The 72,089-nt window shown below is 32.9% G+C and overlaps 3 protein-coding genes, 1 long non-coding RNA gene and 1 pseudogene across 4 annotated transcripts; 3 read left to right on the top strand and 2 right to left on the bottom strand.

Moving 5' to 3' along the window:
- Positions 1–13,679: 13,679 nt before the first annotated feature.
- On the top strand, positions 13,680–18,182 carry LOC115964419 (transcription factor bHLH47-like). Its single transcript, XM_031083733.1, has 5 exons — positions 13,680–13,740; positions 14,771–14,847; positions 15,434–15,500; positions 17,428–17,555; positions 17,784–18,182. Exons 1-5 carry the CDS (start codon positions 13,680–13,682, stop codon positions 18,162–18,164), a joined length of 714 nt encoding a protein of 237 aa, XP_030939593.1. The 3' UTR covers positions 18,165–18,182.
- Positions 18,183–33,954: 15,772 nt separating this feature from the next.
- Positions 33,955–34,390, top strand: LOC115962431. Its single transcript, XR_004085429.1, has 3 exons — positions 33,955–34,073; positions 34,207–34,242; positions 34,357–34,390. It is a non-coding gene; the product is annotated as an uncharacterized LOC115962431 (long non-coding RNA).
- Positions 34,391–34,497: 107 nt separating this feature from the next.
- On the bottom strand, positions 34,498–36,801 carry LOC115964418 (annotated as a pseudogene).
- Positions 36,802–50,528: 13,727 nt separating this feature from the next.
- Positions 50,529–53,151, top strand: LOC115962632 (HVA22-like protein a). Its single transcript, XM_031081516.1, has 5 exons — positions 50,529–50,799; positions 51,049–51,075; positions 51,243–51,365; positions 52,432–52,675; positions 52,879–53,151. The coding sequence occupies exons 1-5, from the start codon at positions 50,738–50,740 to the stop codon at positions 52,936–52,938; spliced, it is 516 nt and encodes a 171-aa protein (XP_030937376.1). The 5' UTR covers positions 50,529–50,737; the 3' UTR covers positions 52,939–53,151.
- Positions 53,152–58,947: 5,796 nt separating this feature from the next.
- LOC115964127 (microtubule-associated protein RP/EB family member 1A) lies at positions 58,948–65,515 on the bottom strand. Its single transcript, XM_031083461.1, has 8 exons — positions 65,164–65,515; positions 62,939–63,007; positions 62,742–62,828; positions 61,546–61,652; positions 61,269–61,411; positions 61,091–61,164; positions 60,450–60,563; positions 58,948–59,424 (listed from the first exon to the last, which is right to left on the bottom strand). Exons 1-8 carry the CDS (start codon positions 65,269–65,271, stop codon positions 59,287–59,289), a joined length of 840 nt encoding a protein of 279 aa, XP_030939321.1. The 5' UTR covers positions 65,272–65,515; the 3' UTR covers positions 58,948–59,286.
- Between the last annotated feature and the right edge of the window lie 6,574 nt (positions 65,516–72,089).

Genomic DNA, 72,089 nt, shown 5'->3' with positions numbered 1-72,089 from the left:
AGAACTGACTTAATTTAGTTCTCATTTCTTATAAAACACTAAAAACTTAGGCCTTGTTTGGTACATTATTTCAAAATATATATATATATATATATATGTTTTTAAACAATATTACACGTATTTTCACACACTTTTTTATCCACACATATTTTCACATATGTTTTCAAACAATAAAACACTTATTTCTAAGTGCATGCATGTACTAAACGCCCCTTATTTCCTATTTTCAATCTTATACGGTGAAAGTTGGATTCAGCATTCTGAAAACAGGAAAACATTTGCCATACAACATTTCTCTTGGTGGAGCCCACGATTTTTAGAAAATGAAAACAAACAAGTTGAAGACACCTTCACCAAGGCCAAGAGTATTGAGTTGGAATTCCCCACCAAATCCCTATTATTCTTTAGAAAATAATTTAGAGCCTATTTGGTCAAAAAATTTTGTTTTATGTTTTCAAATCTAAAAAATAGTTCTCAAAAATTGTAAGGAATAAGTTTTCAAACACACAATTTTACCTCATTTTTTGTTTGGTACCTATTTTAGAAAACAAGTTCTCAAAACTAAAAACAGGAAAAATGATGTTTTATATAAATTTTTAGTTCCCAAAATTACATGTTATTTTGACAAAAGTAACAATACAAAATTGTTAGGACTACAAAAACCCACTTAAACAAACCCCATAAATCCACCACCGTGACTATGTCCTACCACACCAAAACAAACCTAGAAATCTCTATATTAACAACCTAAAATCACGAAAATCATATCATTAAATATAGTTATGTCCTTAGAAAACACCAAAATTGTTTACACCAAAATTTTTTCATGTTTTGAATTTGGAATTTTGAAATTTTGAAAACCAAAAACTGAAAATACTTGTCAAACAATATTTCTCTTTATGTGGTCTAAGGACAGAGTTAGGACTTGAGGTTAGGAGGGGCAGCTTTGATGTTAGTTGCATGTGGCGACTCTAGCATCCGACTCAGTTGCTTAACAACTAATGGGTTTTTTTTTTTTTTTTTTTTTTTTTTTTTTTTTTATTTTTTATGTATGTGTCCAAGTATGGACAAAATTATTTTGTTAAAAAAAATTTAACGGGTCAAGTTGTTCGTTTTGGGTAAAATTGGTTGATTGAGTTTAATTGTTTTAAGCTCTATTGGTAATTTTTGTTGTTGAATAATTTTTTCGGGCTTATTTATTTTACTTTAGATTTTAGATCTGGCCTTTAAAAAGAGAAAAATGCTTGAATTACAAACTTTTTTACAAATTAATAATGTGGTGAGTGATTATTAGTAACTAAAAATGCGATGTAAGTGATGAACCTAGGTGCAAACCAATAAAATTTTACTACCGCAACAATTTGTAAAAATGTTATAGAAAAGTTTATGACTAGAGTAGTACTCTTAAAAGAATCAATGATAATGTTAAGTGGGGTAAAGTGTGATTTTATATAACAAAATTGCTAAAATGAGTGCCTATATATATATATATTAATTTTTAAAAAAAATAAGGGGGCCACTGCCCCCTCGTCCAAGTCTCCCTAATGTGGTCCACAATATTTCTCTTTTATTTGTGGTATTCTTGTGGTGAATAGTTTCCGAAGGTACTATTGACAGAGATGCTGTTTGGGTTTATTTGATGACCCAGGTGAAGATTTCAGAGATGTGTGTCCCAATTATGGAATTTTGTTCTTCACTTTTCAATGCAGCAATCTTCACCCTTTTTTTTTTTCAAACAAATGTATTATATGTTCACATTATTTTCACAATATGGCAAGTTATTACTAGTTATTATTATTGGGGCAAAAAAGTAATCTTAGTGATAGGTTTAAATTTGAACCTATAACAACTAACCACCTATAATTTGTTGTAAAAATATTATGAACGTAATACCTCTCTCCCTTAATATAATTTTTACTGCATGGACAGATTTGGTACATGCCACCTGTCTCACCCCGGCAGGTTTGTAACCTAATTTTATATTATTATTATTATTATTATTATATAACCTGGGGATCCAAATCCCTTTAAAGCATCTTCTGCCCTACATTTTCTCAAAGCTGCTTCTTCTCCACTTTGAGCTCCTTCTTCTCAGAGCTGCTTCTCCACTTTGAGCTCCTCCTCCTCCAAAAATGCCATCTGTTTCTCTCAAACACCCACCTTCAACCCCCACAAATTCCATTTCTCAAAAGCTCCTCATCACAACTTTCCTTCTTCCCAACTCTATTTCTCCAGATTTGCATCTCATAGCAACTTTCCTTCTTCCCTGCTAAGCTTTCCAAATAGTTATAACTCATGCTCTCTGAGTTTAACCAAGAAATGTTATTGCAAAGTTGGATTGTACAAGCACTAGGTATCCTCTCCCTTTTTCTCTCTCACTACAAAAAAAAATGGTCTATCCCAACGTTTGCAAAAGTGCTGGGATAGCCCCAAAAAGCGCCGGAATAGGCCAAAAATGCCTATCCCGGCGCTTTAAACTACTGCGCAGTGACAGTTGGTATAGGGTCGTCGGACCTATACTAACACTTTTCAAAAGTGCCGGGATAGGTCCCGACACTTTTCAGACATTGTTCCAACACTTTTACTTGTGTTGGGATAGTCCTCACCAACAGCTTTGAAGACTTGTACCGGCATATTTCAAGGCCTATACCAGAGCTTTTTAATAAAATAAAATAAAAAGCGCTAGTATAGGTCTATCTATACTAGCAGTTTTATAACCGCCCCTATAGGGTATTTACGAAAATATAAATACAACCTATACCAACGCTTTTAAAAGTGTTGGTATTGGCAATACCTATTCCAGCATTTTCGAAAGCACTGGTATAGGTCTTCAATCTTCAATGGATAAAATAACAATGCCTATACCAGCGCTTTTAAAACGCCATAATAGGACCTACTTATGCCATACCCTATTCCAGTAGTTTGTAATTAAAGCACTACAATAGGGGTTTTTTAAAAAAATAAAAAAATTATAGTACCTGTAATGAACCTACAATTCATAGCACCTGTAATCTATACTTTATAGAACCTACAATTCATATTTTCCAATACAATACCACTTTAAACCAACAAACCAAAAATATTTAATTACACCATATCAATAATTACATCCTAAATATCTAGATTATTATACAAAAAATAATACATCCCAAGATTCTAGAATTTTATAATAAAGTTTCCAACTATGACATATATAGATCAAAGCTTGAAACTTTATTATAAATATCAAAATGTCCAGGTAGTTACTCCAAAATAAGGCCTACCATCTACGTCATCATTGCCTAATGTCTGTCATCGAATGATTCGCGGTTACCACTGGGAGAATGGACATTCGTTGCCAAATCAACATCACCATCCTACAATATAATAAACGCACAATAGAGTAACCCTATTGCAGCGCTTTTGAAAGCGCTGGAATAGGGTTAACCTATCCCAGTGCTATATGGACAGATTTGGTATGTGCCACCTGTCTCACCTTGACAGGTTTGTAACCTTAAATTATTATTATTATTATTATTATATAACCAGGGGATCCAACTCCCTTTAAAGCTCCTTCTGCCCTACCTTTTCTTAGAGCTGCTTCTTCTCCACTTTGAGCTCCTCCTTCTTCTCAGAGCTGCTTCTTCTCCCCTTTGAGCTCCTCCTCCTCTAAAAATGCCATTTGTTTCTCTCAAACCCACCCTCAACCCCCATAAATTCCATTTCTCCAAAACTCCTCATCACAACTTTCCTTCTTCCCAACTCTATTTCTCCAGATTTGCATCTCATAGCAACTTTCCTTCTTCCCTGCTAAGCTTTCCAAATAGTTACAACTCATGCTCTCTGAGTTTAACCAAGAAATGTTATTGCAAAGTTGGGTCGTACGAGCACTGGGTATCCTTTCTCTTTTTCTCTATCACTACAAAAAAAGGGGCTATCCCAGCATTTGCAAAAGAGTCGGAATAGGCCAAAAATGCCTATCCTGGCATTTTTTTTTCCCAGCGCTTTGAACTGCCGCGCAATGATAGTCAGTATAGGGTCGTCGGACCTGTACCAGTGCTTTTCAAAAGCGTTGAGATAGGTCCCGGTGCTTTTCAAACCCTGTTCTAGCACTTTTATTTGTGTTGGGACAATCCTGACCAACAGTTTTGAAGACCTATACTGGTGGATTTCAGGGCCTATACTTGCGCTTTTTAATAATAATAAAAAGCGATGGTATAGGTCTATCTATACTATCTATACTAACGGTTTTTATAACCGCCCCTATAGGGTATTTACGGAAGTATGAATACAACCTATACTAGCACTTTTAAAAGCGTCGGGATAGGTATACCCCATAATGGAATGAAGTGACCCTATTCCAACACTTTTAACAGCGTTGGGATAGGTTAACTTTATTCCAGCGCTTTTAAAAGCGCCGGGATAGGTCTCCTCTATAAGAGAATAGAGTTATCTTATCTCAGCGCTTTTGAGAGCATTGCGATAGGGTTAACCTATTACAACGCTTTTAAAGTGCCGAGATAGTATCTTTTCAAATAAGAAAATAATTAAAAAAAAAATCAGTAATTCTAACCTATAGTAGCGGTTTGAAAATGCTGCAACAGGGCTTCCTATACCAGCAGTTTTGGAAACCGCCACTATAGGTCTCCTATTGCAACGATTTATGAAGCGCCAGTGTTGAAATGCCGTAATAGGATTTCCTATACCAACAGTTTCAAAAAGCTCTGCTACAGGCTCGATGGTTTTTAAAAACGCCGGGAAAAAAACGTTGCAATAGGACTTTTTTTTGTACTGTCTTTGTTCTTTTTTCTATTATGGCGGTTTTTAAAAGCCCCGGGAAAAAAACATCACAATAGGACTTTTTTTGTACTGTCTTTGTTCTTTTTTCTCTCTCTTTTTTTGTGTTTTTCTATGAAGAAGCCGCTCTTGCAACTGTTGCTTCTGATTCTCCTACCATGTATTGTGTGTGTATATATATATATTATATTTTCCTATTTTGAACATAATACAAATACAATAATACTTAGATATTTTTTCTTAGTTTTTGTTTAGATTCTGGTGTAATGTGAAGGGATATAATATAATATAATATATATTTGGGGGTATTGATATATTTTTATTAGGGCATTGCTCCAAATTAAATAAAAAATAAAAAAATAATTCATGTTTCTATTTTCTTGATTACTGCTATTTGTAGTGGGTTTGGGATTCATTTTTCTTTGATTTGAATTTTATTTATTTTATAACATAATATATATTTGCTATTTTGTTTTTTTTTTTATTTTTTTTTATTAGCGGTTGGTTTGAAGTTTGTCTTTTTTTTTTTTTTGAGAAAGGTTTGAAGTTTCTCTTAGGTTGTTGTGTGTTGGATTTAGTGTTGTGGTGTATGTATCTCTCTGGTAGTGTGTGTTGTATAATATTTGTAACCTTAAATTATATTATTATTATTGTTATTATTATTACTATATAACATGGGGATCCAAATCCCTTTAAAGCATCTTTTGCCCTATCTTTTCTCAAAGCTGCTTCTTCTCCACTTTGAGCTCCTCCTCCTCCAAAAATGTCATTTGTTTCTCTCAAAACCACCCTCAACCCCCACAAATTCCATTTCTCCAAAGCTCCTCATCACAACTTTCCTTCTTCCCTGCTAAGCTTTCCAAATAGTTACAACTCATGCTCTCTAAGTTTAACCAAGAAATGTAATTGCAAAGTTGGATCGTACGAGCACTGGGTATCTTCTCTCTTTTTCTCTCTCACTACTGCATAGTGACAGTTGGTATAGGGTCGCCAGAGTTATACTAGCACCTTTCAAAAGTGTTGGGATAGGCCTCGACGCTTTTCAAACACTGTTCTGGCGCTTTTACTGGTGTCGGGACAATCCTGACCAACAGTTTTGAAAACTTGTACCGGCGGATTTCAGGGCCTATACCTACGCTTTTTAATAATAAAAAAAAGCGCCAGTATAGGTCTATCTATACCAGCGGTTTTATAACCGCCCCTATAAAGTATTTACGAAAATATGAATACAACCTATACCAGTGCTTTTAAAAGCGTTGGCATAGGCAATACCTATTCCAGCGTTTTCGAAAGCGCTAGTATAGGTTTTCAATGGACGAAATAACAAGGCCTATACCAGCGCTTTTAAAATGCCGTAATAGGCCTTGCTTATGCCATACCCTATTCTAATAGTTTGTAAAGCTCTGCAATAGGGTTTTTAAAAAAAAATAAAAGAAAAGAAAAAAAAAATTATAGCACCTTAATAAACCTACAATTCATGGCACCCGTAATCTATACTTTATAGAACCTACAATTCATATTTTCCAATAGCAAATACAATACCACTTTAAACCAACAAACCAAATATATTTAATTACACCATATCAATAATTACATCCCAAATATCTAGATTATTATACAAAAAATAATACATCCCAAGTTTCTAGAATTTTATAATAAAGTTTCCAATTATAACATATATAGATCAAAGTTTGAAACTTTATTGTAAATATCAAAATGTCCAAGTAGTTACTCCAAAATAATGCCCACCGTCTACGTCATCATCGCCTAATGCTTGTCATTGGATGATACGCGGTTATCACTAGGAGAATGGATATCCGCTGCCAAATCATCATCACCATCCTACAATATAATAAACGCACAATGGATTAGTTTTCATCAGTGTATTAGTATTTTGTCTGTCCAACCATTAAATCACATCTATTTATAATTATTGTGAATGTCAAATTTTGTATCAATTTATAATATAAAACTCATGAATCCATGCATTTAATAAATTCAAAACAACATTAAAAGCAAAAAAAAAAAAAAACTATAGTTTTGAATAGTTTACTAATGAGATGGTTTTATCCATAGTTTTAAAAACCGGACCGGACCGGCCGATCCGACCGGTTCAACCGGGAACCGGACTCTAATCTGGTCCGGTTATGATATAAAACTGGAAATCATTAAAAAACCGATGAACAGTAAAAATCGTCCGGTTCAACCTAAGAACCGAAAAAACCGGAGGTCGAATCGGTTAATGACTAGTTGGAATTTTTTTTTTATTTTCCTGGGAAAGCTACGTCGTTTTGCTGCCGTTTTGGTGCTTTGAATTTCCACAAAAGTCCTAAAATGTAGAAACAAACCCTAACTCCTAACTCCTAAGCCTAAAGTTCTCTGACTCTCCCATTCCCATCTCACTCACGAAATCACTCTGCCTCAGCCCTCAGCCTCACGATCACTCTGCCTTAGCCTCAAATCTCAACTATCTCATCTCACAATCGGTCAAGCACTTAAGCTCTCTCTGCGTCACGCACCGCGCACCGGCATCGGCACCGGCACCGTTACGCACCGCGCACAAGCTCTCTCAGCTAAGGTTTTTTCTTCTTTCTTTTTTCCAAGCCCGCCCTCACCCTCGCCGTCACTCTTTGCTTCGCGCACAGCGGCAGCGGCACCATCTCCCTCAGATCAGTCAAGCTGAGGTTTTTTCCTTTTTCTTTTTTCCAAGCCAGCCCTCGCCCTCACTCTCTGCTTCGTGCACAGCGACAGCGGCAGCGGCACCCTCTCCCTCAGATTGGTCAAGCTGAGGGTTTTTTTTTTTTTTTTTTCCAACCCCGCCCTCACCCTCACTCTTTGCACTCTCTGATTTTTTTTTTTTTTTTTTTTTCGGCTTCATCAGGTAATAAACTAATAGTTAATATATATATGTGTATCTTTTTATTAGAAGACAAAGCTATAGATGAGTTGAGTTTGTTTGGATGTCCTTTGGCTTTGGATGCCCTACATTTTTTGTGGTTGGGTTTGGATGGTAACTTTGGTGGATTTGAAGCAAAGCAGGGAGAATGATAAGCCAATTCACCATTTTGTATAAATTGTTGAGTCTGTTGAATAGGATATGAATATGTGTATCTATTGAATAGAATCGAATATGAATGATAAGCCAAATCATCATTTTGTATAAATTGTTGACTGATTTTCCCTGTAATTGCCTAATTGGAGGAGGATTTTTTGATGGGCTTTCAATGACTTGTTGATAAATGTTGTAAATCAGTAAATGTGTGGCATTAAACTCTTTGTGATGTGTTAGTCATGAGTCTAATTATGTTTTTAGTATATTAAAAAATTATTAATTATTTATATAATTTAAATAAATATTAATTAAATTATTTATGATGTCACCGGTTCGACCATCGGTCGGACCTCGGTCCGACCATAAAACCAGTAATTAGCTCATTTTTCGGTTCTCTCACCGTACCGGTTTTTAAAACCATGGTTTTATCTCCTATCATTTTGAATAGTTTTGGACATTTTTTGCATTTACAGGTAGGGGTGTACAGGGTTCGGTTCGGTCGGTTTTGGAGAGTTTTTTTGCACCACACCTATAGGGTGCGGTTTCACCCTATGCTGAACTGCACCTCACTTTTGGAAGATAAAAACCGGTCTACATAAGGTGCGGTTAATCCTAACGGCTCGGTGCGGTTCGTTCGGTTATATGGACTAGATTTTTAAAAATTCCTATGTTAAGTTTTGCACTTCAAAGCCTTAAAAAAATATCATTTTGAGCCCATTATGATTTCTTTTTAACTAAGCCTTTCTCTATTAAGTTCAACCACAAGGAAACAACTCCAAATCTGTCACCAGACTCATAATCAAGTCTCAACAATAATTCAACTTTAATTCATCCTGACAAATTAAACATATACTTATTAAATACATTAACACATATTAAGAAATCTAAACCTGTCACAATAATTCAAATCAAACACACAACTATTAAATATCAAGTCTCAACCATAACAAGAAAATCCCAACATAGCAACAACATTAACATTAAAATTTCTATCATAGTAATAACATCAAATATAAGTAGTAGCACAACCTCAAAGAGTAGTAGTGCAGCACTACAAAATAGTCTAGTAGTGCTTGAGAAGCACTATACAAATATACATAATGGATGTTGGACCAAAATATACAACTGGTACAATACACAACTACATATTTTTCACAAAAAATGAATAAGACTAATAGTATGTTCATTCAATGCTTGTGTTGTCATATGTGCATCTAGTAAACAAAAATAAAACAGAGAGCAACAACAAAGCATCAGTCCAGCAACCAGAAACCAGCAACAGTCCAAGCAACCAAACACTCCTAATTTGGCCCCCTCCATGATTAAGTCAGCATCCACAAAAAATTTCTGCAATCAACCAGCCAACAATTCCAAGTCATCATATACAAAAAATAATAATAAGTAAAAAGTAGAAAGCAATACTTGACAATTAACACCATTACAAACAGCAGCCAACAAATATAAGCAAATTACATAAAAGTTTTAAGTTACCTCAGATAGCTTAGTCCAAAAAACAACCCCACCTCCCAAATCAGTCCAGAATAGAATCTGCACCCACAGTGGGTTTTGGTGCAAGCTCTAAAAGGGGGAAAAAAGACAAAACAAATTGTATATAAATAATAACTCACAAATAAATAACAAAAAAAATACAAGAGAATTTAAATAACAAAAGTAGAAAAAAATTTAAAAAGAACATAAACATATTACCCGATTCAAGTTCATAGTTTTCCACTTCATTCATTGCCTCTCGTAGGTTAATTGGTTCAGTTGAGTGCTTGGTCCTCAACCAATTTTGTGTACAAATTAAAGCTTCAACAGTATTGGGAGACAATGAGCTACGGAAAGGATCCAAGACACGACCTCCCGTGCTAAATGCAGATTCTGATGCAACAGTAGAGACAGGAATTGCCAAAACATCACGGGCAACTTGAGAAAGAATCCTATATCTTGACGAATTCACCCTCCACCAATCAAGAATATCAAAGCCTTCTGTATCTGGATCAACACTAGCTTCTAACAAATATCTTTCCAATTCAGATTTGCATTCTACACTATCCTCATCTGCTAAGTGCTGTTTGTAAATGTTATTGTACCTCTTCATCCTCTCTTCTGCACTACCAAAACCACTTAGCATAGAGGACATGACAGCAACATCACCACTATCAAACTCACAAGTCCCACTAGCACTAGCACCACATGGGGTACCCATTGCTCCACTATAATGCTTGTACAATCTATTCAAAACTTCCCTAACTCTCAATCCTAACTCATCTGCCTTCTCTTTGTCATACCATTGCTTAAACCAAAACCTCACATATTTCAACTTATATCTAGGATCAACCACAACAGCCACAAACAACATCAAATTTATCCTATCAACACTACCCCAATACTTATCATACTTCAATTTCATTCTTTGTGCCATACCCTTTAACAAAGGATCACCCCTACCATTACACAAATGATTTAACTGGTCTTGAAGACTAACAAGCTCATGGAAATACACATTAGTAGTTACAAACAAAGAACCAGAAAATCTTAAAGTCGCCTCATAGAACATACCAAGAAACTTTGTAAAAAGTCTTACATTTTCCCAATCTAAAAACCGAGGGGGACCATTAGATGGATCCTCAAAATAACGAAGGAAATGCCCATCATCTTCCTCCATCCTTTCAAACGCAGCCACAAACTTTAATGCACTTTCTAACATTAAGTAAGTTGAATTCCACCTAGTAGACACATCAAGGCACAACAAACTTTTACTTTGAATTTTTTCTTTTTCAACACATGCCTTAAACTTCTCAAATCTATTAGGAGAGGATTTCACATACCTCACTACATTACGAACCTTAACAATTGACTCATTCAGGTCCTTTAACCCATCTTGCACAATTAAATTCAAAATATGGGCACAACAACGCATATGAAGGAACTCACAACCCAAGAGGCTACCCACCCTATCTTTTGTTTTTCTCCTAAGATATTCTATGGCCACATCATTTGAACTTGCATTATCAACAGTAATTGTAAAAATATGATCAATCCCCCATTGATGCAAACAAGACTCAACCACCCTACCAATGGTCTCACCCTTATGATCAGGTACTAAGCAAAAATTCAAAATCTTTTTATGATAAATCCAATCAACATCAATATAATGAGCAGTCAAACAAAGGTAATTAAGGTTTTGGATTGAAGTCCAAGTATCAGTTGTCAAACACACCCTTTGACCATCTATTAAAACCTTTCTCAAACTCTCCTTCTCCCTAATGTAAAGTCTAAGACAATCCCTTGCAACAGTAACCCGAGAGGGAATTTCAAACCTAGGCTCTACCTCTGCCATAAAATCAATAAACCCACTATGCTCAACAAACCTAAAAGGTAGTTCATCAACAATTATCATCCTAGCTAAGGCCATCCTTAGTCTCTCCACACTAAACTTCCTTAACACAAGCTCATTACAACCCTCTCCCTCCCCTTTTTTTTTTACTTTGGTAACTCAAAGTGGTTTGACCTTTATCACGCCTATAGGGATACTTCTTACAACCAGATCTTATATGAGACCACATGGCAAAGGTTCCATTTCTTTTTGGGTGACAATTATAATTCCTTTTACAATAGTTACACTGGGACTTAGGGAAAAGGGGGTCACATCCCTCTATTTTAGAAAAATGGTCCCATATCTTAGAAGGATCTTTACCACCATTAATAGTAGCTTGTTGAGTTTCTGTTTGTGTTTGAGGGGGTGCAACACCTGATGGTGGAACGGGAGATTGTGCATTTGGTTGATTAGCCTCAGCACATGAACTAGGAGCAGGCTCAGTAGAGGGGGTGGAAGAAGAAGCACAAGTAGCCATGATATAATTACATCAATATAAATAACAATCACATATACATAGTAATTAAGGAATCAACAACAAATAAATTATACAAGCAACCTTTAACTTAAACACGCAGTCATCCACTAATTTCAATAAAATATCAGTAAACAAAAACTATACAAGCAACTTTCTCAGTGCTAAAATCACAACAGTATAATCAATCAATAGGATTATCAATAAATAAATTTACAATCTTTGATCCCTAGAAACAAAATCAAACAACAAACAACATGAGTGAACCTTAAAAATAAATATTATATATATTTAAAACTAAAATCACAACAGTATGATTAATCAAAAATAAATTTACAGTCTCTGAACCCTAGAAACAAAACCAAACAGAAAACAATATGACTGAACCTTAAAAAAAAAAAAAAAAAAACACTAAAACTAAAAGCAAAATCAAACACAAACATGAAAGTTTGACACAACATGGTGAGCTGAAAACAAAATAAAAAATAATCCTTAAAAGAAAATCAAACAAAAAAGAAAAAAGAAAATAAAAAATTGTGAATTCAAAACAAATATTAATAGAATGAGAAAATACCCAGAACTATTTAAGCCTTCGAGATTTATTCCTTTACTAGGCTGAAGCTGAATCTTTTAAATTACCCCTGATATTACAAGAAAATAACCAAAAAAGAAAAAAATTAGAATCAACAAGAAACATTAGTGAGCATAAAATAAAACTAAAACAAAGTAGGGGTTAGGATTACCAAACAAAACTACATAGTGGCAGAGCCACGGTGGAGAACAGAGATGAAAAGGAGATTGACTGTCTTAGCCTCTTAGGTATTAGAAATTTCGTGAGACCTTGAGAGGAAGGTCTTTCTTTGTGAGAGAGTGAGACTGAGAATTAGAGATGAGTCTTGACTCTTGAGACTTGAGAGTGAGACTGAGAGCTTGTGTTCTTAAATAGGGAAAGGTTAGGTCGGAGCCTAAGAATCTAAGATTGAGTATTTGAGAGGGAACAACTACTGTTTGTTCGGCGGGATTAGGGTATGGAAAAAAAATTATGTGGCTGAGTGCAAAAGAGAAGAGAAAAATGGTTGGTGGGAGCCTGAAAATCTGAGATTGAGAGGGAAATACTATTAATTGTTCGGCGGTATTAGGGTTTGGAAGAAACATTATGATTATGTGGCTGATTGAGAGCAAAAAAATAAGAGAAAAATGGTTAGGTGAGAGATGAGATTGAGAGGGAAAAAATAATGTTTGTTCGGCGGGATTAGGTTTCGGAAGAGTAATGAAGGTAGCCATAAGCTATCTAGCGGATGAGTAGTGAATGACTGAGTTCCTGAGTCTGAGAGGCGAGAGTTTGAGACTTGAGAGAAGCAAAGTGAGAGTCTGAAGAAAAGAGAGGAAAAATGAGAGCAGCTGAGTAAAGAAGAAAAGACTTGTATGGCTGAGATCAAAAGAGAAAGAAAAAAAATCTTGCACGGACTGACTCAATCAGTGGCAGGCATGCTTTTTTTATTTTTTATTTTAATTTTTTAATATAAAATCTTTTCAAAAAACGCAAGTGGCATGACTGTGTCACACTAACCCATTCGGCCACAGCATTTTTTTTTATTTTTTTAATATATATTTTTTCAAATAATGCAAGTGGGAGACACTGAGTAACTTGGATAAGACCACTCAAAGAATCAGAGATTCAGAGGACCGTTCCTCCTGACACACACAAAGCCTCACACTCACACATGTTAACAGTTAACTTTTTCTTTTATTTAAAAATTTCATTTGATAAGGACTAAGGAGTGACGCACTGAACGCCTGGACGAGTGAACATAGACATTGGACCTCCGTTTTTTTTTTTTTTTTTTTTTTTTTTTTTTTTTTTTTTTTCTGACACTAAAACGACGCCGTTTTGAACCTGATAGTAAAATTTTAAAATGGTTCCAAAACGGCGTCGTTTTAAATAAGATTTTTTAAAAAAATAAAAAAATGAATGCAACGGCGTCGTTCTAATTTAAATGGTTCCTTCTTCTTCCTTTGCTTCTCTTTGTTTCACGCTAAACTGCAAGTCTGCAACCGGTACTCTCTCTCTCTCTGTCTCCCTCTCAACTGATGAATGATTATATATTATATATGTTATATATGTTTAACTTAAATATATATATATATATATCGGTTCGGTTCGGTTTCTCTTCGGTTTGCAGATCTTGCTGCCGACCACCGCACCGGCCGACTTCGGTAACGGAAAAAGCCTACCGATCATCACGCCGGGAACCTTCGGTGGAGCTATCAGCGGTCGAATCGGCGCGGTTTAGGGCGGTTTTGTCGGCGCCGGTGAATTCTTGAACAGGCCTATTTACAGGGGCATTTTGGTCACTTTTTCGATTTATGGGGTAATTTGGTCTTATTCAAGTAATCAAGGGTATTTTGGTCTTTTTCGATTTTGGGGGGGGGGGGGTGAGGGGTACTTTGGTTATTGCCCAAGTTTTAAGAGGGTATTGGTCATTTATTATGAGAAATCCCTAGTCTAGCGCTTTTTAAAGCGTCAGGATAGATATACGCCATAATGGAATGGAGTAACCCTATTTCAGCGCTTTTAAAAGCACCGAGATGGGTCTCCCCCATAAGGGAATAGAGTAATCCTATCCTAGCGTTTTTATAGCGCTGGAATAGGTGAACCCTATTCCAGTGCTTTTAAAAGCGGCGGGATAGGTATACCCCATAATGGAATGGAGTAACCCTATTCCAGCGCTGGGATAGGTTAACTCTTTCCTATCACTTTTAAAAGCGTTGGGATAGGTCTCCTCCATAAGGGAATAGAGTAATCCTATCCTAGCGCTTTTAAGAGCACTGGGATAAGGTTAACCTATTACAACGCTTTTAAAGCACCGGGATAGGATCTTTGCAAATAAGAAAATAATTATAAAAAAAAAATGGTAATTCTTACCTATAGCGGCTGTTTGAGAATGCTGCAATAGGGCTTCCTATACCGGCGGTTTTGGAAACTGCTACAATAGGATGATTTTTTTGTAGTGTCTTTGTTCTTTTTTTTCTCTCTTTTTCAATGTTGTTCTTTTTTCTCTCTCTTTTTCTGTGTTTTTCTGTGAAGAAGCCGCTCTTGCAATTGTTGCAGCGATAGAAGTCGCTCTTGCAGTTGTTGCTTCTGATTCTTCTACCATGTATTGTGTGTGTGCATATATATATATATATATATATATATATTATTTTCCTACCGTGAACATAATACAAATAAAATAATATTCAGATATTTTTTCTTACGTTTTTGTTTAGATTCTAGTGTAATGTGAAGGGATATAATATAATATATGTTTGGGGGTATTGATCTATTATTATTAGGGCATAGCTCCAAATTAAATATAAAAAAAATTCATGTTTCTATTGTTCTTGATTACTGCTATTTGTAGTGGGTTTGGGATTCAATTTTCTTTGATCTGAATTTTATTTATTTTATAACATAATATACATACATACATATATATATATATATATATATGCTATTTTGTATTTTTGTTTATCAGCTGTTGGTTTGAAGTTTGTCTTAGGTTGTTGTGTGTTGGAGTTAGTGTTGTGGTGTATGTACGTCTTTGGTAGTATATGTTTTATAAGATTTGTCATGAGGTCATGTGTTGTTACTTTTCTAAGTCTTGTTGTACTCTCTGCTTGTTCTATCTAATAAAATGTCTCCTTTTATGCAATATATATATATATATATATTTATATATATATTTGATTCAAATATTTGATATTTCAGCCCGATGACTATATCCCCAAACGGGAGTGGCTAAGCAGAGGAGGCATCATTGCTGACTCGGATCAAGGTAAGTTATTTATGTTGTGTTATTTATTAATAACTAGCTTGAATAATTGTGTCAATATTTTTGAGGTTATTAAATTATTAATATTATTTTATTTTTGGAAAGTACTTTTTAGCTTTAGTACTTATAGGGGCAGTCACGTGAACGGGGATCTTTATATATTTCATTAAGATAATGATGATATAAAAAAAAATAGTGATTTTAGTAATTAATTAAGGGAATAATCTTAAAATTCACTTAATTTTTCTTTAAAATGAATGCATAATATATATACCATTTTGAGGGGGAAAAAAAAACCTAAAAGAAGGGTGTTACTAAATTTTATGTTTTGAAAATAATTTTTGGTTATTGTTCATTTACATTTGGTTATTTTTATTTTCTACATTTTAGATGTAAAAACTCACAATTTTTTTAAAAAAAATATGTTATATATATATATATATATTTTTTAACATAATATTATATATAGCAAGGGAATAAAATGTAATTTATCCTACTTTTTTAAGTAAATGAAAATATTGTTGAAATGATTAAGAAAGTACTTTGAGAATTTATCAAATTGGATACCGAAATGATTAAGAAAGTATCTTTTTGATAAGCTGAAAAGTATTGAATTTATTTTCTCTACAAAACTCAATCAAACCACATAACTTTTTTTTCTTTTTGGGCGAAGAACCACATAACTAATTGATCTCCATTTACCAAAAAAAAAAAAAAAGCATGCAGATTATTTTATAAAAAAATTGGAAGGCATTGGAATTAGTTTTGTAACTGTTTATGCTATGTCCTATCTTTTTATTTTCTAATGCAAGTCATTTATCATTTTTTTTGTATCTATATATAACTAAAAGCTGAATCGTAATATTTATTGTTGCTACGCTTCAGTTAAGCCACATTAGTGTCTATGTTATTATCATTTTTCTTTTCAATTTTCCTATAATTTTTTTTTAACATTTACTCATTTTTTTTTTAAATATTTACACTTTCTCCAACTTTTCTCTATCCCTTACCTTTTCATCTTCCCACTACCCTCTACCTTAATATCATTTTTCATCTTCCCACTACCCTCTATCTTACCTATTCATCTCCCCATTACCCTTTACCTTTATATCACTCTTAATTTTTCCCTTCATCTTCCTTTTTTTTTTGTCCTTTATTATACACACCCTCTTACTATAAATTTGTCATTCTCTTTCCCATTCTTTACATACTTTTTCCTCACAAAAAAAAAGGTTCTCTCTCTCTCTCTCAATTTTTTTGGTGGATTTTTTTATTTTATTTTTCTTGCATCTTTGCTTTAGGTTGATAAATTGTTGTGTTCTTTAGAACTTTATATTGAATTAATGCGATTTAGTTTTGCGATTTAAGGTTTTTTTTTTCTCTCTTTAATTGTTAATTTTATTATATGTGTTTTTCTTTAAATTCTTAGTTTGGGTTGCTTTGGATTCACCTATTTAGTTGTTCTATATATGTTATTTTTGTACGATATGACATTTGTTCTATGAAGTTCCTTTTAGACTTGATACGTTATCTTCTCATTTTATTTATTTTTGTCTCTCCTCATGATTAGTGATTGACTTCTAACAAAAACTATTCTATTTATATATTTAGAAATCTATTTCTTCTTAATTCCAACTGTTTAAATTTTGTATGGGCTATAAGGAACAAAGGGGTCCATAATGCGTTCATGTTCTCCTCATATCGTGATAAATCAAAGTAATTGAATACTATTGTTGTTTAATTTACTACTACTACATTTTTTTTTTCTTGAAAGCTACATACCATTGATCGTAACACCAAATGGATATTTCAAAGTTCGATATAGTCTTGATTAGCTTTTTGGTCTTCAGTATATAAACAACAGATGTTTTTGTGTGATGATGGATCATGGTGATAGATCATTACTTATGACAAAAAATTTCTTGTGTAGGACAGACCCAACAGAACGGTGGAAAGGCCTCTGTACTTTGTGAAGCTACTCGATTGTTGAGGGTCTCGTTAAGCCAGATTGAGTGCCTCAAAAAGGAGCATGCATCTCTCTTGTCTGAATCTAACTATGTAAGGCCCTTAACTATCTCTAACTAATCTTTGGTAAATAGTTTTATCCCATGTGTGAGGTTATCCAGTTTAAGTGGTAGAAACATAAGTTCATCCATTCAAGTAGTATTTTTATTTTCTACTAGTTATTTTGAGCTGACCCTCAACCGTTGTCCTTTTTGTAAAAGAGGCCTGTTAGTCTTGAATTGCTGAGAAGAAACTATATGAAATTAAAGTTGTATTGAACAGGTGACCGTTGAGAAGAATGAGCTGAGGGAGGAGAATTCTGCCCTAGAAATCGAGATTGAAAAACTACAAAGTGAACTAGAAGAGAGAATAGTCCAATCTAAACCCGACTTGAATGTACCTCCTCCCGAATTTCAGCTACCAGAACTGACGTCACATTTCCCGGGAGACTCTGTCAGATTGCCTGCTGTAGAACCCTCATCACATCAATTATTTGCTGTCTTTGTCCTCCCCATTCGTCCAGAGGCATTGCTTGATGTTACCCAGCAGACATTTAAGCCCAACTCAAATGTGAGCAAACCACATGCCAGGTATCCCACTCCAATGGATTCATGGCCATCCCAACTTCTTGGGGAGCAACCAACAGCAAGGAAGGAATTTTAACTTAGTGGTAGCAATTCCAAAACTGGGGAAGGTGGTCTTGAAAGCATTGAAAACTTTGAGGGTGCTCACTAGCCTATAGCTTAGCAGTTCCTCATTATTTTTGGGGGGGTTAATTGGTCATGCATTAGGAGGTTTGTGTATCAATATAGAGAGTGGTTATTAATAGCGTCCTTGATGTGTAGTGGCTAATGTTTGATGTCTGGCCACAGCAGGGGGTGGCTGCTCACCAATGCATTATAATTAGAAAAAGTTATAACATGGTGGGGTTTACTCACTATTTGTTAACTGGTCCATGAAACCTCTCTCTCTCTCTTTTTCTCTTTCTCTCTTCTGGGTTAATGTAGGTAATATTCCCCCCCACCCCCCCCCCCCCCAAAAAAAAAATTACAAAGAAACATTTAGAACATAGCTAATTACAGAGTCTACTTAAACCAAATAAGAATAATTAACCTGACCGTTATATTAAAGAGTATATAGACAAAGATAAGACAGGTAGTTCATAAAAAGAGAGAAAAAAAAAAAAAAAATCTTCCTATTTGTTTACAACTTATTCCACAAGTTTTACAATTTTGAACATCACTGCAATTTTCATCCTTACCTTATAAGCATAACTACTTGTCTCTTGGCACTCTTGCGTAAGCTTAAGAAAGGAAAAATGGGTGTGCAGTTGAAAAAAAATCCATGCAAGGTTATGAGTTTTAGCTAATTTAGGCTGGTGATCTTACAATATCTTTGCAAATATGGAGAATTAATAAGAACAATAAAGTTATAGTTGTTGGGCTTGAATTTTTGAGCATATCATGTCTTAATGAATTACATTTTACAACTTAGATGCCGCGTAGGAAGCATATGAAAACATACCTTCAGGCCAACATAAATTTAAGTTCAGCACCTATTTTGATCATTGCACTAGTGAGTTCTAGAAAAGGAGTTAAACTAGAAAGTGAATAACATGGAATACCCTTTTTTTTTTTGAAAATTTTCTTCTTCACGATGAATGCTCTACTTATTAGAAACATTTTTTATTATAAGGAGGTCCGTACCAAAACTGATGAAAACATTGAAAAGCCTAAAAGAAGGTCGTTGTTTATATTAAGAGTACCAAGAGAGCTTTTTCTAACTAGGATCTCTCCTAAGCAACAGGTAACCAATCATGTTTTCATTGTTATTATGAATAATTTTTTTTTTTTTTTCTTGTAAAATGTTAGCTCTTTTGCTCTTTCTAGTAAAACCTAAGTGAAAATTTTTATTTTCTTTTATAGATGACAAAATAAAATATGTTTAAAAATTTAAACCATGAAAATCATGACATATTTTCTTCATGAGAAATATAATATAAAATATGTTTTTTTTTTTTTATATTTAATTTGCTTGGGGTTTATTTTGTGATTTCCTTTCTCGGTTTTTAGCAACTTTTCTGTTTGGTTTCTAAGAAATTGGAACCTTTTTAGTCATTTTGGTTCCAATCAATATGTCAAATTGGAATTTACCCAAGTCTTGCCGATCTCTTTAATGGGTTCCAGTTTTTTTTTTTTTGGGGGGGGGGTTCTCCTGGAAATGAACCATAAAAGTTTTTTTTTTGATACTGAAAATGAAAAGGATACATAGTTTTCTGGGAAAGAAACCAAATAGAAGCTGATCGAATTAAGAAGCACCCATGTTTGGAAAATAAACAAAAGTCTCTGTTTTTTTACATAATTGTTTGATGCATATACTGTAGAAAAGTAAATTAGATAATTTTTCAGTCATAATATGTATATATAGGTGTATGCGCGTGTGTATGTCATTTGCTCTTTTTTATTTAGTTATCTGCAATAATAAGACAAGAAAGTTTGACTTTTTTGGTTTGTGATTTTAGGGGATTGATCCTTAGCTGGATTTTAATTTATTGGGACTAGCATGAGTTCAGAGGCTCAAAGTCCATTGGTGGACAAGGTCAATGCGGTGGCGGAGGACTCCATAGACAGGTAATTTGCTTACATATCCTGAGGTCTGATTAAATACCACCGTTTATTTCTGAAAATTAAAAATATAATAGTAAAATAATTTTTAAATATGTGAATAGTATCATAGGACTTAGTTTTAAAGAAAAATTTGTTGTAATCCGTACTTGCAGGTTTTGTGAACAGTGCACGAGATTCACACAAAAAACGCAAACGCGTTGTTGTCCAAACCTAGCCTAAGTTTGTTGCTGAATGGTAGTGTGATTCTAACTATGAGATATATGTTGTAATTTAAGCAGTGCATCTTAGTGCTTGAATTATAGATTGATGGATGATGAATATTGAATAGTATGGAACGTACACATGTAGTTACTACATGGTTGGTTTTCTCTATTTGTTAACTAGTGTACATGAAACTACAAATTACAATTTAAGAGAATGTTTTACTTGAGAGAAGGTAAAACATAGCGGGGTTTACTCATTATTTGTTAACTGGTCCATGAAACTTCTCTCTCTCTCTCTCTCTCTCTCTCTCTTCTAGGTAATATTTTTTGGATCCGGCTTCTGTCTAGTGGCCAATGCCACTGGACATGTTGAATTACAGACACATGTCCGTATCCTGACGGGTCCAATGATCACTGGCCATTGGATAGAAGCTGAACCCATATTTTTTTTCCCCCAAATTTACAAAGAAGCATTTAGAGCATTTCCATTAAGGATTGCATATGTTAAAAGATGCTTTTTTTAGCATTTATAATCCAAAAACTTGCTTCATCAAAGATTGCACAATGCTATCATTTTTTATTAATTTCTTTCTCTCTCTTTAGTGTTTTTCTCCTTCCTAAGTCTCTTCTCTCTCCTTTCTCACTTCTCCTCTGTCACATCATCTCACCCAAGCTTCTTCCTCTCCCTTTCACCATCTCAGCCAACTCTTTTACCACTGCAATCCAGAAAATACCCAGAAAATACCAGAGAGAATCCCGCTGCAATCACATAAAAACCCAACCTCAAAATCAGAAAATCAGCACACACAAAATTCCCAAAACCTCACTGAAAATACCCAGAAAATCAGCTTCCAAAATACCCAAAAAAAAAAAAAAAAAACAAACACAGAAAAATAGCTTCCAAACCCAAAAAACTAGCTTCCAAAATACCCAGAAAATCAGTTTCCAAAATACGCAGGAAAAAAAAAAAAAAAACTAACACAGAAACCAGCTTCCAAAACCCAGAAAATCAGCTTCCAAAATACCTAGAAAATCACTTTCCAAAATACCCATAAAATAAGCTTCCAAAAAAACCCCCAAAAATAAATAAATAAAACAAACACAGAAAAATAGCTTCCAAAACCCAAGAAATCAGCTTCCAAAATACTAGAAAATCAATTTCCAAAATACTCAGAAGGAGTGAGAAGTGTTTTAGGCCGATGGAAAGGGTGAGTAGTGTTTTAGGTCGACAAAGCTTGTGGTCAACCATGGAGCATGGGCTTGAGAGCAGATCAGAGACATGGAGCACGGGTTTGAGAGCAAATCAGAGAAAGGGAGAAGGTTCTAATCTTCTACAGAGGGAGAGAGAGACAACTTTTGGGTTTTGACAAAGGGAGAGAGAGACAAGGAGAGAGATCAAAAAAAAAATGAATAAAAAATATTTAAATGAAATAGTAAAAAAAATAGAAATTTTAATATATATTGTATTGTAAAGTGATGTGTTATATATTATAAAATTAAATTTTAAAATGATAAATATTAAATTTTTTAGAATCGTTAATAGGAATGTTCTTAGAACATAGTTAATTAGAGCATCTCCAGCAGCTTCTCTAAATTTTTGTACTGTTTGGAGAATGAACAGTGACATTTAACTTTTACCTACCCACTTTTTCAAATACACTTTCCAACAGATTCTCTATTTCATTCTCTATTTCATTTAAATATTATTTCTTCATTATTTCTTTATTTTTTTTATCATCATTTATTCTTTCTATATTCATTCCCAACAATTATATTTTTCAATGGAAAGTGTTATATTCACAACATTTTCCACAATACTTTCATAAGAATCACATCAAAATCTTATGTGAAAAATTGTTACTAGTTCTAATTTAAACCTACTGCTGAAATTATATTTTTACTTATCAATATTAGCTAATAACAATATATTATTTAAAATTTATTGTGAAAATATTATGGTAGAATTTCTAAATTATCATTTCTATTTTTTATATTATTTTTCATTTCTTTCTTTCTATTCTATCATCCATACGTTTCTCTCTTTCTTTCTTTCTTTTTTTTTTCTCTTGATTTTTCTCCACCACACATGTATACCCATATCCCATCCCCTCCCTTTTTGTTTTCTCTACTTTCCACTTTCCGGAACCTCCCTTTGGCTTTCTTTCTTTCTCTAGTTCTCTTTCTCAACTTTTTTTTTTCATTGTAATAAGAATCAGAGAAATAGGTAAAGAGAGAAAGAACAGATGGGTTAGATGGCTCCACTCTGCCGTCGCCGCTCGTCGTCCTCTGCCGCTGCCACTCGTCTTCCTCCCAACACAGCCCAGATGGTAGATAGCTTGTGTCTTTTTTTTTTTTTTGGCTTTTATTGTTATGGTTTGATTAATTTTAAGATTATATTTTTGAGTTGTATTTTGATTATGCTTGAGTTTTTAGAGATGTTTGAGAGGAAGAATTGTTATGAATTTTTTTTTTTTCTATATTTGCTTGTTCTGATTCAATTTTATTTTAAGAATTGGATTTTGTTTTGTGTTTTGTGTTTGGATTCTGTGAGAATTAGAGAGAATGAGAGAAAAAAAAAATCCGGAGGAGAGAGAAAGAATTGATATAATAGTAATTGAGATAATATTTTAAGCAGAAAAATAGGTTTGGAGTTGCTACAGTGTTCTCTAAATTAAGAGAACTACTGTAGCAACTTCAAAAATAAATTTGGATGTTTGGAGAATCTGCTGGAGTATAAACAGTACTGTTTGGTGGTCCAAATTTGGCTTTACATTAGCTATTGGAGGTGCTCTTATAGAGTCTACTTCAAGAGTTTATAGCCAAAGACAAGACAAGTAGTTTATAAAAAGAGAGAATAAAAAAATAAAAAAAAAATCTCCCTATTTGTTTACAACTAGTTCGATAAGTTTTACAATTTTATATAACTTAATTTGCGTAGGTAAGGGTGCTGTGTTGGTTGGCACTGGGCACAGAGGCCAGATACGATGAATATGCCTCTGTTGCTGTGTGCCACTGGCACTGGGCTTGTCAGTCAGTGTTGCGCAGCTGTAATAAGAGCACTGGGCTTGCTATTTGCTATCCCTACTCTACCCTACTGATATTTAGACATAGCCTACACCTTTTTTTGGGGATGAGTACACCCATTATCAGTAGTTACTTTTCTTTTGAACCAAAAGTTGACACATATTTTCTCAAAAAAAAAAAAAAAGTTGATATATATATATATATATATATATATATATATATATACTCTATCTAGGACTACGGCAAACACATGCCACTTCTCCTTCTACCTAGGCATTCACAAGTTCACCATAATTCAATGCTCACACGAAAAGTCTGGTGCCATAATTTTTAATCATAATTGGTTAACGTGGTAAGTTGTAATTGGGGAAAAAATATCCCATATAGATTTATAAAATGAATTTAATGAATATCTTACCATAAATGTGAGAGAAAGGAACATCATTTTTTGTGCTCTGAGAGTATATAAAAATTACTTATAAATTTACTATTACGAGTGGTTTTGGTGTTACAATTTTGTGCACAACTCACTCATGTGGTAAGTTGTGCACAAAATTATGTCATCAGAATTTTCCTTATCATCACTTTTCTATCAACCACAACCCACCACATAAATAAATTATAGCATCAATTGTGCGACAAGTTATAACACTAGAACTACTCCAGTTCACACAACGCAACACAACACAACACAACAAATTTTTCTTTTGGGTAAATTCCACAAACCACAGCTAGGTTTGTGATTATACCCCTTTAAGTCTAAAATATTTTAAAACCTACCAAATTCATTCTAAAAGACAATTTTGTCCCTGAACTTAATTAAAAAAAAAAAAAGCCGTTACTTTTTTTTATTATATATATTCTCTTCTTCCTCTCTCTTTTGTCACTTTCCTCTCCCCCTTTCTTCTCTGAGTTCTCCATCTCAAAACTCTATCTATTGGAACCTTAGCCACGGCGAAGCCCATGACTTGGTCACAGGCATCAACAACACCACCACGCAAGGTCTTCCCGATTCCCACCGCAAGATTAACCCATCAGCGCCGTCAACGGACTCTCGCCCCGTCTCTCTCAAATCAGAACCTACACGGTGGTGGGGGTGGTGCTTCGATCTAGATCTTGCCTTCAACGGACTCTCTCATCCTCTTTACAGCGGCGTTGTGGATCGTGGCACGACATTTGGATTCCAGATTAGGTACTATCTCTTCAAGAGACGATGAAGCTCATCTTGTGATATGGTGTGTTTTTTCTGGTTTCTTTAATGGGGTTGACAGTTGATTTTTGGGTTGTGTTGATTTTGTGTTTGGCTGAGATTTTTGCTGGTTTTTTGGGTGGGTTTTGTTGGGATTTTTAGGAAATTTCATTGTGAATTTACAAAGGGATTTATGTGTTGTTTGGCTTGGATTTTTGCTTGTTTTTCTGGAATTTCTGTTGGGATTTTTAGGAGATTTCATTGGGAATTTTCAAAGGGATTTATGTGTGTTGTTTGGCTTGGATTTTTGCTTTTTTTTTTTTTTTTGGGTTCTATTGGTTTTGAAATAGATTTTTATTGGTAGTGTTGTTGATGCCAGTGACCAAGTCATGGGCTTCGCCGTGGCTAGGGTTCCATGAGAGAGAGTTCTGAGATGGGGGAGAGGAAAGAGATAGAAGACAGAGAAAGAAGAGAAAAAAAAATAAAAATAAAAATAACGGCGTTTTTTTTTTTTTTTTTCAAGTTCGGGACAAAATTGTCTTTTAGGACGAAATGGGTAGGTTTTAAAATGTTTTGGACTTAGTTGAAATTATCACAAACCTCCGGGTGGATTGTGGATTTACGCTTTTCTTTTTTTCGATGAAAACGATAAAGGATGCAAAGCATTTAACTTGGTTCATACATGCATGCTTGTAATTCACATATGCTTATTTTGTTTTACTTAATACTCCCCATAATCAGTTAGGCATGCAAATTCTCTAGTTATATTATATAACCTGGATGGATCCAAATCCCTTTAACACACTTTTACACCTTTTCTCAGATCTCCTTCTCCACTTTTTCACTACCTTTTCTCAGATCTCCTACCTTTGAGTTCCTCCTCCTCCGCCAAGATGGAGATGCAGGAGTGTTGTCGTACGAGCACTGGGTATATTATTTCTCTCTCTTTTTCTCTCTTTGTTCTTTAGCAGTAGTATTAGTTAGTGATTTTGTTCCTTTTTTCTCTTGGTTCTTTAGTAGTAGTTTTAGTTAGTGATTAAAGCCCCCTCTTTCTGTGTTGTTCTTTTTTTTTTTTTTTTTCCTCTCTTTTTCTGTGTTTTTCTGGGTTGTTAGTAAGAGACTTTTAGAAAATCGCTGAGATGGATGGGAATTTCAAAGTGAAAGTGAAACAGCTACATTAATCGAGATTTTAGTTGAAAAATTAAGAACTTAATACCCAAAATAATATAAACTAGAATATAAAATTCATAACCTTTAAAAGAGAAAGAAGCCGCTCTTGCAGTTGTTGCTTCTGATTCTCCTACCATGTATTGTGTATATATATATATATATTATTTTCCTGCTTTGAACATAATACAAAGACAATAATATTCAGATATTTTCTAGTGTAATGTAAAGGGATATAATATAATATATATTTGGGGTATTGATCTATAATTATTATTAGGGCATTGCTCCAAATTAAATAAAAAATAAAAAAAATAATTCATGGTTCTATTACTCTTGATTACTGCTATTTGTATTGGGTTTGGGATTCAATTTTCTTTGATCTGAATTTTATTTATTTTATAACATCAGATATATCTGATATATTTATATTTGATTCATATATTTGATTTTTCAGCCGATGACTATATCCCCAAACAGGACTGGCCAAGCAGAGGAGGCATCATTGCTGACCCGCCACATCAAGAGTCAAAGGTAAGTTATTTGTGCTGTGTTATTTATTAATAATTAGCTTGAATAATTGTGTCAATATTTTTGAGGTTATTAAATTATTAATATTATTTTATTCTTGAAAAGTACTTTTTACCTTTAGTACTTATAGGGGCAGTCACGTGAATTGGGGTCTTTATATATTTCATTAAGATAATAATGTCATAAAAAAAAATAGTGATTTTAATAATTAATTAAAGGAATAATCTTAAAATTTAATTTTTCTTTAAAAGGAATGCATATGATATATATACCATTTTTGGAAAAAAAAAAAAAAAAAAACACCTAAAAGAAGGGTGTCACTAAATTTTATGTTTAGCTTTTGGTTATTGTTTATTTACATTGGTTATTTTAATTTTCTACATTTTAGATGTAAAAGCTCACATAATTTTTTAAAAAATAGGTTCTATATTTTTTTAACATAATATTATATGGAACAAGGGAATAAAATGTAATTTATCCTACTTTTTTAAGTAAATGAAAATATTGTTGAAATGATTAAGAAAGTACTTTGACAATTTATCAAATTGGATGTTGAAATGATTAAGAAAATATCTTTTTTATAAACTGAAAAGTATTGGATTTATTTTCTCTACAAAACTCAATCAAACCACATAACTTTTTTTTTTTTTTTTTGGAGAAGAACCACATAACTAATTGATCTCCATTTACCAAAAAAAAAAAAAAGCATGCAGATTTTTTTATAAAAGATTGGAAGGCATTGGAATTAGTTTTGTAACGGTTTATGCTATGTCCTATATTTTATTTTCAATGCAAGGCGTTTATTTATTTATTTATTTTGGTACATATGCAAAAATAAAATGCATGGTATTTAATGACAAGCAATCAAGGAGGACAGCTTTTAGCTATTGGTGATGTCCATGAGGATTAAGTAATCCCTCACTACAGACCTGTCATTTTATAGTGTTCATTTTTGGGCCCAACAATGTTAATCAATGGGATGAATAACAGTCCAACCCTTACTAAAGGAATCAAGAAAAACAATTGGGCGAAAGTAGGCGTAAATAATCAAGAAAAACAATTAATATCGTGAACTACGCGCACACACAAAAAAAAATTGTGTATCTGGAAAGGCTAAAATATTTCTTTAACAAGAGAAACTGAGAAAAACATTAGAATTAGCATTGATTTTTTTTTTTTTTTTGTTTTTTTGTTTTATATATATATATATATATTAGTTGAAATCATGTGCATTGCATGATTTTATTCAAGAAATAAGTAAATAAATAGGTATTATTACATAATTTTAGAGTTCTCATTTAAGGTATCAAGTAGTTGCTTGTTTTGTGTTTTATTAATGTAAATATTAGTATTTGTATTCATAATGATATAAATTAATCTACAATTAGGCCATATAGTGAAAAAGTAGATCATGTTATCTCAATGCAAATATAAAATAAAATAAAATAATTTATAGTATTACCTTGTTAAAGAGAAAAGTTGTGATTTTTATAAACATTCAAAAAAGTCTAAAATTTAATTCAAAAGGTAAACTAAGGTAGAACTAATGAACTCTTGCCACCCCTATTTATTATGGAGTTTGGTTGGAATGTTTGTTTTTTTTTTAATATATTTTTATGTATTTTTTTTATGGAGCTATCTATTGGGCATTGGTCATTGCTGCTGCTGTAGCAGCTTACCACATACTCTGTTACGGTGGTAAGCTGCCAAAGCCAGCAGTGCAAGTGCTTTTGGATGTTATAGATTGGGACCTTGACACTGGAGCTATACTTTTTGATCCTCTGACCTACGTTATAGTGGAAGGACTCTCAGATGAGAACTCTTATCCTTTTGTAGGGAGTGTATTAAATTAATTTTTAAATTTTTGATTTTTTTTTTCAATAAAAGTGTGCTTAATTAGTTTTTTTTTTTTTTATAGAAATGTCACTGCATAAGTACACTATTGATGGTTTTGCGGCAGTTCCACTTAGAGAAGAGTGTCTGATTGACACTCTCAGATATGGGTCATTGGTATGCATACTTAATGTATAGCTGTTTTATTTATGAGATTTTTAATGATAATTGTAATGTTATATGTAATTATTTATTATTGTGGTTTGAGCATTGATCGTCTAATGGGAAAAATTCAGAGAAAATTTAATTAGAATTTGAAATTAAAATCTAATTTTGCGCCATGTGTTTAACTTTATGTGGGACTATATGATAATTATCTACTTAAAATTGTGTTTATTAATTTTTTAAATGTTTCTATATGTATGCATGTGTTACATGTTATTTTTTTAATAGTTTGACTAATTTTATTTATGCTTTTATAATAAAAATTGTGTTTAATTTATACTGGGACTTTAGGAGGAAGAGAGCCATGCAATATTAATTACAGGATGAGGATATTTGGAGGATTGTATTGTTTTTCAGTTTAGAAACGGCTATGGCACTGAGTGGCACTATGATGGATACGACTATCTCTAGACATTGGAGGGGTCAAAGGACGAAATATTTTACATAGAGCTGGGAGGGTCAAAGGGTACATAGCAAGCACCCTTGAGACTTGCAATAATAGGAGTAGAAAAGCTGAAACAGAAGTTGCGGTCTAAGTCATCCTGCTCGCCACTTCTGTTTCAGCTCTTCTTCTCCTCTGCCATTCTTCAAAATGAATATTGCAAGTCTCAAGGGTGCTTGATATGTACCCTTTGACCCTTCCAGCTCTACGTAAAATATTCCGTCCTTTGACCCCTTCAACGTTTGGAGGTAGTCGTATACATCATAGTGCCACTCAGTGCCATAGTTGTTTCTAAACTGGAAAGGTATACGATCCTCCAAATATCCCCATCCTGTAATTAATATTGCGTGGCTCTCTTCCTCCTAAAGTCCCAGTATAAATTAAACACAATTTTTATTATAAAAGCATAAATAAAATTAGTCAAACTATTAAAAAATAACATGTAACACATACATACATACATATAGTAACATTTAAAAAATTTAGTGAACACAATTTTAAGTGGATAATTATGATATGGTCTCCACATAAAGTTAAACACATGGCACAAAATTAGATTTTAATTTCAAATTCTAATTAAATTTTCTTTGAGTTTTTTCTATTAGACTATCAGTGCTCAAACCACAATAATAAATAATTACAATTATCATTAAAAATCTCATAAATAAAAACAGCCATACATTAAGTATACATTACCAATGACGTCCATATCTGAGAGCGTCAATCAGACACTCTTCTCTAAGTGGAACTGCCGCAAAACCATCAATAGTGTACTTATGCGGTGACATCTCCTAAAAAAAAACAAATAATTAAGCACACTTTTTTATTGAACAAGAAAAATAAAAAATTTAAAAATTAATTTAATACACTCCCTACAAAAGGATAAGAGCTCTCATATACGAGTCCTTCCGCTATAACGTAGGTTAGAGGATCAAAAAGTATAGCTCCAGTGTTAGGGTCCCAATCTATAACATCCAAAAGCTCTTGCACTGGTGGCTTTGGCAACTTACCACCGTAACAAATACGGTGGTAAGCTGCTACAGCAGTAGCAATGACCAAACTACGTAAAAAAAAAAACATAAAAATATATTAAAAAACAAACATTCTAACCAAACTCCATAATAAATAGGGGTGGCAAGAGTTCATTAGTTCTACCTTAGTTGACCTTTTGAATTAAATTTTAGACTTTTGAATGTTTATAAAAATCACAACTTTTCTCTTTAACAAGGTAATACTTTAAATTATTTTATTTTATATTTGCATTGAGATAACATGATCTACTTTTTTACTATATGGCCTAATTGTAGATTAATTCATATCATTATGAATACTAATATTTACATTAATAAAACACAAAACAAACAACTACTTGATACCTTAAATGAGAACTCTAAAATTATGTAATAATACCTATTTATTTACTTATTCCTTGAATAAAATCGTGCAACGCACGGGACTTCAACTAATATATATATATAAAACAAAAAAAAAAAAAAAAATTCAATGCTAATTCTAATGTAATAATACCTATTTATTCAGTTTCTCTTGTTAAAGAAATATTCTAGCCTTTCTAGATACACAATTTTTTTTTGGTTGGTGTGTAGTTCAAAAATATATTACACATTAAATAGACCCATGTTCAGAAAACAAGTCTAACGAATCATTTTTTCAGGATAAACTTAAAATAATTTTGGTTTGAAAATTGTTTTCAATGAGGCCAAATATCTAAAAATTCAAAAAACCTATATTGAAACAAATCACGATATTAATTGTTTTTCTTGATTATTTACGCTTACTTTCGCCCAATTTATTTTCTTGATTCCTTCAGTAAAGGGTTGGACTGTTATTCATCCCATTGATTAACATTGTTGGACCTAAATAGGAACATTATAAAATGACTGGGCTTCACAATAGAAGTGGATAAATCTGTAGTGAGGGATTACTATCTTAATCCTCATGGACATCACCAATAGTTAAAAGCTGTCCTCCTTGATTGCTTATCATTAAATACCATGCATTTTATTTTTGTATATATACAAAAAAAAAATGATAAATGCCTTGCATTGAAAATAAAAGATAGGACATAGCATAAACCGTTCCAATGCCTCCCAATCTTTTATAAAAAATTCTGCATGCTTTTTTATTTGGTAAATGGAGATCAATTAGTTATGTGGTTTGATTGAGTTTTGTAGAGAAAATAAATCCAATACTTTTCAGCTTATAAAAACGATACTTTCTTAATCATTTTAGTATCCAATTTGATAAATTCTCAAAGTACTTTCTTAATCATTTCAACAATATTTTCATTTACTTAAAAAAATAGGATAAATTACATTTTATTCCCTTGTTACATATAATATTATGTTAAAAATATATATAACCTATTTAAAAAAAAATTGTGAGCTTTTTACATCTAAAATGTAGAAAATAAACAATAACCAAAAGTTATTTTCAAAACATAAAATTTAGTGACACCCTTTTTTTAGGTTTTTTTTTTCCCCCTCAAAATGGTATATATATTATGCATAGGTTTGTTTGGTTTGTGCGTTCACATTTTGGACATCTGCGTTTCAGGTTTTTTTTTTTTTTTTTAACCAGCGCCTACAAATAGGTATGTGAATAGTAATTTTAAAAGTGAACAGGAACCTGAAAATAATTTTTTATTGTTTTCAGCAAAATAAATGACATCCGAACGTACACTCATTATAAAGAAAAATTAAGTGAATTTTAAGATTATTCCTTTAATTAATTATTAAAATCACTATTTTTTTTTTTATGTCATATTAGTACTAAAGGTAAAAGGTACTTTTCAAGAATAAAATAATATTATTAATTTAATAACCTCAAAAATGTTGACACAATTATTCAAGCTAGTTATTAATAAATAACACAGCATAAGTAACTTACCTCGAGTCCCTTGATGTGGCGGGTCAGCAATGATGCCTCCTCTACTGTGGACTCCCTACAAAAGGGATCTGGATCCTCTCCATTTCAAGTCAAGGGACCTACAAAAGGATAGGACCCCTCATCTGAGAGTCCTTGAACATGATGTAGATCAAAGGATGAAAAAGTGCAACTCCAGTAGTTTTGATATAGCCTAGTTTGATTCTCAAAAAAAAAAGACAGTAGTTTTAATTTTGAAGAATGGCAGAGGAGAAGAGATGAAACGGAAGAGGCAAGAGCACGTTACGGTCTGACTCATCATAGACTAGGCAGACCCTAGTTTTATATTTTATTTCATTTTGACAGTAGCAGTTTTACGTTGAGTCTGACGATGAAATCTTTTTGCTCTTGCTAATTATTCGAGTTTATTTTAGTTCGATCAAAACTTGTTTATTCTTTGCTCTATATATTTGATATTTCCAACACACTCGTTTAAAGACTCCATTATGTTTTAGAGAGAGATGCAGAAATTTATTGTTAATATAAATACAAAGAAAATTACAAGAGCAGAGCAGTATATGCTAGGAGAGATCAAAACTCTCAAAGAAAAAATCTACAAACAACAGAGCATTAAAATAAAGAATCCGCCTCAAGCTAAGGAGAACCTTCAATACAAATTGAGGAACCAAAAAAAATCCAAAACTCGCCAAGAAACCATTAGAGCTACTTGAGGGAACACTAAAGCTAGAAGAGATCCCACCCCCTCCTTGAAAACACAGATGCTCGTTGCTCGGTAACCATAGGAGGCAAAAAAAAAAAAAAGTAATGAAGAATAAAGAGTACTAAAACTGTGTAAATAGTGGAAGTATTGGCTATGTTTTTTTCTGGGGGAAAGTAAAACTAACAAGATTAGAGCACCCTATTTACCATCAACAATCACGAAGGATATATTACTTCCGCTTCATATTTGGTGATGGAAAATGGCATGTTAAAAGCATATATAGATTCTCTTCAAAAAAAAAAAAAAGGATATATAGATTTATTAGCTCCCCAATCAATTATTTTCCTTAGCCCTACTCTCCTACTTTTCTTGTAGATATAGCTCTTCTACTCAGACTATCTAAGATCTTGCCACGTCATTCTACCAAGTTTTTAATGGTTAATTTCCTGTCCACGTATGAAATTTGCTTATTTGATCACTGATGGAGTGAGATTTTGTGTGCACTCAATTGTAGAGTAGAGTAATTAGTTTCTTATATTAAGTAGTATATGATTAACGCCGGACGATGAAGACTTTTAGGAACTGTGATCAATGTGATCTGATTTTTGGATTATTGGGGCCCCACACCATAACTATTAAAACTAACTTCTCCATGTTATAGACAACAGTGCACTGGCTATTTCTATTACAGTTATACCCTTCTAATAAGTTTATTAACATTTTGTACATTTAATTTAGATCACAATTAGTTAGATTATAGTCCAATATTAATTTTTAATTTGATATAATCATCCTTAGGTGACGTCACAAATCCTTACCCAAGAGTCAACTCTTTGTAATTCAAAGAGAAAATTAATATCATGTTTTTTTTTTTGTTGTTATTTATTATTATTATTTTTATATAGGAAATTGATATCATGTTAATAAGGAAAGTCCATAGTTGATGACAAGAGATCATATTAATTATTTACTTATTTAGTTTTGTAGCTTAGGATAATAAATTAAGGGTGCATTTGTATAAGCTATTGCAAAATGATGTTTTGAGTTTAAAACGAGTATTTATAAAGGATTTGACCAATTGGGTTTAAGTCCACATTATAAACAAATTGCATATATGTTGATGAATTTTATATCTAAATTGAGTAAATTCTAATATGCCATTTTCCACCTTTTGTGCATTGATATAATGCACGGTCATCAAACCTAAATAGCCAATAAAATTGAAGTAAAGCTCCCACATGCAATCATCAGGTCTAAATCTAATAATGTACCAAACTTAGAATTAGAAATCAATAACTAATATAATAAGAAGGATATTTACAAATTATGGTGTTCTTTATTCTTTCCAACATGTTGGAATTAAGGTTAATAAAATCAGTTAAGGCACAAATCTCTAGTGCATTATTAGCTAATGGACATTTTGGGAATATACCCTAAACATAGATCAGATAAATATAATGTCTTTTTCTAAGGCAAAATATTACTGTAGTACCAATAGATTAGATCGTGCAAATGTTGCAATATGTCAGAGTCCCTCATCAACCAAGTCTATTTTAAGGCCAGGACTACTTTGCTCTGGGAACTAAGCCACACGCCACACTACCTAGACAACTTGAACAACCTCTCTCTCTCTCTCTCTCTCTCTTTTGCCTAGTACTTATGGCCATGGCTAAGCTTCTCTGCATTCTGCTTCTAGCTCTCCTGGCATTTCCATGGTTGCAACCCAGGTGAGTTCCCATTCTACACAGTACACACTTTGAAAATGTGCCATGATTCTGGTCCTAAAATGAGAAAATTTCATAATATATACTAGTCATAATCTGGTTGTAATTGTCTACCCCTTTTATTTCTCTTGTATAGGTCATGGCAAAAGAAGCTCAGTACCACCTTCAAAGTGTAAGTTTTTTCATCTCTTTTGCATGATAATTCATTTGGGAATTATCATGCAACCAGATTATGTTTTTACTTTACATTGTACCATATTTTTGACAAAATAATTGTGTTTTTCAGGGGCAAAATGGACAAGGGAGTCTTAAGAGTTACCTTAAGTAATCACCGACAAAATGTTGTTTTATTTTTACCCCTATATTATATATGGTCTACTTTTAACACTGAAGTGTAATTTTGCACTAATAGTAAATTTTTTTTTTTTCACCTGTTGTAAATGAAATAACCAGAATGCCCATCACAATGCTCGAGAAGATTATTATTAACCGAAGGAAATGTCCAAATAGGGTCACCACTCATAGCTTGGTTATTAGAATCAGCAACCATCCAAAAATACGCCGGAATCTGACCGTGGCTCGCTGGAATTGCTCCGGCGTAGACTGCAACAAATAGCTCCCAAAAAATGCTATGCTATACTATTATACCATCCCAAAAAACCACTTTATTACTTATACCATTCTATTTTACAATACCTCTCACATCCTAAAACTCTATTCTTATTAAAATATTATTCTTTAATCTTTCTTTATTATTTCTTTTTAACAAATACTTTTTTTCAGTTCCACTTTCCTAGGCTTTCCAACCCTTTTTTTTTTTTTTTTCCTCAGCCTCCCTCAACCTCTAGCACCGGTTCATCTCACAGAACCACACACATAGACCCATCAACAGAGCCACACAGCCACACACACAAACCATCAAACCAGAGCCAACAACGGCCACCACACCCACCACCCAAGCCACCGATCAGAAACCACACCGCCGATTTGAAACCCACCGGAGCAAACCCATTCAAAAAACAACAACCAAAAACACCGGACCCAAGCCAAAAACAACCAAAAACCACAACCAAAAACACCGGTCACAGCCAAAAACCACAACCACCAAACCCACGCCGTCACCCACGACCCAAACACCGGACCCACAACCCAACCACGACCCACAACCCCTTTAAGCACAAAAACCACAACCACAACGAAAAACCACAACCAAAAACACCGGACCCACGCCAAAAACAACCAAAAACCACAACCAAAAACACAACGGTCACAGCCAAAAACCCACTTCAGCCCACTCCGATCTCCGTGACCCACGCCATGACCCACTCCGATCTCCGTGACCCATAACTCACCTCAGCCATACCCACCACTTCCTTTAAACACCGGTCATAGCCAAAAAAAAAAAAATTTGGGTTTGAAACCCACCACTTCCTTTAAGTACCGGTCACAGTCAAAAAAAAAAAAAAAAGTAGATGAGAAAGAGATGGATGATATTTGGGTTTGAAAGAGGAAAGTGAGAAAGAGAGAATGAAGAGAGTGGAGAGAGCAGATGAGAAAGAGAGAATGAAGAGAGAGAAGATAACAGAAATTATGAGAGGGGAGAGAAATGCCGATTAAAATATATATATATATATATATTTTTTACAATTGTGCTGTAGTATAATTCTAAAGATAGAATTGTACTGTAGCACTATTGTAAAATTTTTTACAATTTCTGTATTTAGCATCCTTTGATGCAACACATTTTGAGACATAAAAATGTTAAAAAGGGCTTAAATATAGCATTAGCATTTTTCAATGCTAATACTCTTAACCGAAGGAAATGTCCAAATAGGGTCACCACTCATAGCTTGGTTATTAGAATTAGCAACCATCCAAAAATACGCCGGAATCTGACCGTGGCTCGCTGGAATTGCTCCGGCGTAGACTGCAACAAATAGCTCCCCATTTGGTGCTGCTGCGACTGTGGAGACAAGTCTTGTTCCTGTCTTCTCTTCCTCCCTCCTATTCTCTCCTCTGTTGTCTCCGACGAGTCCAAGGATGACGTGGCATCCCTCAATTCTTGCTTAGCTTGTAACATGGTGTTGAGATTACAACTTGTTTGGAAATTAAGAAGCGTGGAAGTACTTTCTGATGATAACCCAATACCTGGAAACAGGCTTGATGATCTCCTTTGCTGTTGTTGTTGATGTGTCTGTTGAATATTGAAGCTTGGATTGAAGTACGAGGATCTTAGTTGAGAAGGGACAGACATGCTTGAACCAGAGCTTCTTAGAGAGATATTTAGAGAAGTGAAATTAGCTGGGATAGTGCCGGTACCAGTGGCAGCGATCACGGCAGGCTCAGCTTGTTGAAGTAGCCTTTCAATGGTTTCACCATCGGACTTGTGACCCAGTTCACGTGTGAGCTGAAAAACCCTGGCGGCATAGAGTGCTGGCATTCGGATACGGCGGCCACGGCCATCAACTTTTGTGTGTCGGTCCTTGGTGGAGGTTCGCTTCGGTGGTGGCTTCTTTGAAGCTTCAGCAGCAGCAGCAGCAATAGCAGAAGTAGTAGAATTTGTGGGTTGAAGAGCAGTTGTACTAGTGTTATTGTTGTTGTTGTTATTGTTGGGGTCTTGGGATATAGCTAAAGATGGGTAAGGAGAAGTGGAACAAGGTTCGTCTTCTTTCTTTTCTAGCAACTGGAATGGAAAATTTGGACGGTGGAGTTGCTCATCACCTCCATCCATGATCGCATGGAAATAATAGGTTTAGAGTGAGAGAGAGAGAGTCTAAAATGGAGAGGTAAGAGTTAAGAATGCTAGATTTCCCAGCTAATTAAAAACCCAAAAAGATTTCACAAAGATGGGGAGGTTTTCTCCCATTAAAATGTGGACAACCCTTTTGTAAATCTCTCTCTCTCTCTCTCTCTCTCTCTCTCCCTCTCTCCAGACTCTTATTCATGGTTCAGCGTAATACAGTTGTGTTCCCATAAACGGTCTTTGCTAAATATCATGAATTCATGATGGTTAACGTGATAATTACAATAATTACTCCGTCCCATAAAAGCACAGTTTGATGAATTTTGAATCGACCCAATTGGCAATTTGGTATGGTCAAATAGAAGGGAAAAAAAAATGTTTTACTTACTTCCAATACTTTTTTAGTTGAAATTTTTTTTTGTTTTAATAGGAAACTATCACATCATCTATTACCTAAATAAAACGTAAAGATTAAAACTCACTGCCACTTGTTATTATGTATTTAAAACAAAAAGACACATTCAATTAAAAAAATATTAGAAGTAAGTCCAAAAAAAAAAAAATTCAATTCTAACAGTATTTGCAATATTCTGTACAATATTTTCATCCCAAAATAAATATTTAGACAATAAAATACCACTCATGAAAAATAATTTAAATATCTCTTTACTCTTTGATTTTGACTATACATCATATCAAAGAATTTGTGAGATTGTGTGATAAAGAAGGAAAAGTAGTGGAAGCCAAGAACCCTTTTATATCTGTAAATGAACCAAATTGTTTATAAGTAATTGAAGTTCAACTTGATAAAAACTAGTTTATTTTGTTAGTTTATTAAATAAACAAGCTTATGCTTGATTTTAAGGTTTTTTTAATTTAATGACTTAATTAGGCTCGAGCAAGACACAGCTCATCTCTCTTAGGTTTTCAAAGTAAACTTGTGTGCTAGTTCATCAACAAGGCTCATAATTCATAAATAAGGGCACATGAAATATTGTGTGATAGAGATATGAAGGGAAGTTCTAAAAACTTGTTTATATATGTTCATTTTTTTAATTACCAATCAAACAGACTCAGACTAGATTTTAAGGCTAAATGAATCAAGCTTGAACAAGACAAACAATGTGTGTTGTTCAGGCTTACAACAATAAAATTCGTAAACTAATTTATAAACAAGGGTAGTGGTCATCTAGTCTCATAAGCAACTTGATATTACAAAAATATATCTAAAAAGTATTGATATATTCTTGTTAAACTTCAACTATAATAGTTTGGTTTTCTTAATTCAATTTTTATGTTTAATTTGGCTTTTAATTATGCGCAGTTTGCATAATTGCATACCCCTTTGGGCCATTACTTATCATTGTGTCCAGAATGTTTGGTTTCTTCTTTTTTTTTTTTTTTCTTTTTTTTTTTTTTTTTTTTTTTTTTTTTTGAGAAGAAATGTTTGTTTGGTTACTTGGTGCTCAAGTGGTATGTTTTATAAAATTTGTAAACTTGTCAAGCTAGCTTAACAGACTTATATTAAGTAAAAATCAAACTTAGGTTTAAAAGTTCAACATAAGCTTGATCCGAGCTCAAGCTCATTTAATTTTTAACAAACAAAAGCCTAGGAAAGTATAAAGCTTGACTCAACTATAACTTGTTTGTAGCTCTAAACTATTGGATGTAGGGTTATGATTCAAATAATTTGAGCTTGACTTAATAAAAAGTTCGTTCATGCTTGTTTGTTTATAAACAAGCCAAGCTTAAGCTTAAGTTTTAAGTTTGTATATTGAATGAGCCGAGCTCAAGCAAAATATTTATGAACATAATTGTGAATAATAAGGCTTGATAAAAAAACAAGTTAAGCCCAGTTATGTGCTTCGTAATAAGCTTGATATGAGCTTGAAAAATAAAATCATATCTTACTAATCCTTTATTTAATTGAGAGTAGAGAGAGTTGGGATCATTTGTCCAAATCAAATAAGCTTGATAAATGCTCATATGAGCTTGATAATATATTTATATTAAATCTTTAGCTCAAAATCTTGATATATTACTCGAATTTGATTTGATTTATAAATCAAATCAAACTCAAACTTTTTAACTTTTTGACAATACTAAGTTCAAACATTATTTTTATGTTTGGTTCAAGCTTGAGCTTAAACATTTTTTACTTTTATTTTCAAGTGTTTTAACACGTTCAAAATCTCAACCCAAAAAAAAAAAAAAAAAAAAACCTTGGTTTGTTTATTTGCAGATGAGAGATTGCTATTAATTCACAAGACGTCCAAGGCTTATCCTCTATTTGCTTTTCTTATCGCATTGAAGAGTTTAAATTAGAATGAGTGTTTGTGATTGACTGATTGTGATTTGACATATAATTTGTTAAATTAATTTATGCAAAGCTCAAGTGGGAGATCATTGGTTTAACTGTTAAAACTTTGGATCCATTGTGGACACACGATGAGAGGAAATGCGTGTGATTCTAATGGTCCAATGAAAAGTATAAAAATGACCAACGGGAACGAAGTCTCGTGGAATTGGTGCTTTAAATAGATGCTACTTACTGCATGTAGTATGTCGGTTGCCCTTGAGGACAAAACCAAAAAAGAAAAAAAAAAGACGACCAATGGCTTTAATTTTTACATGACAATCATAAAACATACAATCATGTCCTTACAGTAAGTAGGGAATAAGAATTGGTCGTATATGGTGCAAGCCATTCTTATCATGCATGTTAATTTGCTAGGTCTCATTTAAGGTTTACTTGTACAATTGTGACATTAATCTTTCATTTACTTTCACACGTTTGAGCAGTTAAGTTTGTAAGAGCACTTGTAGCAAAGGAGCTAAATAGCTATATAGCTATTTTAGATGTGTCAAAATATAAAAAACTCCTTTGCAGCAGTGGAGCAATAGCTAATTTTTTTAGCTGAATTGCTACAGTGCACATCTATAGATAGATGTGCAGTGTAGCTCACATCTAAAAATAAAAAGTAATTTTTTATCCTCCGGGTACAAATTGCTTTTTTTTTTTTTTTTTCTTTTTTCCCCACTGGTCTCTCATTCACTCTCTCTCAAATCCAGCAAGTCTCTCAACCTCGGCAAGTCTCTCAACCTCTCACTCTCTCGACGTCACCGACACCGGCACAACTCGCCACCACAGACCGCCCACATCGCCCTCACCGACCCACAAACCCACATCGTCCTCATTGATCCACAGATCCAATTCGCCCTCACCAACCCAGCCATCGCAAACCCACATCGCTGATCGCCCATCTTCCTCTATTCGCCGATTTTGCTCACCCAGCCGCCACAGAGCCATCTCGCTTTGATCCAAGCCCTAAGCCGCAAGCCGCTAGCTGCTGCTGCCGTCCATCTCTCTTTTCTCCTTGCTGTGATTGTGTTTTTTTATGTATTTTCATATGGGTTTGGTGGCTGTGGTGGTGGTGGTTGATTTTGTCTATGGTAGTGGTGGTGGTTGATTTTGGCTATGGTAGTGGTGGTGGATGATTTTGATAGTGGGTTTGTGGATTTTTTTTTTTTTTTTTTTTTTTTTTTTTCATGTTGTGTTGTGGTTGCCAAAGTAGAGTGGTGGTTGTGACCGGTGGTGGTGGTTGTGGCTGTGGCTGTGGCTGATGGTAGAAGTGGTTGTGGTAGGTGCTTTGGATGTTTTTTTGGTAGTGGGGTATATTATTTTATTGTAGGGGATATATTATTTTATTGTGATGCTTATATTATTTTATTGTGTTGAAAGCTAAAATAGATCCACTGCTACAGCATATATGTAGGTAAAATAGATAAAATAACTTTTAGTGGAGCTAAAACGCTAAATTTTTAGCTCCACTGCTGTGGATGCTCTAAGGGACATCTCTTTTTTACCCCTTGCCTTTTTCCAAGAGGTTTGTTTATTATGATTTGGCTAGTTTAAATGTCTTTTTTTTTTTTTTTTTGAAAATTAGAGCTTCTGTGGCTTTGATGACTCTTAGTGGATATGAGTGTTGTTCAAAACACGTGTACTCGTACTCGTGTTGACAATTAAAATGTTATTCATTATGTCCACAATGATGTCTTCTATGAGTATACTAAGCACATTTAGATTGATTGTCACTTCATCGATCATCATCTAGAGTAGCCTTTATTTATACTCAATTTCCTTTAAAGACCAATTTACTAATATGTTTACGAAGTTTTATCCGTTAGGCTGACTTCGTGATCTCATCTTCAAACCCAAGTTGACTTCCTTCACGTCACCTTAAGTTTGAGGGGAATATTAATATATTGCACATATTTAGCACATGTTGTATATCATAGTAATACCTACAGCTATGTGGTTCAATATCCTTTCCAATTATGTTTTAAATTTGTGTCATTTGCTCCTGCAAATGAATTGTAGCTTCAAGTGTTTTTAAAGACATTTGTGTCTTTGTTTCTTTCAATTTTTTATGCATTCTTTCCCACTTCTTTTGCTTCGGCAACATCTCCAAGTATGCCATTTTCTACTATGGCAAGGAGATCTTACAAACAGTAAATTCAACTTTCTAGCCCAAGTTCTTTCAAACAATTTGACTTGTAATTGTTTGGAATTTTATATGTAATGTTCATTTATGTTTTTTGAAGAAAATCAAACCCTAGCCTTTTGATTTGTGTTAGGTAATGTTTCGTGGTAAAAGTTGTTTTTTAAAGGAAAAGTCAAAGGTGGGTAACAGAGACCAAACAAAGCTAAACACAGGTGGGCAAAGTGTTAAATTTTAAACCACTGGTAAGCAAGGTCAAAGAGGACCAAACCATAGGTGGGTTTACTATAATTTTCCCTAAAACTTTTCATATCCTTCAAATTCTTATAGTTTTGTGCATGACTAAAATTCTTTGCACTCATAATAACAAAATCTTCCATGTTAATAACTCACTGACATAATACTTATAATTACAATTTTACAAATTGAGAGAGAGATAGATTCGAAGAAACACAAAAAGTATATGTTTTAATATTACACACTTCAGATTCAAAGTTCACTAATGATATGAACTTTTGGACTTTTTCTTTTACTTTAGTTTTGTTTTGTTTTGTGATAGTTAGACTTAGTGTTAGTAATTTCGTTATAATATTTAACTCTACTACTTAGGGTATGTTTGGTAGATTGTAATAAGTACTGTAATGTAATAGTTATTTTTATAGTTTAGTTATTCAATAGTTTGATTATGTCTTTATTATAGGAAATAGTCATTTCTTATGAATAGTTATTCTTTAAAATGAGAAATAACTATTCATTTCTATAAAGGTTATGATAATTATTCCTTAGTAGGTGTATTAATTTCTAAAATTAATATATTTCCAAATAAACAAACTTTCCATATGCACATAACAAATAACAATTATGAAAATAAAAAATCATAAAAAATAACTAATCTCTCTTTCAAATTTAAAAAAAAAAAAATATATATATATATATATATATTATTTTTTAGGAAATATAATTATATGAGTAAGATATTTCCTAAAATATATATTAAGTTTGATATAAAATGCTTTCATTTTATTGTCTTCAAGGTTATATTATTGTGTTGTCACCAAACAAATAAATAGTAATAAGTATTACATTACAACATCTTGTATTCTTTATAATACTTATCTATATATAAAATAATAAGTGAAGCAGAGAGAAATTCAAATTGCAATTCTAAATGAGATCTCTAATTTTATGCCACGTGTCCAGCTTATAATTTCAAATTACAACTTCAACTGTGTGACGTGTCTTCCCTCAATCCGTCTAAAATAGGTGAAACAGAGAGAAATTCAAATTGCAATTCTAAATGAGATCTCTAATTTTATGCCACGTGTCCAGCTTATAATTTCAAATTACAACTTCAACTGTGTGACGTGTCTTCCCTCAATCCGTCTAAAATTAAGTGGGATCAGATTATGCTGTGCTTTTTTTTTTTTTTGGGTGAATAAAACATCCTGCTTTTCACTCCCTATTTTCAGATTCACTACCCCTTCTGCAGTAATCAAATCCCAAAATCCTTCATCTCCTTCAATAGACAGCTCCCCTCTTCTTCAATTAATGCTATGGAATTTTAAAAGAATATCACGGTGTCCATGATGCATGTATTTCTGTATCTTATATAGGTAGAGGTTCTCCATCTATTCCGATTGTGCTTTTCTTCACAATTTTAAAGGTGCTGCTCTGCAAAACAAAAGGTTTGATTACTCTTATTCCTTCGTTTTTGTGAATAAGCAAATGAAAACACCCAAAAAAAGAAAAAAAGATAAAACTAAATATCAGGAAATGTACATAAATTTAAAGGAAAAAAATCATATTCCCAAATAGAGAAAAAGATATATGAAAAATGAAGAAAATATACCTGAGTCTTGAGACTAAGAAGCCGATCCGTCAGCATGAGAAGCCTCAACCGATGGTGGACAGTGAGGCGAAGCCGTGAGTGTGGTGATCAGGCGGAGCCACCTCTTCAAGCTTGCCCTCTGTCCAGTGGCGGAGCCACCTTCAAGCTTGCCCTCCCAAAAAAAACTTCAAGCTTAATGTAATTTTAGCAACTTACCACCATACTAACTTCCGTTGGCTGATGCATCTGGGTAGGCGCTTGCTAAATAAGTAGTCTTCACACTTTTCTTAGCTCATCTCTAAATCTCCAGCATCCTTTTTTTTTTTTTTTTTGAAGAGAAATCTCCAGCATCCTAAGTCTTCTACCTTTTTTCTTCCCATTCTTCTTTCTTTATTTTTTCGCCAGTTCTTCCTTCATTTTTATGAAGCACAGAGAGTTTTGATTGTACCAAACATCTTTATCAACTACCCATCTACCTCCCCCACGTGTATGGTTGAAAGTAGAAGTCTCAAAATTTAGAGCCCCTAAGTGGTCAGGCAACAGTATGGGCCATAAAAAGTAAACAGTAATTAATAAATATATATATATATATATATATATATATATAATAAACAACAAGCTTACCTTTATAACAAGTAGACGGAAGTGAACAGGTAGAATTTTTTATAACTTTAATTTTTTATTTATTACCTTGAGTCATGTCTTCTGTTTGTGGCAGTGTTTAGTCTGCTTCTTGTCCTGTAGCCTAGGTGGATAGTGGCTTATGGCCCTATTGTTATACTTTTGTAATCTTGCCATTTTTTAATATATCAATTCTCCCTTCTTCAGTAAAAAAAAAAGGTAGATTTTTTTTTTGGTAGAATCATAAGGTAGAATTTCACATCTTTATTTTGTGTGCGCTTTTTTTGTTTTTTGTTTTTTGTTTTTTTTGGCATGCATTTCAAGCTAATATTTTTACTGTTTATTTACTATTACAGTTACTGTTTATAAATATGCAATATTTGATTGATGAAGGGTCTTTAAATAGATTATTGTCTTAACAAAGGTCATCTATGTTTTTACAATTCATGTCCTTATTTTGTGTGATTTTTTCCCTCCAGATTGTCGTAAAATTGGGAAACTCTATTGCGAACGAACTGAGGTTTTTTAGCTACTTATTTTCTTATCAAAGGTCAGCTCTTTTTTATTGTTTATGTTATTATTATTGGTCAATTATTTGATAGGTTGTTCATATTCTATTTATTAGAGATATAAATGTAGACTAAATATGTGTTGTAGTGTAAAGTCTAAGGTCCCCGTTTTGTAGAGTAGTTTAAGAACATATTTTCAATTTTTATATAACATTACATATATTTTCACACATTTTTTCACTCACATATATTTTAAAAAAATACAAATAATATTATTAGAATAACATTACCAAACGGCTCTTACATCTGAAAATCAAAACATCTATATGACATTAAAAAAGGGAAAAAAAAGTGTGTATAAACATCTATCCCAAATTCAATTGAAGTGAAAATTGTTCTAAGTGTTCACGTGGTGGGATTTCCATCAATCCACGTTTCATCTTTAGTCAAAACATGTCAAGTGCTTTCAAGGAATTGACACCGAAGGCACAGATCAGATAATTGCCCAAAAAAGGAAAAATAGCCAAAAACAAAAAAGAAAAGGTAAGGTAGAGATTAAAGATGCAACTATAATGATTTAAATACGTTGTTTCTCTAGAGTCTATACACTCTACACTTCCAAAATATTATTTTTGGTTCAACATAAATAATTTTTTTTTCAAAAAAATGAGTTCTTATTCAAAAAAATGAATTCAAGAAAATTATCTTATTTTTTTGTATTTAGTATTGACCTTGAAAATGAAATGAAAAATATTTTATGGTATTCAATAAAGAAAATCTACGTTATAATGGAAAGATTTTAAAAATAATAATCTTATACAAAATAGTCAAGTGGTATAATATTATAAAAAAAAAAAAAATCTAACAATTCAATCCTAACACATATAATATATATTTATGAAATTTAAGATATTTGAGTTTTAGTTGATTTTATAATATTTTGGTATCTAAAATTTTAAAGTTCTACAATTTTTAGCATTATATATATTTATATATATATCAAACTTACCCTTAACGATTAATGCATGCATATAAATATTCTCAAATAGTCATACCTTTAAAGAATTCTATACATACAAGGCGTAAGATGTCTACAATTTTTTTTTTTAAATATATATATATATATATATATATGACAAGTAGTTAGTTGTGATTTTCCATAGTACCTGCTTATTTTGTTAACAAAGGTAATTTTTCCCCCCTACTTATGTTGTGATTAGAAAAATATGGTAAGTATTTATCCATGATAATATATTAATAATTGTTTATTTTCTTGAAAAAGGTTAGCTACTCTTTTACATAGTGTTGTTATTATTATTGATAAATTACATGACTTATAGTTAATATTCTTTTCGTTATAGGTTTTAACATTTTTGTTTTAGTAGCATTCACAAACTACCAGAACTTTGTATTTTCCCAGTTAATAAATTTTCAAGTAATTAACAAATATGGTGAGTACTTAGCGGTAATGTTGTGTTAGTGGTTGGATAATACAAGTATATTATTTGAGATAGTTATGGATGAGGCACGAGCTAGAAGGTCAAAAAGGCGTTTGATTTTACTAACTCAATCATTGTAAAAAATGTTTATAGTGTAACATTGCTCTAATTTAATAAGAAAATTTTAATGATTCTTTTCTTTTTCATGTCATAAAAGAAGAAAAATAATTGAATACATTGGGAGTATCATAAAAACATATTTGCTAAGTTTTGTGAATGAAATTTTCTGATTAATAATATGAATTTAAACTTAACTGAGCATTTTAAACATAAATAAAATCATGATTAATAATATATTCATTCCCGTGCGGTAGCACGGGTTACATACTAGTTCCTATATAATTATCTTTACAATCTACCAAACGTTGTAATACCTATCCAGTATTTTTATGTAATTATCATTACAGTTTACCAAACGTGTTCTTAGTATTTAACTTAGAGTTAGATGTTTAGCAGTGTAGACGTCTAGTAGATGTGTAGTTGTAAATGTTGTTTTTAAACCTAGATCGGATCGGTTGGTCCAACCTGGTTAATCAGGAATCGGTCCTTGGCCCGATTTTGTAAGCCACGGTTTAGCCATGTCATTATTCTGGTAAAAATTGATGAATCTAATAGACGTGTAGTTGTAAACATTGTTTTTAAACCCGACCGGCCGGTCTTACTAGGTTAACTAGGAATTGGTCCTTGGATCAGTTTCGTAAGCCATGGTTCAGGGATGTCATTATCTTGGTAAAAATTGATGAAAATATGCTGCTAGCAAGACTTGAACCTGCTCTCACCGAGTGAAAATAACATTTTTAGCATGCAAACCATTAGGTCACGCAGATCTTGTTGGATAGGAATGAAAAATTAATAAATATAAACCAATTTAAGTATTAAATATATTAAAAAATTAAATGACACATCACAATTTGACCTCAGTTGAATTTTGGTCCGACTTCAAAAGCCTTTAACATCTCCCTTTTCCAGTTCATTAAATGGTTCAAGTTTTAAAACCATGGTTGTAAATGCTTTTGCCTTTTGTATTTTTTTTTTCCCTTTTGATTAACTTTTTTTAATAAATAGGGGCATGGCCATTGGTGGCTACTAAATGGCTAAATAGCGTCAGTGTAGTGCACCTAACATCGTGGCATATAGTTTAAACATTTTTTAGAAAAAAAAAAAAGGTTCAAAAAATGGGTTGAGTTGGCCCGCAACAAAATGAGCCAGCTGTGAGTTGGCTAGTTTTTTATGCATGCCAAAAAAATTCATGTTTAGGCTTGTTAAAATAGGTGGGTTCGAGGTTGGGTTAGCAAATTTTGGCCTGTTTTGCCATGTCTACCTCTAGTTATGCCAGTTTTGCATTGACCCTTACAATAAAATTTTTGAATAAATTTGAAAAATCAGTGACGAAACAAAACACCAAAATGACCACCAAACAAAAAAAAAAAAAAAAAAAAAAAAAAAAAAAAAAAAACAAAACAAAACAAACAAAACAAACAAACAAACAAACCTTTGGAATATGAATAGGGATGGCTCAAGGTATTGTGGGGCCTAAAGTAATAACTTTAAGTGAGGTCTATTCTTATACTTTTAATATTAATAGAATATTTATTTAACTTTTAGTTTTTTTATTCATTTAAAATCTATTTTTTTAGAAAAAAATTATAAACTAAAACGAACCCATCGCATTATTCAATGACTATACAACTAAAATAAACACTATTTATTAAATAATGTAACCAAATACTAAAAAATTATGATTGTGGGTTCCAGTTAGCTCAATTGGTAAAATCTATGACAGTTGTATAAGAGATCTAGGGTTCAATCCTCGCCTACACCAAAAACTGATTGGTGTCTTGGTCTGATGATAAAGAGCTATCATCAGGAGCGGACGTCATAGGTTGAAAATCTCTCAAAAAAAATTATGATTGAAAATTGTAATAAAGTTATATTTTTGATATTTCTAAATAGAATGTGAGTATAAATTTATTTACTAGTGTAAGATTAATGAGTTTTTTTAACATTTATGTGTGAGATTAAATGATTGACCCATCCAATAAAAATATTTTTCAGTAACTGATTTTTATTTCATAAAAAAAAAAAAAAGCTACTTTTTATTTATTGGTAAATGTTTAGGGTTTAATTAATACTTTTATTGATACAAGAATATCTTTATTGGTAAAAATTTAGGGACCTTTTTTTATTGAGGCCTTAGGCGGTTGTCTATTTGGCTCATCCATTAAGTCGACACTAAATATGAAGAATAATTAACTAATTGCATTATGCAAATTCCAATCTTGTGCACCATATTCAGCACCAAAAAAAAAAAAAATCCTGTGCACCATAGTAGTGGTTCTTTCTAATTTCAATTTAGATTACTGTGGTACTAATTGTTAAGAGTTTTATAACACAATACACACTTATTATTTCCCATAGAGACATTAATAGTTTAATTTTTTCACCCCAACTAAAAAAAAAAGTTGGGAACTAATTATATAATATATACCAAGAAATTTGAGTGTAAAGACTAATTGAAAGATAAGTATATAATGAAACTTTGATTTCCACGTAAACAAGAACACATGAAAACAAAAAAAAAAAAAAGAGAAAAGGTGGGGCCTAATTCAATTCAGTACCTTAAAGCGTCTGAAGAGAGAGAATTTTCCCCCACCGACCTGATCAGAACTTACTCGAGAGTGGCAATGCTGTGATAATAAGGAGAGACAGAGTACCAATCAGACAATCAACGTAACAAAGATTTGTTGCAACTAAACTTGGGAAAACGAAAAATATTGAGTGTGAAAACGGTGCACCCAGGCTCTCCTCACAGATCAATTCTCATTGGCTCATATCAGAAAAAACAAACAAAACTCAATGGTTCCTAGTTCTACATGACTTTACGGCTTTACCTCGTCTTCAATTGTGAATCACAATCTTCAGGAACACCTTAGGGTCCGTTTGGGAGTTTATAAAGGAATGGAATGGAATGGAATGGAATGATCATTAAAGGAATGGAATGGAATAGAATAGAATGGAATGGATATAGTAGGGAAAAGAATGGAATGGAATGGAATGGAATGTGATTTAAAAATCTTGTTTGGATGTTATAAAATAAAGGAATGGAATGGAATGAAAAGTAAGTAACACCGTTTGGGAGTGACATTGAAAGGAATGGAATGGAATCATTTTATAATAACATTACTATTATACCCCTCATTTTAAAGAACATAAAAAATAATCAATGAGAACTTATAATTGCTTTGAAATGCTTAGTATTTAGTGGATGATGTGAAACTAGTTAGCCACAATTGGGTCTGTGTTAGATTATTGAATTACAATATTGTTTTGTCAAAGTGAATAGATTGTATCACGCTAATCAATAATTTAATAGATGAATATAATGGCATGAAAAATTAACAATAGTACAATTTCTTTATTTCAATTTGCAAATTTTTTTTAGGGGCTGCTAGTTTTAGATTGGATCTTTTTTGGCTGGTATGCTTTACAATGGATTTGATAATTTAATACATCTCCATCTCCCAATTTCATTAAGGAAAAAAAAAATTATTGTAGCTAAAAAACAAGTTATGTATATTTCTATGTTGTAAAGCAATTCACGCATCACATATTTATTCTCAACAAAATAAATATTGTCTAACAATGCAAACAAATATCTTTAAAAAAAAAAAAACTCCGGTAATGAGTCATGCGAAAACAAAACAAAATAACATAATCCATTCCAAAACTAAGGTTGGCCAAAATATCCCACACTTTTTTTAATTTTTAGGCCTAGACATCAGTGTCAATAAGACACATTTAAGCTCATGATCTGGGCAACCAAAGAACATCTCTTTATATGTTGGATTTTCCATCAAAAATATGTAGGCCTCAGGCATAAAAAAATTTATATTAACAATAATCTACTCCAACTTATTAAAGTTCTAAACTACTATTATTTTAATTAAAATACTTTTCATTTTATTTTATTCTCATTTTATATTTTTTTTTTACTCTTGTTTTTTTCTTAACCACACACCTGTCCTTGTACACTAGCTTTAACATCTTAATAAATTGTAAACAAATGCATAAAATATATTATGTATATATTTTGTTTAGACAGAAAGGGAATTGACGTTGATAAATTATAACATAGATTGATGGATAGAAAAGGGAACTATCTTGGTCTGTACAAAAACACTGAATCACTAGCAAACAGTTCATAAAAAAAAAAAAAAAAAAAAAAAAAAGACTAGCAAACAACCGAAAAGAAAAAGAAAAAGATAGACATACTTGGTTTAAGCAATATTTGAAAATTGCAGACAAAAAAAAAAAAAAAAAAAAAAAGACCAGCGACAGTAGCTTCACTTTGTAGAGGACGGACAATATTGTGCAAGAATTATAGCTTTATTTTTCTTACGGCTGAATGAGAAAAAAAAAAGGTTGATATTAAAGGGGTATTTTAGGGATTTTAACAAAAATTTCATTAAACCTAAATTCATTTCCTCCCATTCCTCCCAATTTTGAAGGGAACAAAAATTTGAGGTTTTGAGGGAAAAGGGAGGAATGAGTATTCCCTCCTAATCATTCCATTCCCTCCCACTTAAACTCCCAAACAAGAGAATGAATATTCCATTCCCTCCGTTAAAACTTCCAAACAAAAGGAGGGAAAAATATTCTAAAAATATTCCATTCCCTCCTCCCAAACAGAGCCGTAAATAAACAATATTATTCTCTCTCTCTCTTTGTTCTATTATTTATTTAGTACTTGGCAGTTGGCACTGCTTTTCAAACATTTGTCTGCTTTTAGTTTCTAACACAGACACCTGCACACTCTCTCTTCTCTCTCTCTCTGCCTTTACCAACAAATCCTAACCTTTTCTAAATAAAAATACTAAAATTGACAAAAACAAGCGGTTGGTTTTTTCAGGGAAGAGATTAACTGATTGAGATCAGAACTAAAGAAATCACATTGAGGAATCAAAGATGGGTTCTGGTGCTGGAAGCTTCCTCAAGGTTATTCTCAAAAACTTTGATGTTCTCGCTGGGTATGTCTTCCTTTAACTTCTCTACTTTTTACCAATTTGCTTCCTTAATTAAAGAATATTGATTTTTTTTTTATTTGGGTTTTGGAAAGATATTCATATTATGTGATTAAAATTTTAAAAAAGGTTTTTTTTTTTTTTAATTATTGGGGCGAAAATTTAATAAATTTCTCAAACCCAAGTTAATGTAGTAGACCTGGTTCTTGATTACTTTTCTTTTGCACTAATTTGACTTATTTGTTTGGATTTCAGGCCTGTGGTTAGCCTTGTTTATCCTTTGTAAGTGAGATTCTATTTCTTTTTTTTGGACTTTCTAAGATAATAATATCTCGTACCGTTTGATTTATTTAAAATTTTGCAATTATTTTGTGTTTTTCTGTGATGGGTAGTTTTCAATTTTGATGATAAAGTTGAATTTTTTTGGTGTGGTTTGGGTTATTTAACAGATATGCCTCAGTGAGGGCAATTGAAACGAAATCACCTATAGATGATCAGCAATGGCTTACTTATTGGGTTCTGTACTCCATGATCACGCTCTTTGAGCTCACCTTTGCCAAACTTCTTGAATGGTAAGTAGAAGCGTAAAAAAGGGTAGCTTGTTTTCCTGTTGATTTGTTTCCTTTTCGGGTTGGGACTTGGGAGGGTGTGAATTGTATTGAATATGCATTGTGCTTAATTTTGATATTTAAGTCTTGGAATGGTTAATTTGTTACATCAAACTTTTTTTGGGATTTGGTTCAACTCGAGGGAACGAAAAAGTTGGAGAACATGTCAATTGAAGAGGTAACATAGTATGGCTTTGGATAGAATAGAATGGTAGAAAAGAATACATGTGGTTGACCTTGATTGGTTTGTTGAGGTTTCATTATCCTTAGCTGGCCTCAAAATTTTAGGAATAATGCTTTGTTTTTATTGTTTAGTACGTCTTTTTTTATGTTTACTAACTATGAGTTTGTATTACTTATCAGAGAAGATTATGATGATGATTTTTTTTTTTATACTTAGTTGTCATTAGAATCAATGTATCTCACATTCTCACATTGCAATTTCTTTGCCATCATTTTGATATTTGAAAAGCTATTGCTATTTAGCAAATCCAACTCATGCAAAATATGGGTATTGAACTTGGTGCATCTGGTCTTTAGCTATCTCAGTGGTTATTTTCTCTAAACTGCGCTTCATAGGGTACTCTTAAACGTGTATTCTCTTTCTTTGCAAAGACAATTGGAACCATTCTGAAATTAATTAGCTTTAGGTTGTTGTGTTGTTTCAGCAGGAGATAAAGTTCTTGAATTTGCTGCTAATTTTGGTAGTTTTGTAGAACTCTCTAATAGAGGTACTACTTCAGGAAAATATAATGGTGTTAGACTTGGGCTGTCATTATATGGCAAGGATTTATGTTATGTACTGGATTGTATTAAGCATTCGAGCTGTTTTAACTCACAGATTTCACATAGTACTGTTTTTGTATTTTTGGCTCTGGTGGTGAAGGGGAAGGGGGGTCCAATTAGGAATACATCTTGGGTCCCAATTCTACTGATGAAGAAAACAGTACTGATGTGTATGCTTTTTATATGTAGAAATACTTTTGAGATCATTTAGCTTTTGCTTGAATATTGTATATCTGTGTGGCAGGATTCCTATCTGGCCATATGCAAAGCTGATTTTGACGTGCTGGTTGGTCATCCCATACTTCAGTGGTGCTGCATATGTTTACGATCATTACGTGAGACCTTTATTTGTCAACCAGCAGACTGTTAACATCTGGTATGTTCCAAAGAAGAAGGATGTCTTCAGTAAGCCAGATGACATTCTATCTGCTGCAGAGAAATATATTGCTCAAAATGGAACAGATGATTTTAAGAAGATTATTAACAAGGTATCCTCCTCATCCTTAATGCTTTCGGAAAATAATTCTGTACATGCCTTTTGAGAGTATATTGGTAAATGGTGCAAATGCTAGCTGATTCAATCGGTCAATAGTGTACTTATGTTATATATCTCATCTGTTTCTGCAATTCATGGAATTAAAAATTAATGCTTCCCCAATGCTGGCTTAATGTATTTTTTCTTGTTTTGCAGGCTGACAAATCAAGGAGTAGTGAAGGTTACTCGAACATTTTTGAGGACGATAGGTATTGAGCCTTGTATCTCTCATTATGTTTCTGCCACGTGCTTTGTTGTGGAGAGAAGATGTTGGCTGTTATTAGAGGTTTTTTGTGGGTAGTTAATATTCGGTTTTTCTGTTTGTTGTTTGAAACAATCTTTGGTTGTAAAATGTACTGGATGTTCTTAGTTTACTACATGTAATTACTAATTAGAAAAGGTTGTGTTGCTTTTCTTTGTTTCCATGCATCATCATTGTGCACTAGTGTTTCGTCTTGATTCCATTGGTCTTGGCTTTTAACCAGAATTTTAATTTGGTCCACCATTTTTGGTCTTTTTTGAGAGATTTTCTATCTCATAATAGGTCGAATTCAGTTAGTTGTATATTTGAATTGACGATAGGAAACCGGTCCACGATGCTCACTAAAGAACTAAAGCATTAGATGATTGACCCATACATTTTTTCGGTAGTATTTTACCCTAATAATTTATCCATGTACTTTTGGCCTTCCTCTTTGGCTTGCATATTCTCATTGATAAACATGTTGTTGCTCATATATCAGTTCTCACTTCCTTAGCTTAATCGTCATGCGTGTTCCCTTGGTGCTCCTTCAACTTGTGCCCTATGATTCTTTCCTTGGATAGTCCATGTTCATTGCTCAAATTATCTAAGCTCAAGTTTCTCTATTCTGGTCCCCTGTTAAATCCACCTTAGATCTATTGTACCGTGTTCTAGTTTGGTGCTTTTCTAAACCAAAAGGATAACGTTTGTTACTTTCTTAGTTCCTACTTGCTAGTTGCAGCATTCTTAAGAGCATCTCCATCAGTTCTATCAGTTTAGCTAAAAACCAAACAGTTATACCTACCTACCTTTTCAAGTACATTTTTTAATACTTTATCTATCTTATTTAAATATTATTTCTTTAATCTTTATTTTTTTTATCTGTTTTTCTTTCTAATGTCTCCTCACATGGTCATACCCGATTCCTTCCCAAACCAAACACTACCCATAGTCCTGCACAGACCCATGAGAGAGAGTGGAAATCAATCAGCTGCGTGCCTCCATTGCCCCTATCGTCCTTGCTTTCTGCTACTGCTTGTCCACCCTCCACGACTGCCGGTTCACAGCTTCTCCATGCAGTTCATTGCCTTGATCGAAATCCTCCCCTCCACTCTTAATGCCATTCCTCCCATCTCCACTTTTTTTTTTTTTTTTTTTTTTCCTTAAGCCCAGGTCAAAAGAAAAATGGAAGGTGATTGTTTTGTCGTGAGAAACATTTGAGAGAGAGAGGGAGGAGTTAAGGTGCACAGAAAAAAGAGAGAGAGAGGCTGAATATTTTAGTAAGTGGAAAGAGAAGGGCTGAATATTTCTGTCTTAAAAATTCATTTGGAGAGCAACGGTAACACTTCATGTGTGGAGAGTATTGTAGCCCATCTATTTTATTTTTTGCATTTTGGAGAGATTGTTTGAGCTTATATTTGTATTCTGGGTTTTTGGAGAGAGTATGGCTTTGAAGAGTCTATTGGAGATGTTAAATTGGCTACTCCGGCCCCTCTGTTGTTGGCCACGAGCTAGTCATGAGTCACGACCAAGAAAATGTTGGTACCTCTTCAAAGATTCAACTAAAGTAGAAAAAAATGTGGACTTAATTGTATTTATGGGTGTGTTGACACTGACAGTCAATGATTTTGGTTGAATAACCTTGGGTAAGTTTTGACTTTTGAGGAACTCTTCTTTCACTCACTGCCCACAAATTTATTTGTTTAAGCATTGAAATATTGAATATGGCTGATGGTGATAGCCTCTTTGAAACCTTCTGTTTCAGATGATGAATGTCATGATACTGCTTCAAAATAGCCTTAAGAAAGGGTCATCTATCTATGTGAATCCTAAAGCTTTATGAACAATATTTTTACCAGTGGATAAGTGGAATGTTTTGCTCATTGGAAATCATAACACCAACTCATTTATGAGAGGCTAAAATTTATCCATAAGGTTAGCAGTTGCTCACCTGCTCCCACTACTAACCTAAAGAACCTAAAGAACCCACAAATCAATTGCTCCAAATGATTTTGTATTAAACCTCCATGATCTACGATCCCATTATTAAACCATCTATGTATAGATTGTAACAACTTACAATTAGCTTTTCTCACTTTACAAAGAATAACAATTCTACGAATACACCTAATTTTACATATTTTGCAAAGTTGTCAACTTCTAATAAAAAAGTTATGCACACAGGATTTACAAAAACCAAGTGTCGATAATCCCTTCTCTCTCTCTCCTCATCTTTTTTCCCCAATACCTCCTCTCTCTACTCATTTTTTTCTTCTTCCTCCTCTCTTCCTTTTGCTGAAAACAAACTCCAGTTCTCTCTCTCTGCTCATATCAATCTAAGATAATTTTTGGAATTTATAGACAGACCTAATTTGGGTCATTTACAGTAAAGGTGTAGATATCATTTTTCTTCATTTTTTTCTTCTTTTCTCACCGATCTTTTAATGAGGAATGAACAATAATATTCAATCAGGGAATTAAGAATTTTAAAGTTACCATTCAATGCTCAACGTGACTTTCACTCTTTCACACAAGTTCATCATTGATACTATTTTTATAATGCACTAATCACAACTTGACATATTAATTGGGTGTGAAATTAAGTGTGTCTATAGATTTATTGTTACAACTTCAAGAATGATTGCACACCTAGTTGGGATACTTGACTGTTGCGATGGAGCCACAGGCCCATTTGATTGGACACAAAATTTTGCAATGGAAGATTCAACTTGTGAATAGGGATCATAGCTGTGCAGTTCTATTTGATTCATTCAAGAACAAGGCAACCTCAGCCTGAACAATACAAGGAAACGAGTATGGAGTTAATGAGTTGCAACTTGCAACAAGGTTGTGGGATTGGTTCATGTGAGGCTGTGAAAATACTTGACCTAGAGGAGAACTAAGCTTACTAAACACAAGGTGTTCTTACACTTGACCTACCAGACCTATTTGTTTCCTTGTTGGGCCCAAATTTCCAGTCCTCTTTTTGTCCTTTTTTTCTGTAGCTTTTAAGTTGGGGAGCATAGAGAGAAAAAAAAATTATAATATTAAGTAGGACTCACATTAGTCCAACCTTAACAAGAAAGAAAGAAAAAAATTATAATACTAAGCAGGATTCACATTAGTCCAACCTTAACAAGCACCACACGGTGCTTGTTAACATTTGTCATTCGATAATTAGGAGAAAAGATAATTGAATCCCAAATATTTTTGTTGAAACATCAAGAAGTATTAGATGAATTACAAGACCTTTAACTAAGGAGTTTCTTCATTAACTCTGTGCAAGTACAATAAGGAGAATTTGGACGTCCTAGTTGTAGGAGGCTAAAGTTTTTTTTGCCATTTGTCTACTTTTCATGCATTCATCAAATGCAAGAACTTGTCTATTTTTCACTATATCCAATCGTGGATATAACGTGTTGCTTTAAAAAAAACGACCTAACCAATCCTTATCTACTTTCACATATCCAATACTTGCATTTTAGTAGGGAACATCCCATTGTGCATCTATAGTGGATCTATTATCTATGTACATAATGGAGTGTAAATTTTATACTGGCTTTTAACCTATCATAGATTCATAGGCCTCATCTTTTTTCTGGAGTTTGAGAACGATTGTAAATAAAATATATGAGACTAAAGCACAGATATAAATGGAGTCATAAGCGCATGAAACGTTGAGAGAAAATTAAACTCTCATACTTGGCGGGGTTGACCTTCTATCCTGAGCAGTCACAAAAGATCTGTAAGACCTTGTTGATGGCATTGCGACACTCTTGCAGCCGGAGCAAATAGAGGATGGTAATGTAAAATAGATGCAAAAAAGGACGGTCCAATTCATGAAGTTCTAATAGAAACTCACTACCATAGCACACTTTTAGTGTGATTGTCACTTCACAAATATAAATGTTTGTTGAGTGTAGGGGAATAAAAGACGAGTTCAAGATTCAAGGAGAGAGTTTCGCACACATATACACTTATATTAAGTTAGAGTAGAATTTCTATCTTATATTAAATAAAAAAAAATTAAAAAAAAAAAAAGAAACTGACCCACCCAACTAACATTATTCATAATTTACAAACCCAAAATTCCATATACAACACAAATAGATAAGGCAATTATAGATCACCTTGTCTAGTTCTTGAATACGATAAAAATGTTAGCCTGACAGCATTGAAGAAAACAGAGGTGGTAGTTGAGGATATAAAATCCATTATATTAATGGTGGGGACAAAAAATTTAAAAATAATATTCAAGTTTGTTTTAGGCTTCTTTCCAAATTGATTATCTTGACATTACTGCACAAGGAGAGGGAGTTAGATGGGGCTGTTTACTGGTTTCAGAGGAAGAGATTGAGATATTAGGATTTCATGTCACTATCTGGAGAAAACTTTCACTGCTTTTGTTCCCCATTAGAATTGTTGCCTTTTCTTTATTAATTGTCAATTTGTATCTTTGTTGTTCCCCACTCTTTTGGGTACTTATTGTGAATTGTAACTTCACTGTGTTGGAGATTGTTACTCGTATTAGATGATCATTAAGTAGTATTCTGTATTCCTCACTCCCATCAAAGAAAAAAGTAGTATTCCTCACTTTAATAATGCCCTCAATCACATCACAAACGCAAAGCATTGGAGGATTCGACTAGCTAGCTGGCAATTTCAGTACCTTCAACCTTGGAATATATGAGAAACTCTAGTACCACAATTTATCTCATAACTTCTTTGATACAATTGTGATGTGACAAAGTCTGAGAGATGAAGAAAAAATAACAGGTTTGTGTATAAGTGATAGGCAACCATTCATAGTTTGTCACGTTAGAATTGTAATAAAAAGTTGTAAAATGATGTGTGGTCCTAAAACTGCTCAGAATATATGTCACATTAGTGGGTACATAGTTTTTTTTTTTTTCCTAATCGGAGAATATAGTAACATTACTTGTGTTGAAATCAAATTTAATTCCCAGAGTCATCCTCCAAGTATCATTTAAAAAGGAAAAAAAGACAAAAAAAACCCACCTCTTATTTCTGCCATTTTGATCTCAGGTTCCTCACAAATAAACTAAAGAAGAAAAATTCGAATTAACTAAACCAGTGAGATGAAATTGCCACGTTGATGGCACATGGGAAGGGAAAATTCCATTGTCATTACTCTATGACTATGACCCCGCAATAATATTATAGACCCAATAATTTAGATGGTAAAAGATATGGTCTAAAAAAGGTCTATATACGTTTGTGTGCTATAAGCAGTGTGATATAAACACCACCTTCTGCTTTATCTCTAAGTTGTGTTAATGTAGTGTAAGATTTTGCGAATAGTTCAACATTCTTGTTCTCATATCCCTATTAAAAATTGAGTGATTTCAATCAAAATCGATCAGTGATTCAACTTGTAATTAATTTTAATTTTTTTCTTATACAAAACATAAGAGTTTGAAGGAAGTATGATTCGAAACAATTTAACATTGTCGGCAAGCTAGATTTTAGAATTTTATGGACAAAACTGACACAAGGAATATTTTTGTAACAAAACTGAACTTTAATAAATAATTCAGGGACCAAAATGTTAATTAGTCATAATTTAAACAAAAACTTGCAATGCTATCCCAAAAAAACAAAAACAAACAAACAAAGTTGCAATGCTATCCTTTAATTGATTCAAGATTTTGTTACATCTTTTCCAATCTTTTCCTTATAATGTGAGTATAGAAAAGCACTACATATATTTAAAGCACAAAATTTCCCTCCAGCTCCAGACCAAGTTATCTGGGTTAAAAAAGAAGAAAAGATCTTATTTCTTAGCATTGGCAAAATGAAGAGTGATAACTTGGAACATGCATTGAGATCCTAGTTAACAATTTCTCCCAGAAATATTTTAAAAAACAAAACAAACCGTATAGCTAGAATTTTTTATTATGTCCGGTCATACCTTATAAAGAAATCAAGCAACAAAATAATGCTCTAAGATAAACAATGCCACATTAATTCTGTACCAAATAATACTTTATAAATAAAAACTTGCCTTAACAGAGCAAGTTGTGGGTGACCAACCAATCCCCTAAATGAGGTTCCAGCAAGAAAACGGAAAGAAGAAATTCAATCCATTATTTTTAGGTTAGTTACTTTTCCTATCCAGCAGATACAAGTAGACATAAATAAAACTACAAGCCTTTCATAAACAGTAACTAGTTGCTGAAGAAGCTATGTGAAATATTACTAGTATCTCATGATCAAGTAAAGGCATGAAGCTTGACTAGCCAGAAGGCCCTGCAAGTGTCTTACGATTTACAGGAAAGAACCTCATCTGTTAATCGTAAAACTCAGGCGTCGGCTTCAATTTCAGCTTCAGCATCAGCTTCAGTAGAAGTTGTAAATTGGGACAGATACTCCTGAGCATCAGCAAGTGCAGATTCCTTTGCGTCTGCAGCATATAATATCTTCTTAACTGCAACTGACATCTGCATAGGATTTAAATAAATGCATAAATTACACAGAACCCTTAAACCCAGGACACACAACAGAGACATTCCTGTGGTTATGCAAAGGTTAGAAAATAACCTAGCTGGGAAGAAAATGATGTATTCAAGGATTATCCTCATCATAACAATTAGCTCAAAATATTATAGGTTATAGAAGAAAACTCCTAGTCTCCTAGCAGATGATTCAAATCTCTGGGTCAGAAACAGACCTACATCAGGATAACATCTTTGGAATCTTTTAGTAGTGTACCTAGATTCTTTCATCACCCTCAATATATTGGGAGAATCAAATGAGTAAGACAACAGTTTGGCTAAATAACGACAAAAAAGCAAGATATAGAAACACTAGCAGAAGAAATATGCAGCAAGGAAGACTTACGAATATGAATAAAATTTACTAAAAGAGGGCACACGCAATGTGTATGACTTTGTTTTAAAAACTATTTAAAAATAGTTGAGAATGTAGTACTGTAGCAGGCATAAAAAACAAAAAGAAAAGAGTAAATAGATGTGGGAAGTTATATTTAGTTACAAAATATAGAGAGAGATTGAAAATGTAGAATGGAGGAAAGAGAAACTGAAGGAGAAAGTGGTGGGTAACATAGGCTAGAAGTTGGGTGATGGTAATTTACTAAAATGGCATTCTAGAATTTTTTTTTTCTGACCATTTTAGCTTATTTATACAACTATAATCTTCTATTAAGTAATTTTTCCTAAGATTCTTTTGGGAATGTAACAGTTTTTTCTTTTTTTTGGGTAAGTTACACATGAACCTAGTGGGTCTTGAACTCACAACCTCATCCTCCAACCAATTATTAGGGGAGAAGGAAGTGTTGCTATTGAGCTATAACTAATTGGCATTTGGGTACTTAAAAGATGACACCAGAGGGGAATCCCCTTTCTATTAGTATAGATGAGAATGCAATCTTGACATTATACATGAACATAATTAAAACCATAATACAAGCAGTTGAGCATAATGAAAGATCTCTAGAAACTCTTACCGGGAGATTCTCCAGATCAGGAGTCTGGCAGAGAATTTCTATATCCCTTAATTTTGCAAAGTAAAAATCTCTTTCTTTTTCCAAAAGATCCACAGAGAACTTGAGATCAGTAATCTGTAAGACAAAAGCATATAACAACAGAACTTTCCAGACTTAGTATTGCTATTAGAAACTCTGCCAACCAGACCACAACATCTTCTTGATTCATAGACAGTCATAACAGAAGGCAATGAGAGGAACAGTAGAGTAATCAATTCTATCGAACTTCAGGCAATAAAATGTTTCAGCCGCAGGATTATTATATCAATGGAGAGAGAGAGAACGTCTAGGACAAGCATGGTTGTTGATCCAAAGAAATTTCAAAGTGAAATCAATACACTGGTGGGTCACACAGAGTATCCCAATTGTCCCTTATTGTATCTTGTGTGAGTTTTTTCTTTAATACAATTGCTCTTACTTTTTAAAAAAATATACTAGTGGGGTCATCCCTGTGCTACCTTTGTGCTGTCTGCACTAAGTATCCTCCAATTAATGATAAAGAAGGATGATCTCCTCAGGCAGCCATCATAAACAACTAATATAAAGCTCACATTTTGGATTTAAATAGGAAAAAAGCTTCCAGGTGAAGTTAATGCCAATACCTCCTGGGACAGAGCCTGAACCTCCCCTGAAGAATTAGCAACTGGTGCTGCATATGTCTTCCCCTGCCTGAACCCTATAGCAACAAGCAGCAAACAACAATGGGAAGGATGAAAAGTTATAAATGGAAAAAATAAAAGGCACAGACACAGCAAAAAAATAAAGGTGAAACAAGCTGACCAGAGGCTTTATTAAGACCAACTGTGTCACCAGAACCATGGTTGTGCATATTATTTGTTTGCAGTGATCTTGGGTTCTTCTGAGACCCCTTAGGATTCCGATCCTTCACACCCTTACACCTTCGCTCAACAGGATTATAATTCCTATAAGAAATTAAAAAATATTAAAATTTAGGGAAAATTCACAAAGGGTATATGGTAATATTGATGCAACAATGTTCAAAAAAGTATCAAAAAAGGGGAAAGGGGATTAGGAAAATGAAGAGAAACTAGCATACTCATTCATAATGCCACCATTTACAGAATCACAGTAGCGTTTCAGCCATTGTAAGAACTCCAAATTGTCCAAAGGTCGTCCTTTAACTAGCCTGTTGACTTCAATATGCTGCCATACAGCCCAAAACTTAGCAGTCAATGCAAATGTAATTTTCTAGCTTGAACAAAAAAAACTCCCTAATCCAGCTTCCCAATTAATTGAGGATATAATTAAGATCCAATAATTGAGGCTTGCACTACATCCTTTTGTTGGTTATCTAAATGCACCTAAAAGTTAATGGAGTAATTTCCTTTATAGTGAAAATTTATACATGCATGATAAGAAGATTTATTTTTCCCTTTTTTTCCCATAAAGGAGATCAACCCACAATCTTTCCAAGTTTCCATTCAGAGGAAGTTTTGACGTTTTGAAGGGACCTTGACACCAAGAGATTTATAATAAATAAAATAAAAACCCTACTTTACACTCTTTTTAGAGTCTAGAAATTGAAAGGTCATTGCTCCTATTCTACTGTATCTGTAGACCAGTTGGCATGAGTCGTTACTCTAAAATTCAGTATTTGCACATTTTGCTTGATTTTTAAGACAGGCAAATCCTATAACCAAACTCAGGTGGTTGTGGAAGGAAATTCTGCACAAAAGTTTCCCACTAGTAAGAGCTGCAATCCAAGACATTCATACCACATATGCAAAATGACTTTATAGATATAGTTTCTAAAGTGGTTGGATCATTCCACTGGTCCTCCAATTGGAAGAATGATAAGTCCCACGCCAAGACATTACCACCACTGTGAAAGATTGTATTGTGAAATTCCATTTATACTAGTTTTCAGTTTTGCTTACCAGAATTTATCTTAAGTTCCTTTCTTATGTATCCAGTACAACTAAGATCTCCCCAAAAATATTTATTCTTTTCCCTAGTATCACTTGACTGGCCTAGATTAAGTTAAGCCTGATTAAAACCGATCGAGAAATTCATAAAGTAATTCAATTCCAACTTTCTCACAGTCAGAAAGGTCTGGCAGAAATGGGCAAACCCTAAAAGTTAATTCCACCCTAGAGTCAACAGCTCAAAGGAACATGATAATACAAACCTGAACACTTAACAAAAAAAGATAGGTAAAAGAGAAAATGGAAACACAAGAAATTCATGCACAAAGCTCTACACACAAAACTTTGACCAGTGAGACGAAATTACCTTATCAATTTTCAACTTGTTAAATACTTCCTGCAGAACCTTATAATTTTGGATCATATCATATTCTGATTTTGCATCAAAATTCACCTGAAATATCAAATGACAACAAGTGAAGCTCATTTTATGGATAAAATTATTAATTGAAATAGGAGGTGCAAAAAATGAAAAAAGAGCAAACAGGAGAAGCAGTTTGTCACCTTGTGCATTGGAACAACACCTGGATAGGTCATGTCCATCATCTGACATTGCACAGCACCAGATGCAGCCTAACCACAAGCATTTACATTTAAAATAAATTGAAAGTAGTTAGCCATTTCATCATGGTAAATATTTAAGATGAGAAAAGCATGATGTGGACTTACAACAGTTTGACAAGTATCGAATGAGAACTACCATCAAAGTTACTAAACTAGCTTTCTTTTGTCCCCAGGAGGGAAAAAAATAAAAAAGCATATGAAGAATATTATGAGACTACTAACAAGAACCTAGTGTCATAATAAGGCTTATCCCATCCCAACACAATCAACGGTCTTAAATTTGGTTCCACGAAAATTCAGCACTTCAATCAACATGACCATCAATCCTTATCTCCAACTACAAAGCAAGATTTATCCAGTAAAATTTAATGTGAACACCTTGCAGGCCTTTATACTTTATTTAGAAATGAAGCTCCTAAAGTGTAATTTACTTAGATTTCCTTTTTTTTTTTTATCAAGCAACCAATTAGTTTCCATCAATGCATTTAAAAATGAAAATTGTCCTTGCTAATGGGGCATGCATACTTGATACTTCAAACCGTGCATTTTCGCACGTCCATAACATGCAGATTATGCTTTGGATTAAGGTTGCATTGTTGCACCCACAAGCACACATTACCACCCATTGAATCTGAACTCTTTCAAGGACAATGCTGTCAAGAATACACTGTCCCTTATGCACATGGTATTATAGAACAAATTGCAGAGAAATAAGGTTATCATGCATGCTAAATAGTCCATAAACATAAAATGAATACTTGTACTAAGTGGATTAATGTATTGCACCCAAGATCGCACTATAAAAGTTTATAAACAAGAAAAACAATTTAAACCCTCTTAAACATTCAATAGGATGATGAGACAGCTTAATGTTTTAAGGGATGTTAGAGGCAGCACATTTCATTTACAATTAAAGCACTTTGTGTGTGATCCCATGGCCCCCTAGAGCAGATTTTGTGAAGCTGACACATAGAAAGGTCAACATCAATACAAAATCTGAACAGTCAGATTATACAAGAAGTGCATATCATGGACAACCACTCACAGCCAAAATCAGCATTTTACCCATATATCTAATAACAAAAAATTCAGAATGGTCATTTCTTTGCAAATTTATAATGGTAAAGTGGTAATACATGCAAAATTTGAGAGTCATCAATCTTTGCCTAATGCTTAGCGCTGTCAACAAACTTAGCCAACTTAATTTCTCCCCTCATAAACTAAAGTGAACATACATAAACATTATGCTCAAACTAATTAACCTCACAAATGATTTGAGCCGAAGAAGATAATTGTTTAGGTGTCTTTGTTATTGAAGCCTCTCAACTAAACTTGTTAGATCAGACTTAGTTTATACCTTACACATCTTTGATTCGGTTTATACCAGAGAGAAACAATGAACTTCCACATACAAACAATATAACTTAAAACTTAACATAGATTAGGCCAGATAATGATATGTCACTCATTGCATTCCAAATTTTTGCATCTCTTTACCCCCACTTTAAACCCAAACACACCACACACGTAGCTTTCATTTTACATCTTACTACAAATACATATAACATTAGTAAAACCCAATTGTGCAATGGCAAAACTGTAAAACAAATTTACAATATTGAAAAGGGATAAACAAATTCACTGTAAATTGTATGGCATCCCAATCAGCATCATATCAATCAACATATATATATATAGGAGCATAATAGTAACATATTGGTACACTTTCTATTTCCACGTCATTTGTAAAGGAAAAGAAAGCCCCCCAACATTAAAAAAACCAAAATTCAGGATGATTTTCAGTATGTAAGAACAAAAATCCATAATTGGGACACATATCTCTGAAAAACTCCATCTGGGTCATCAAAATAAACCCAAACAACATCTTTGTCAACTTAAATAGTACCCTCTAAATCCACCCCAGGAATACCCCAAATGCCAAAAGGTAAAAAATTTCACAACATTAATAACATAAAAAGAAAATTTTTTAAAAAAACAAATCCAATACAGAATAGAAATCCAAATTCAGGAATGGGAAAGATGTTGAAAATGCAAATCCAAAGAAACCCATGTGGAAGAAAGTAAAAAACTTCGATTCCATAACTGCCAAGAACCCAACAAAGCCTCAAGAAATGAGAAAATGAATAGGAAGTAGGAACAAGTACCTCTTCAACCCGAGAGAGATTAAGCTGAAGTCTGTTATTAATCCAAGTCAATATCTCATTCCTTCCTACAAAGTACGCGCTGTCCATCATTCCTATATTGGTCGCCATTGAAACTCCTTGAAGCAATTCTCTCTCACAGAGAGAGAGAGAGAGAGAGAGAGAGAGAGGGAGAGAGAATATGAAAGATAATATGAGCGAGGATTAGTGTGTATTAATGCAATGCGTAACCTTTGGAGGGGTTTTAAAATTTTTTGGTTATTTTTCAAAAAAAAAAAAACCAAAACTGAAGGAATTGAACGGTGAAGGATCAAGATTATAACACACACAAAAACCGAAAGGCAAAGTGAAAGGCCACAAAAGGACTGGTTCTCTGGCTCCCACTATAACTAGTCACCACGATTCTTATAGGACAATTTTCTAGTACATTAGTTTTCTTAATTTGTTTCTCAAACAAAAAAAAGTAAAAATTCTTTTTCTATTTTTTATTATTATTTATTTTAAGTAACAATTTGTGGTGTGAGAAGGGTGTCTAATATTTTTTTTTTTTTGGGTGTTTCTTAAATTGGTATTTTCTTAACCAAAAAAATATCTAGTACCACAAAAATTATTTGCACAATTTTTGTCCCAATTGTCTACATGGCAGATTGTGAGTAGTGATTTATGTGAAAGTGACACACAGTCTATTACATTCTGCCACATTCTACCGCGTAAAATAGTTGTAATAAAAATTCTACTTTTTATATGTTATAAAGTAACTCTTTACTTAATTAGATCTTTCAAGTTTTGATGCGAAGTAAGACTGCAAACTTTTTAGTTGGTAGTGTGTCTAATTTCTAATGTCAATTGTGTGGATATCATTTTCTTTTTCTTTTTTTTTGTATGTTCCATTCAAGAAAAAGAAGCCAAAGTTTATGTTTATCCCTAAATGAAGGTTGTAACCCCATTTCCCACTAGAAGGTTGAGCTTTTAGACAGTGACTTACATGACATATAATCTGGCTCCCACTATAACTAGTCACCACGATTCTTATAGGACAATTTTCTAGTACATTAGTTTTCTTTGTTTATTAAAAAAAAAAAAAAGTAAAAATTATTTTTCTATTTTTTATTTTAAGTAACAATTTGTGGTGTGATAAGGGTGTCATTTTTTTTTTTTTTTGGGCGTTTCTTAAATTGGTATTCTCTTAACAAAAAATTTAGTACCACCGAAAAAAAAAATTACACAACTTTTATCACAATTGCCTATATAGCAAATTGTGAGTGGTAGTTTATGTAAAAGTAATCAACAACCAATTACAATTTGCTGTGTAGAATAATTGTAGCAAAAAATGCTACTTTTTATGTGTTACTAGAGTTACTATTTGCTTAATTAGATCTTTCAAGTTTTGATTAATTAGATCTTTCAAGTTTTGATGCCAAGTAGGACTGCAACTTCTTAGTTGGTAGTGTGTCTAATTTCTAATGTCAATTGTGTGGATATCATTTTTTTTTTCTTTTTTTTTTGTATGATCCATTCAAGAAAAAGAAACCAAAGTTAATGTTTATCCCTAAATGAAGGTTGTAACCCCATTTCCCACTAGAAGGTTGAGCTTTTAGACAGTGACTAACATGACATATAATCTGTGTAAATGTGTAATGATAATTTAGATTTATTAGGTGGGGATTCTACCCGTCACATCCTATAAGGAGCACAATTTTTTTTAAGAAAAAAAAAAAAAGAGACAAGGACAAGTTTTGGTTCTTGAAGTGGAGATGGGGAGAGAGACATGAGGCGTATGTGAAACTCTTATGTTATGTGTTAACGAAACCATGGGAGATTCTGTTTTAGTTATGTACTTAAGTTTTAATCTTAAAAAAAAAAAAAAGGAAAAAAGTTATGTACTTAGGTTTGATGGGGTGAAACTTAAGATGATGTTTAGTAACAGTTTTTGTTTTCTATTTTCAAAAACTTATTTTTGGAAATATAAAGAAAAAACAATTTTTTGTATTTTTGAAATAAAATTGGTTAGTTGAAATTAAATAAAATAATTTTATGAATAAAAATAAAAAATACTAAAATATGTTATTATTGGGATTTGAACACTGATGCTAACTCATTAAATGAGATAAATTTATTAAATCAGAAGTGTGTTTTTATTAGCTTTTGAAAACTAGAAACTGAAAACAGCATTTTGCATATTTTTAATTTACTTGACAAATTAAGTTTTGAAAACAGTTTTTGTTTTTTTTTTATCCTTTTTCGATTGTCAAACAAGATTTTTAGTCTCAAAAATAAAAATTTATTTTTGAAAATAGAAAATAAGGGAAAAAAAAACAGTTACTAAATATACCCTAAGATTCAACTTTTTTTTTTCTCTCTCCTAAAAAAATTCTTTTATTTTATATATTTATTCAGCACCAAACGAAGGTGATAGGGGAATTGGAGTGTTCTTGTGTTTTTGTTTCTTAAAAAAAAAAAAGAATAAAATAAGGTTATAGGAAATTGGAGTTTTACTTTTCTTTACTTTTTTTTTTCTTTTTTTCCTTGGGGGGTTTGTGTGGTGTTGCGTGAGTTTTGTTTATCAAAATTTGTGTCTCTAGTGGTAATTATTAATTGGAGATCTATTAAATTTTTTTTTTTTTTTAATTGTGCAGAAATCAAGGTCGTCCAGCAAATTATTTTTATAAGGTATTTTTTTTATATTAAAAAAAAGATTTTATAGATAAAATATGGTGTGCATCAAAGACATTTTCCGTGGTTGAATACATATTTATAATATATGTTTTGGAGGAAAATATTTCTGACAAGGTTTACAATTGTTTCATTCAATGTCAAATTGCTTGAGGACAAACAAGGAGAAGCCATCAATTATGGAGAGATTTTTTTTTTTTTTTTTACTAAGGGTTTGTTTTGATACCATTTATTGTTGAAAATTAAAAATTAAAAACATTATAACAAAATAATTTTTAAATATATGAATAGTACCGTAAGACTCAATTTTAAATTTTTTTTATGAATAAAGTACTTGCGGGTCTCATGAACAGTGCACGAGACCCACTGAAAAACGCATAATGTAGCTGAAAGCACATTTCAGCTCTATCCAAACATTCACTAAATGAATTCTCTAAAGAATAATAAGGATTTGGTGGGAATCCCAAATAAGGAGAAGCCATAAGTCTTGTTCAAAACTCTTCTTATATATTTTTTTTATTGGATTTTTGTTTTAAAGAGTTTTAATTTATGAAGTCTACTCCTAATGATAACTTTCTATCATGAGGAAATTATACTTTGTCTACTTGTGGTTTGTCCAAAAAATACTTTACCTACCTACCTGAGATTAGCTTCATTTGACTCTCGTTACCCACATCTCTTAAAAATATGAGTAAATTTGTATTTTTGTTACTTTTTTATGTCTCTCTTCTCTCAAAATATTTAAAAAACTAAAATACTAAAAAATCAAGAGAAAAGAAGATCTAAAAACTAAGTTTTATAAAAATTAAAACCTAATTTTTAGCTCTTCTTTTCCTATATCAAATTTTAAATCTTCTATTTTAAAACCTTCCCCTCTTTCTATAGAAGTAGAACTACACATTAGTGAATATATGATGTATGACAGTGAGGGGAAAGCACATCGTCCACCTCAACCGCCTCACTACACTCAAGGTGGATATCCTCCGACAAGTGTTGCTCTTAAGAATCCACAACCAACAATAGGCCCCATTCTTATGGTCCGGAATCCAAGCCATTCACAATTCTTTTGCAACCATCTCTACAGTGAACTGATTGAGAAATTGGTAGAGCATGGGTTTCAGGGGTGACCATGTTGCAAGCGTGATTCAGAGGATGGAGGAAAGTGGGCAGCCTGTCGATTTTAATGATGTGCTTGACAGGTTGAATGTGCATTCTTCTGGGGGTTCTCAGAGAGGATGGTTAGGCTAGAGAATTTATTCAGTAATTTGAGTTCCATGTCAGTGAAAATCATGCGTGTTTTATTATGCATTGAATAAAAGGTTGATGTAGTGTGCACGTATATGTGGTTTGAGAGATACAAAGATGGTGTATGTCTAATATCTGCGACCTCATTTCAATACTTTTGTCTTTTGATGTTTGATGACACCTCTAGCAGTAGAAAGACTTCCATTAAATAAATTTTCTTTCTTTATATATATATTTCCCTTCTTCGATTAGTAGAAGTCCCAAAATCCATTGCACACGCATAAACAAAGCTGATGGCTTTGTTTATGTTTGTTTATGTGTGTGTTCTATAGAAAGAGGGGAAGGTTTTAAAATAGAAGATTTAGGCTACGTTTGGATTCGGCTGAAACGTTTATGTCTGTGTTTTTTTTTTTTTTTTTTTCCACGCATTTTTGAGACTTGCGGCTATTGTTCATGCATTGTTCAATGAACAGTAGCCGCAAAGTTGGACTTTTCAAACTTTTTTCAGCTAATCAGTGCATATCGTGTACTGTTCACAGACCCACAATTTTCACTTTTCAACAATTTTTTCATTAAAAATGGGTCACACGGTACTATTTATACATTTAAAAATTATTTTGCTACAGTATTTTTCAGTTTCAGTTTTCAGTTTTCAGCTGTATCCAAACGGACCCTTAAAAGAGGGGAAATTGCACTTTACCCACATGTGGTTTGGCTCGTTTTAACAGTACCACCCGTAGTTTAAAAGTTATTACTTAACCCACCTGAGGTGGCCTCCATTAGACCCCCGTTACCCACCTCTGCCATTTCTGTTAAAAAACCTCTTTATTATATAAGCCAAAATTAGACCCTAAATAGAACCCTAAAAAAAAGAACAAGCTCTCTCCCTCTCTCTACCTTAGAATTCCTAAAAATTTCCAAACCCATAATCCCTTTCTCTCTTCACTTAGATTGTCAAAGTGAAATTTGACACTTGCAAGCAAGAAGGTGTATTAAGAAGGTATATTGAAGCTTGGGTTTTCCTCTATATCAACTTTAGCCCAGTCTCCTTCACACTCTCCATCAAAGTCTCCAACACAAGCACCTGCTCCTAAAGCTTCAACGTTGTTGCCTACAGTTAGAAAGACTTTAGTGCTTGCTTTGTCTCCGGCAGTGGTGAATTTAAACAAATTGCTGGGTTTTTTTTTGCAGATTTTTTTTTTTTTTACTTGCAAATCTAGGTTTTTTTTTTTTAGAGAACCCAGCAAAAGAAAGAGGGTTAGAGTTTTATTTTGTGATTGTTCTATAAAGAATTAAGTAGTCAATTTGAAAAGATTGTTGGGTTTTTTTTTTTTTTTGCAGATTTTTTTTTTACTTGCAAATCTGGGTTTTTTTTAGAGAACCCAGCAAAAGAAAGAGGGTTAGAATTTTATTTTGTGATTGTTCTATGAAGAATTAAGTAGTGAATTTGAACAGATTGCTGGGTTTTTATTTTTGTTTTATTTATTTTTTATTTTATAGATTTTTGTTTTACTTGCAAATCTAGGATTTTTTAGAGAACCCAGCAAAAGAAAGAGGGTTAGAGTTTTTATTTTGTGATTGTTCTATGAAGAATTAAGTAGTCAATATTTGGATTTAGCAGTGGAAGGCAAGCAAATTTGTGGGTGTATGTTCACATGAATTTGTGGCTTTGTTTGTGACTATAGGTGTATTGGTTTTCTTTTATGTTTTATGTGAAGAAGAAGAAGAAGGAGAGAAAAGAGGAGAGAGACATAAAATATAATGAAAAAGACACATTTATCCCTATTTTTAACGGTGAAAAGGGAGAGGTGGGTAACGGGGATTTAACGGAGGTCACCTCAGGTAGGTTAAGTGATAAGTTTTAAACTACGGGTGGGTATTGTTAAAACAGGCCAAACCACATGTGGGTATAGTGTAATTTCCCCTTTAAAAGATGTAAAAATTAGGTTTTAATTTTTAAAAAATCTAGCTTTTAGATTTTCTTTTTCCCTTGATTTTTTTAGTTTTTTATATTTTGAGAAGAGAGAGACATAAAAGGATAATAAAAATATAAATTTACTCATATTTTTAATAGAGGCGAATATTGGGAGATAAACAGAGCTAACTTCAGGTGGGTAAAGTGCCAATTTTTAAATCACAGGTAGACAAAGTGTTTTTTAGGTAAATCACAAGTGGGCAAAGTATAATTTTCTCTTTTATTATCAAATCAAGACACCAATCGGTTTTTAGTGTAGAGGGGATTGAGCCTCAGATCTCTTATTCAACCATCAGAGACTTGTTAGATTGTATTTTCTTATTATATCTTCTATGCTTAAAATTTTTCAAGACAATTAAAGATCAATAACTATATCATCAATCAAATATTTAAATTTTAAGTTTTTGTAATTTTAAATTATGCATAAAAAATACTTTTACGAATAATAGTAATTGGCATCCAATTTGACATGAATGTTAAAAATATAAATAACATATAATTCAACATTTAGATTTTCAAAATATATAACCATATTAATTTTTTAGTGAGAAACTATGTCCCAACTTGAAACTCTTTGCCTTGGTGAAGGTGTTTTTGGCCTGTTTTTTGTTTTTATTTTCTAAAAATCGTGGACCATATTAAGGGAAATATTGTTTGACAAGTATATTTAGTTTTTTTTTTTTTTCAAAATTTCACTATTCCAAATTGAAAACATTAAACAATTTTTTGGTGTTTTCTAAGGACATAACTATATTTAGTGATAATTTGAATGGAATCACCATGACTTGCTGAGTTTTAAGAGGGGTGCTTTGTGGCTATGTGATTTTCACGATTTTAGGCTATTGATCTAGAGATTTCTAGGTTTGTTTTAGTGTGGTGGGACACAGTCATAGTGGTGGATTTATGGGTTTGTTTGGGTGGGTTTTTGTAGTCCTAATAATTTTATGGACAAAATTTAGTTACAAAATTAGTTGTAATCTTAGGCTACAATCTTACCCAATATCTTTTTATTGAATGTGAATTTTGATAAATCCAT

Source organism: Quercus lobata, chromosome 10 (genome assembly GCF_001633185.2).
Source record: "Quercus lobata isolate SW786 chromosome 10, ValleyOak3.0 Primary Assembly, whole genome shotgun sequence".
Taxonomy (NCBI): domain Eukaryota; kingdom Viridiplantae; phylum Streptophyta; class Magnoliopsida; order Fagales; family Fagaceae; genus Quercus; species Quercus lobata.
This window is presented reverse-complemented; position numbering and strand designations above follow the sequence as displayed.

Bases quoted from the DNA above. Each gene is read 5' to 3' on its own strand.
- LOC115962632 (XM_031081516.1), top strand. From the start codon at position 50,738: ATGGGTTCTGGTGCTGGAAGCTTCCTCAAGGTTATTCTCAAAAACTTT. The intron at 50,800-51,048 runs GTATGTCTTCCT...TTTGGATTTCAG, and splicing joins AACTTTGATGTTCTCGCTGG to GCCTGTGGTTAGCCTTGTTT. The intron at 51,076-51,242 runs GTAAGTGAGATT...GTTATTTAACAG, and splicing joins GTTAGCCTTGTTTATCCTTT to ATATGCCTCAGTGAGGGCAA.
- LOC115964127 (XM_031083461.1), bottom strand. From the start codon at position 65,271: ATGGCGACCAATATAGGAATGATGGACAGCGCGTACTTTGTAGGAAGG. The intron at 61,412-61,545 runs GTATGCTAGTTT...AATTTCTTATAG, and splicing joins AATGGTGGCATTATGAATGA to GAATTATAATCCTGTTGAGC. The intron at 60,564-61,090 runs GTATTGGCATTA...TTTGTCTTACAG, and splicing joins TTCAGGCTCTGTCCCAGGAG to ATTACTGATCTCAAGTTCTC.
- LOC115964419 (XM_031083733.1), top strand. From the start codon at position 13,680: ATGGTTCCTTCTTCTTCCTTTGCTTCTCTTTGTTTCACGCTAAACTGC. The intron at 15,501-17,427 runs GTAAGTTATTTA...TTTCTTGTGTAG, and splicing joins CATTGCTGACTCGGATCAAG to GACAGACCCAACAGAACGGT. The intron at 17,556-17,783 runs GTAAGGCCCTTA...TGTATTGAACAG, and splicing joins TCTTGTCTGAATCTAACTAT to GTGACCGTTGAGAAGAATGA.